Genomic DNA, 72,089 nt, shown 5'->3' with positions numbered 1-72,089 from the left:
AGGCGGTGGACCAAGGTGCTATTAGCACCTTGGTCCATGCCGGTAAAATACCGGCACCGCCTTGGCGGAAAGGGGATTTACCGCCCCATTCCAAGGTTGGAGGGGCGGTAAATCCCCTTTCCGCCATTGCCCTTCCCCATTCCCATTTCTGCCCCATAGGGCTCTATAGAAATGGGGAAGGCGCTAATTACGGCACCGCAATTTTGCGGTGCCGTAATTAGCTCCGAGGTCCCTTAGCGGGTTGGATATTAACGCCTGCAAGAAGCAGGCGTTAAATCCTCCAACCCGCAAAGGGACCTCGTAGTACGGCGGTAAGGGTTAACGGTCACCGTTGCCATTAACGGTGACCGTTAACCCTTACCGCCGTCCGTGTAATGAGGCCCAAAGAGTCGCTGTTGTGTTTCACAAGTGATCATTTATCAAAAACAATCTCAGAATAGAACAGTCACTAAAAGGTTCTTAGTCTCAATGTGCCAGTGCATTTCGGAAACTTATTTCCTTCATCAGGGCTAGTCTGTTTAGTGTGGCAGGTTTCAAATGAAAGTGAAACAGTGTTGTTTAAGTGCTGGTAGCCATTAATGGCATTTGTGTAGTTGCGCGTTGTGGAAGGGGAACGCATCCCTCAGCAGCCTGGGCTGCACGGGTGGTCGCGGCTTGTAACGAGCGCAGATGAGTGAAGCTTCTGTCTGTCTGGTAGCCACGAAACCTGCCACACTAAACAGACTAGCCCTGATGAAGGAAATAAGTTTCCAAAATGCATTGGCACATTGAGTCTGTTTTACTTATAGGCTGTGGCAGCTGCTTCCTCAGTAAGAACTGATTAGTGACTGCTCTATTCTGACTATCAGACAGACAGAAGCTTCGCTCATCTGCGCTCGCTACGAGTCGCGACCACCCGTGCAGCCCAGCACCGTTTCGCTTTCATTTGAAACCTGCCACACTAAACAGACTAGCCCTGATGAAGGAAATAAGTTTCCGAAATGCATTGGCACATTGAAACTAATTAGGAGGAATAGGATCTCCTCCTTCAGAGATGGGGGAACTCCTCCCAAAGAAAAATGGGTCCCAAAGTGTTCAAATCCATACTGGGTAGATGCGGGGACCGAGTTAGCACTGCCCATCATCAATCCCCAGAATCATCAGCATGAAAATCCCCTGTTTCAAACCCATACTGGTGACTGCCTCCAAAAAGGGGGGGTGGCCCAGAATCAGAATCAGGGGAACCCAAAACTTCCCCCATATCTAGCTGTCACCTTTTTCTTTCAGATTCCCAAGACTCCAAACAGAATCCTGCCCAAATCACCTTCCTGTCAGTGTCCAAAACCAAGAAACTAACCCACCAGTTGTCCAAAAATGTACATTATCATTGCCCCCTTGAGGAAAAGGAGGGAAGATTTTATGCCCCGGTCCAAATACAGGGGCAATGTACAATTTTGGCACTGGTGGACACTGGATCCCAAGCTACCCTTCTGTCAAAAAGGGCCTTTGATCAACTGAATTGGGGAAGGGGGGAGAAATACCAAATTCCTCTCACCCCTCTTCCTGCACAACTTCAGAACTTTGATGGGAAGGCAATTCCTGTCGAGGAGACTGCGGATTTGGATATAGAAATTGAGCCACACAAGGTGAAGCACCCGGTCATAGTCGTGACTCCAGAGGGCACCCCTTGTTTACTATGGAATGACATCCTGCATAGATTGTCACCCCTCATAGATTGTGTAAACAAGGTCCTCTGGACCCAGACTAACCGACCAATAAAATTGAAACAAAGTGTCAACCATGTAAGTTTAAACAGCACATGCCACATGGTTGAACAAAAACCTGACCAAATAGAATTTCACTTCCAGAACCACCAAATCCTAGACGTGACAGTAATTGCAGTAGGACAACAAACTGGGGATGGGGGATCCTCTCTATTTCTGAAAATCAACCTTCCTTCCAGTTTAAGGTGGCCTTCCACACTGGAAGGAAACACTCTGAAATTCTTTACAAATTCACAATTAGAAAATCCCATTCCTATAGTCCAGAAAGATATAGAATCAGCTCAATCCTTGGCTGATATTCAGAAAATTGGAGAGCAGTTGTTCATCCCTATTCAGTTAAATGAAGGGAAGGACACTGTTCTCGCCCGAGTGTGTGTGAACAATGGTAAGAGCTTCATCAGCAAAGTTGTTCCGCAAACTCCCAAAAGATCCAGCCAATCCCACATTTAAACTGATAGACAAATGGGAAATGGACATGGAAACACACTTTTCCAAACATCTCCTGCCTAGCAGGTGTATGCTCAAAATGTCCACAGGCAACAAGAGCATAGTCCATATTTGTTGGGTTGTGCGAGATATCCCTGCCGCATTTTACTTAGGCAGTGACATTTTCAATCGCTTTGCCATTAGTTTGGACCTAATAAACTTCAAAGCTTGGTCCCGATTAGCGGGTAATCCCATGGGCTTTGATGACCCAGAGAAAGCATTTAGGTCAGCTCAACTGCTGCCTTATGCAGTTGAAATTCAGATTGGAGAGGAAGTCACCATCCCAGAAAGGACCCGACAATTCTCCCTGGAAGTGAAAGTGAAAAGAGAACAGAAATTGAAAAACCCTGGTGCCTATATTCACCTGAATGCTCATTTCCAACAGCAGGGGTTGGGGGTAAACCCAACACTACTAGTCAATATAGAACACAACACCATTCCAATAGAGGTGGATAACAGCGACTTAAAGAGTATCACTCTAGCCGCAGGCACCATTTGTGATATTTCAAAACCATTACATGCACTCTGACTCCAATACAGACGAACAAAACTCCTACCTCTCTCTTCTTCGTGATTGATCGTTCTTTAATCTTCAGAAGTAATGGGAAAATACCAATGAATTCAGTCAGTGATGCGGGTCTGGGTACCCACGAGACTTCATCTTTTAATTCTTCGGACAGTCCTCTTCAAAACAGTGTGACCTGCGCATCGTCCGACCAGGTAGTTTCACTAGCCATCTGCTTCAATTTGGTGATATATGCTAAAATATCTAGGTTTCCTTGTCTCAGATCTAATAGATGTTCCTGGGACGAAACCCGTAACTCTTGTCGCCCGAACATCGTTCTTATACTATTGCAAAAAGCTGTATGCGAATCCAAGATCGGATTATTGGAGGTGACCAATGGGGTTGCCCAAGCTAATGCGGGACCGGTCATCTGGGAAATCATGTACCCAACGCGGTCTCTATCTGTGTGAAAATAGGTACCCATGAATGCAAATTGAATGGTACAGGCGTCTAAGAACTCTTTGACTTTATGTGGATTACCGTCAAACTGACCTCCTGTCAAAGGCCCAGGAGGCACCTCCGAACAGTGAGGAGATTGGTTTATTGTGGCCTGTTGGGCAGCAGCTAGCTGGGCTGTCTGCTGCTGGTTTTGCTGTGCTGCCTGCAGCTGGTTCTGTAGTAAAGTGGCATTTTCCTGTTTAAGAATTTGAACCTCGGATGTAAGAGACTGGACTGCTGCTATCAATTGCTGTATTTGTTGATCCATTTTATAATCAATGAGTTTTCTGAACCTGTATCTCAGTCAGAGTAATGTTCTCGTTCTTTTGGTCATTGCTAACTGTGATATTTCAAAACCATTACATGCACTCTGAGTCCAATACAGACGAACAAAACTCCTACCTCTCTCTTCTTCGGGATTGATGGTTCTTTAATCTTCAGAAGTAATGGGAAAATACCTAGAAGACCCACCACAATCCGACTTTGCAGAGTCCGACAGTGGTGGAGCCTCCAGGGAAAACCCCTTATGGGGAAAAAACCCTGTGAGGGGCTGCTAGAGAGCGTAGTTTCCTGAACACTGCTCCCTGGAGATGTTTCCGGTGGATAATAATTAGCCCCTTCTTTTGAACTTCCTAATCTCCTCCAAGATATAGCGGTGCTAGGTGCAAGTAAACACAGAGAGGGATTAATGACACGAAGGATAAATGTAACAGACCCAAAGAGAGTATATCGGTTGATCTCTAAAAGGCTTACCCTAGAAACACCTGAATCAGGCCCGGAAGACTGGAGGGTTAAGTTCCTGGATGGCTGATTTGGAGAAAACAAGGGGAATAGTTGCAAAGCCTAACAAAGTATAAAGAATGAAAATTAGACTACTTCTTTCCCCTCCCAAAACTGATCTTGTTAAATGAGATGGAAGGTCACTTAAGCTCACCACCCGAAGGAGACTCTGGAGAGACTAATATCCCGCTTGTACTGGGAAGAAGGAAGTAGCGTAATGATCCGTGTAGAGAAATGAATGAGTCCTTAAGAAAGGAGGATTATGATGAATGGAAAAATACCGGGTAAAGCACGAGAAATGTCAAAGAAGGAAATTTGACTCTATATTAAGGATCGTACTGGGACCTGCGTCCTAATATCCCTGGATGAGGGATAGCCTCGTGAACACAATAACTCCTCTGATTCCACAGAAAGCGGGGGAGAAGGTGGAGGATCGGAGGCGCATTCTGATGATTGCCTAAAGCGAACGGTAAAGGGAGTTCCAACAACAAGTAAGAGCAGAGAAATAGGCACAGGATAGCCAACTCAGTTTGTTTGTTTGTTTGTTTGTTTGTTTGTTTGTTTGTTTGTTTGTTTATTTGTAGAGCGCTCTGGACCCATGGGTAGAAGGGCGCTTAAGGACACGGTTACAGGCAAAAGATATGCATTTACATTTACAAAGTACATCAATTTACAAAAGATTTGCATAGTACAACAATTTACATATAGTACAGGTATGGTTGAGGCTGTTAGATATTCAGGATGATGGTGGATGCTACTCTTTGTTCAGTAACCAACCAGTAACAAGTTTCCTAAAGATCGAGAAGGACCCAGTGGTTTTGATTCTGAGTGGTATGGTGTTCCAAAGTTGGGAGGCTAGTACAGTGAAACTCGCGCCCCCTGCTCTTTTTAAGGCACATCTGGGCACTAGCAGGCATAAGGAGTTGGATGATCTAGTGGTTCTGGATGTGGATTTTAGAGTGAATTTGTTGGAGAGGTACGGTGGGGCTAGGTTGTTTAAGGCCTTGTAGGTGAGGCAGATAGTTTTGAGGTCAATTTCTTGCTGTATGGAGAGCCATTTGTACGCTTTCCTGTTTGTGGAGATGTGATCACGCCTAGGGATGTTGAGTGCTGCACGTAGAGCGTTGTTCTGGAGAACCTGGAGTTTGTTAGTTACGGATTGGTTGGCTCCTATGTACAGGCTGTTGCAATAGTCTAGTTTGGATTGAATGAGTGCTCTGGCCAGAGTGAGGCAGCTGTCAGGGGATAGGAAGGGTCTGCTAGCCCTGATTAGCTTACCTGTGTAGGCAGTGGCCGAGGCGGTTGAATTGATTTGTTTGGAGAGGTTGGTGTTGGCATCAAGGTGAAAACCTAAGGTTTTCACACTTTTAGCGATAGGGATGGTGTTACCGTCTATGATAATGTTCTTGTAGCCGGGACTGAGTTTAGACAGGTTGTTAGGAGAGCCGACCAGCAGGATCTCCGTCTTCTCATCATTCAGGCAGAGGCCGTGGGTGGCCATCCATGCCTGAATGATAGAGAAGATTTTGTTGATCCAGGTGACATCCTCATTGTAGTTGCCTGAGATGGTGAGGAGAATCTGGGTGTCATCTGCATAGTTGGTGTAGGTGACACCAGACGGTCCAATTTGTCAAATAGGGGCTTTGTAAATATATTATACAAGGTGGGGGAGACACAGGAACCTTGTGGGACTCCGCAGGTGATGGGGATAGGGTCAGCAGCAGCTGTTGTGGAGAAGACTCGCATGATTCTATTAGCCAGGAAGGATTGTATCCATGCGGAGGCAGAGGAGGAGAAGTGGGCTGCGATAGATAGGTGGTTGCATAAGATTTCATGGTCGACTAAATCGAAGGCCGCTGAGAGGTCTAAGAGAAATAGGATGGCTGCATTTCCTTGGTCTTTGATTTCATCAATCTGGCTTTTGAGGTCAACCAGAGCAGTTTCAGTTCCGTGTTGAGGACTGAAGCCAGATTGACGTATACCTAGCAGTTGGTTAGATTCCAAGTACTCCTGAATCTGGGTGTAGGTGACTCTGTCCAGGATTTTTAACAGAAAAGGGACAGTAGTGATGGGTCTATAATTTGTTGGTATGGCTGGGTCTAGGGATTGTTTTTTTAGGAGAGGGAGCACCCAGGATTGTTTTAGGTTGTTGGGGACAGAATTGTTAGCAAATGAGAGGTTAATTAGCTTAGTGATAAAGGGGGAGAGGTCTCTGGCAGCGTCTTTTATTATTTGGGCAGTGCAGCTGTCCACTTTGCAATTAGAGGGTTTTAGGGAAGTGATGATTTTTTGGACTTCTAAGATGGTCACTTTCTTAAAGGTGAAGCCTATATTGGCTTTGTTAGGTGTTGGTGTGCTTAAGATAGGGTTGGCGTTTTTTTTGCTGGGGAGTTGTTGACGTTTGTTCTCGATTTTGGTCTAGAGTCCTGTGATTTTATTGTTGAGGGCATTCTGGATGCTGGTGCACCAGGGTTTATCTTTTGAGCAGTTGCCTGGAAGGGGATTGGGGTTTTCTAGCTCCTTTAGAGTTTTAAATAATTCTTTGGTGGAAGAGCCTGCCTGGTCAATCCTAACGTTATAGGCATCTTTTTTGCTGCGAATTATCTCACTTTTGTATAGCGCTGGGATGTTTTTAAGATTGGATTTGTTTTCAGGGGATGGGTTAGTTTTCCATAGTAGTTCTAGTTTGGCTTTCTTTTTCCCGAGTAGTTTGAGTTCTGTAGTGTACCACAAATTCAGGTGGTTTATTGATTTACTTTTACGTAGTTTCAAAGGGGCAATGGTATCAATGGCGGTAGCCATGGAGTTGTTGAAGGTGTCGACTAGTAGGTTAAGGTCAGCATTGTCCGGTAGAGCGTTAAGGGTGGGTAGGACCAGAGGTAATAGGGCTTCGGTCGTGATCTTGCGCTTGTTTCTGGTTGGGCAGGCTGGTGCCAGGGGGCGTTTCTTGGGCGTGGCCTGGTTAGTATAAATTTCGAGTGGAATAAGGTAGTGATCTGTCCATGTAAGAGGTTGGGGGTCCTTACAGGTGGTGTTGCAGTTAAGAGTTGCTACCCAGTCGAGAATTCTGCCTTTCTCGTGAGTCGGTGAGAAGCTGCGTTGAGCGAATCCGTGCTCAGTTAGGGCGTTTGCTAAGGATGCAGCTGGTGCGTCCTTGGGGTCGTTGTAGCCCAGATTGAAGTCGCCGAGGATAATAGTTTGTGCTAGAGGCTTGGAATTTTCAGTAATAAGCGCTGTAATGTCTTCCTCGAAGGTTCCCGGAGGGCCTGGAGGTCTATATATAAGGTGTAGTGTAATCATACTTGTGGGGGAGGTTTGTAACTGGATTATGAGTAACTCACAGGATTTAAGAGATATGGTGGAGACTAGTCTGCAGCCTAGTGTTGATTTGGAGATGATTGCTATGCCTCCTCCCTTACCATTAGGTCTGTCGGCTCTAAGGATGGTGTAGTTGGCTGGAATGGCTAGCGATAAGTGTGGTCCTGAAGCCTCATGTAGCCATGTTTCCGTTAGTACAAGGAAGTCAAGATCATAGGTTAGAATGGTGTCAGCAATTTCTGTTGGGTGAGCGGCCAGGGATCTGGCATTGAGTAAGGTTCCTTTTAGGGGGAGTGGGTCAGGCGCATTAGGGGTCTTTGATTTCTTCTTAGTTTTGGTGTTGAGTTTGGTCAGGTGGATGCTATTTGTAAGGGGCAGCCTAGTGCCTAGTCTGTTGTTGCGGCTGGTGAGTTCAGGGTTGGTAGAACGTAGGGGTTCTGGAGATTTCAATGTGGGGGACCAGTTCTTAAACTAATAAGGAAAGAAGTAGAAAGGCAGCGGGCACAAAGGCGTACTTACGTCTGCGAAGCGCGGCTGGACTCAGGTATGAGAGTGGCAACGCGCCGATGTGCGGGTGATGGATACGGAAGTACTGCTAACCCGTCTGGAGGCGAGGCAACAGCCTCTTCCTCATGTGAAACAATGGCTGTACCGCTACTTGCCGCAATGAGATTCTCCATGTTGGATGAGTAAAATGGACACCGTACATCTCGCCCGTTATCCCAAGGTTCGTGTATTCCACGAATAATCACAGTATGCCCCCTTTTAGAGGTGTTGCCCCCCGGTTTGTCCAGATGTTTCTGATAGAACTATTTTACAAGTTTGGGAGCATGTACTGCGGCCTCAGATTCCCAAGTCCAGTCTGCGGGAGTATAACCCTTCCAATCTACTAAGTATTGCAACTTACCGTGATGGTAACGAGAGTCACAAATACCAGAAACTTCATATTCCGGACCAGTAGATGATGCGATGGGATCTGGACGTGCGGAAATATGAGGATGGAAAGAACTCTGCTGGTTAGGCTTTAATTGGGATATATGAAAAACTGGATGGATGCGAGACCAGGTCTTGGGTAATCAGAGTTTGAAGGCAGCTGCTCCAATCTTACCCAAATCTTACTTTAAAGGGACCCATGTATCTTGGAGAGAGTTTCGATGGTCGTAAATGCCGAAGCAGAAAGCGAGAAGACAACCATACCCAATCTCCCGGGTTCAGGATTGGAGCTGGGGTACAGTGCCGGTCTGTAAACTTCTTCACCCTCATCTGGGAGTGTTTGAGGGCCTTTTCGGAGGATTGATGTCCCTGACGAATGTGTTGCATTAGATGGTTCACATCTGGGAATTTGCTATCTGTAAGTCCAGATTTGGGAAATGACGCTGGATGGAAACCATAAGTACAGAAAAACGGTGAGGCGTTGATTGTGGAGTGATAAGGAGTTATTATATGTAAATTCTGCCATAGGTAATAACTCCAACCAGTTGTCTTGGGCCGCGGAAATATAACCCCGTGGATATCCTTCCAGGGTTTGATTGAGTCTCTCTGTTTGGCCATTGGTTTGAGGGTGAAACCCGGAACTCAATGCTCGTGTTATCCCCAAGATCTTACAGATTTGTTTCCAGTACCGAGAAGTGCACTGAGAGCCTCTGTCTGAAATTATAGTCTCTGGAAGCCCATGGAGCATAAAAATTCGGGTAATAAAGGTCTGAGCCATTTGAGCAGCCATGAGAAGACTCGGGAAAGGCTCAACATGCACCAATTTTGTGAAGGTGTCAATAGTTAGCATTATCCTGGTGCGACATCCAGACCGGGGGAGATCTACCACAAAGTCTGTAGAAATGATCTGCCAGAGTCTTGTAGGTATCGGCATCCACACTAAACTCCCATAAGGAAAGTGTTTAGGCCTTTTTGTCTGAAGACAAATGGGGCAGGATTTGACGTATTGTCGTATGTCTTCTCTGCAGTATGGCCACCAAAAATGACGAGAAATTAATTCTCGTGTAGTAGAAACACCTCGATGTCCTGCTGTTTTTACATCATGACCCATCCTCAATACTTCCTTTTGTAGAATCTTGGTAGGTACGTATACCTGTTGATCATGGAAATAAATTCCATCTTTCTTTGTCAAGGACTTTTGTTAGGTTTTTGAAAGTTTGTCTAGTCTGACTCTTCCTGATTGAAGTCTCAAGCGCTCCAGGAAATCTGGTGGTTTTGTCATCTCCATTGCCAGACACGGAAAAATAGGTTCGGATGTAAAGGGTTCAGCAGGAGAGTGATCCTTCCGGACAATGCATCTGCCTGCAAATTGTATTTCCCCGGAATAAAGGAAAAGATAATCTGGAAGGGGGAAAAAAAATGAGCCCACCTTGCTTGTCTGCTATTGCAAGTTTGGGCATATTGCAGAATTCTGAGGTTGTGGTGATCGGTTCTAATTTCCACAGGGTACTGGGCCCCTAACAGTAGGTGTCTCCATTCCTCAAATGCCCGTTTTATCGCCAACAATTCCTTTTCAAGCACCGTATAATTCAGCTCAGCAGGTGCTAAGGTCTTCGATAGATATGCTATAGGACGTTCCTGACTCTGATCATCCTTTTGTAGTAATACCGCTCCCAAGGCATATTGTGATGCATCTGTCTCCAAGCGGAAAGGACGTGATTGGTCTGGGTTCATCAATATTGGTGCAGTGGTAAACCTGTTTTTTAATTCAGTAAAAGCTTTTTGAGTCTGTTCGGTCCACAAGAATGTCACTCCCTTCTTGAGCAAGTTAGTTAAGGGTTGTGTCAGAGTGGAAAAATTAGGAATAAACCTTCTGTAGAAGTTCGAAAACCCCACAAACCTTTGTATGTCCTTGCATGACACTGGAGTTGGCCAATCTTTTACGGCAGAAACCTTTTCAGGATCCATAGCAATCCCTTGGGCTGATAAGATGTAACCTAAATAGGTCACCGTGGGTTGGTGAAACAAACATTTCTCCAGATTGCAGAAGAGATGGTTATGGCTAAGCCTCTTGAGTACTTCTCTCACCTGGGATTCATGCTCGATGAAAGTCTTAGAGAATACCAGAATATCGTCAAGGTAGATGATGACGGAATGTAAAAGTAGGTCTGCGAACATATGGTTCATGAATCTCTGGAATACGGCGGGAGCATTGGAAAGTCCAAAGGCATTACCTGATATTGAAAATGCCTGAATGGGGTCCTAAAAGCCGTCTTCCATTCGTCTCCTTGTCTTATTGTGATGAAATGATAAACTCCTTTGAGATCCAGCTTAGTGTACACTGTGGCTCCTTTGACGGCCTCCAGAATATCCAGTATTAATGGCATGGGATATTTATCAGGAATGGTTATTTTGTTCAATCCCCTGTAATCAATACAGGGCCTAAGCTCATTGGTATTTTTCTTAGGGATAAAAAATAGAGATGCCGCTGCTGGGGACGTGGAATCGGTAATCAATCCATTCTTTACATTTGTGTGTAAGTATTCCCGCAGAACCTCCTTCTCAAGAGAGGAAAGAATGTACATTCTGCCAAATGGCAGTGGCTGTTGGGGTACTAACTCAATAGCACAGTCATCTCTTCTGTGAGGCGGTAACTGTGAATATTCCGAAGTGGAAAAGACTTATGCAAATGGATTATATATGGTGGGAAGGCCGGATACACAATTAAGGATGGTGGGTGTTTTTGGATCATTCAAAGTAGTACAAGATTTGGTCGGGGTGAGTCCCTTCTCTTTAAAACAATGGGCCAGACAAAACTCTGAGTCTAAGAAGAAAGACCTGGCTGACCAATTGATGAAAGGGTTATGTTTACATAACCATGGTAACCCTAAAATGATGGGATAGTGAGCGGCTCTGATTATGTCCATCAAAATAATCTCGTGATGGTTTCCTATAGACATGATCAGTGACTCGGTTTGACTGATTATGGGACCTGAAATAAGAGGACTCCCATCCACACTTTCAACCGGTATGGCTTCTAGTTTATTGGATCGTGGAAGATTATTCTGGGTGGCCCATAGATCATCAATTAAATTGCCCGCAGCTCCGCAATCTATCAGTGCGGAAACCTCAAGGCCACTATGATTCCCGGATCTTAAAGTGACTTGAAGGACCATCATGTATGAGTGAGAAGACCCGGTGCACATAGAATTCTGTAACTTGTTTGAGGAACCATTTGGGGTAGTTGGTTCCCGAACCGTGGTTCCTCCAACGGCCGGGTGTTGGCGTTTCCTGACCTTGTTGGAGGAGCGATGGGACACTCCTGAACTGAATGGGTATTCGCCCCACAATACATACACAGGCCCTGTGATCTCCTCCTCGACCTTTCCTCTGATGATAATGGACCCCTAGCAGTGGTACCCAATTGCATGGGCTCTTCTGATGTGCTGGCTTTATTTGATGAGGACGCTGGAGTAAAGGGACGTTGAGTTCTTCCCTTTCTTCACTCACTGCTCCGTTCTTTCAGACAGTAATCGATCTGCATCACTAAGGCAATGAATTCAGTCAGGGATGCGGGTCTGGGTACTCACAAGACTTCATCTTTTAATTCTTCGGACAGTCTTCTTCAAAACAGTGTGACCTGCGCATCGTCCGACCAGGTAGTTTCACTAGCCATCTGCTTCAATTTGGTGATATATGCTAAAATATCTAGGTTTCCTTGTCTCAGATCTAATAGATGTTCCTGGGACGCAACCCGTATCTCTTGTCGCCCAAACATCGTTCTTATACTATTGCAAAAAGCTGTATGCGAATCCAAGATCGGATTATTGGAGGTGACCAATGGGGTTGCCCAAGCTAATGCGGGACCGGTCATCTGGGAAATCATGTACCCAACGCGGTCTCTATCTGTGTGAAAATAGGTACCCTTGAATGCAAATTGAATGGTACAGGCGTCTAAGAACTCTTTGACTTTATGTGGATTACCGTCAAACTGACCTCCTGTCAAAGGCCCAGGAGGCACCTCCGAACAGTAAGGAGATTGGTTTATTGTGGCCTGTTGGGCAGCAGCTAGCTGGGCTGTCTGCTGCTGGTTTTGCTGTGCTGCCTGCTGCTGGTTCTGTAGTAAAGTGGCATTTTCCTGTTTAAGAATTTGAACCTCGGATGTAAGAGACTGGACTGCTGCTATCAATTGCTGTATTTGTTGATCCATTTTAGAATCAATGAGTTTTCTGAACCTGTATCTCAGTCAGAGTACTGTTCTCGATCTTTTGGTCATTGCTAACTGTGATATTTCAAAACCATTACATGCACTCTGAGTCCAATACAGACGAACAAGACTCCTACCTCTCTCTTCTTCGGGATTGATGGTTCTTTAATCTTCAGAAGTAATGGGAAAGCTTACCACCCGAAGGAGACTCTGGAGAGACTAATACCCCGCTTGTACTGGGAAGAAGGAAGTAGCGTAATGATCCGTGCAGAGATATGAATGGAGGATTATGATGAATGGAAAAATACCGGGTAAAGCACGAGAAATGCCAAAGAAGGAAATTTGACTCTATATTAAGGATTGTACCGGGACCTGCGTCCTAATATCCCTGGATGAGGGATAGCCTCGTGAACACAATAACTTCTCTGATTCCACAGAAGGCGGGGGATCGGAGCCGCGTTCTGATGATTGCCTAAAGCGGACGGTAAAGGGAGTCCCAACAACAAGTAAGAGCAGAGAAATAGGCACAGGATAGCCAACTCCGTTCTTATACTAATAAGGAAAGAAGTGGAAAGGCAGCGGGCATGAAGGCGTACTTATGTCTGCGAAGCGCGGCTGGACTCAGGTATGAGAGTAGCAACGCGCCGATGTGCGGGTGATGGATACGGAAGTACTGCTCGCCGGTCTGGGGGCGTGGCTACAGCATCTTCCTCATGTGAAACAACAGCTGTACCGTTACTTGCCGCAATGAGATTCTCCATGTTGGATGAGTAAAATGGACGCCGTACATCTCGTCCGTTATCCCAAGGTTCGTGTATTCCACGAATCATCACACCATTATTGGAATGGCGGTTAATGAACTGTTACGACCAGGGCCATCTTAAGCACTTTGGGGGCCCGGGGCAATGACACCTCTGGGGCCCCTCTCAAACAGACCAAAGGAATTAAGGGATATAGGGCCTTATTATGGGCCTGGCGGTAACTGTGCCTTTAACAAAGGCACGGCTGCCTCCGGACCCGTGATTTTACCGGCACCCGCGAATGGGCAATTACTGGGTCATGCCAAGGTCGGCAGACCCGGTGATTGCCCATTCTCGGGTGCCAGCAATAAGGGACTCCCCATCCCCATTCGGCCCATAAGGCTGAATGGGAATGGGGAAGGTGGTAGCACCGGTACTGTTAATAACGGTACCAGTGCTACAGTCCTGTTCTGCTCGTGGGTGCCGGTGTGGCCACCAGGTCAGACCTGGTGGCTGTAAGGGCACCCGCGAGCAGAACTCGTAGTATGGTGGTACAGTAGCAATGGAGCCGGTAGTGCTACCGGCACCGTTGTTGCCTTACTGCTATACTTGTAATGAGACCCGTAGGGCCTCATTACACGGATGGCGGTGGACCAAGGTGCTATTTGCACCTTGGTCCATGCCGGTAAAATACCGGCAACGCCTTGGTGGAAAGGGGAATTACCGCCCTATTCCAAGGTTGGTGGGGCGGTAATTCCCCCTTCCCCCATTGCCCTTCACCATTCCCATTTTTGCCCCATAGGGATCTATGGGAATGGGGAAGGCGCTAATTACGGTACCGCAAATTGCGGTACCGTAATTAGCTCCCTGGTCCCTTTGCGGGTTGGTTTTTAACGCCTGAAAAAAGCAGGCGTTAAATTCCCCAACCCGCGAAGGGACCTCGTAGTAAGGCGGTAAGGGTTTACCGGTACCTGTAAAATACCAGTACCGGTAAACCCTTACCGCCTACCGTGTAATGAGGCCCATAGACTATCTAGTGCGCTGCTCTCGTGTCACAATAACAACCCATAGTTTGATATTCTGCCTCGCAGAGATCAAAATAAGCATGGTAAATTTCCTTTCAGATACCTTACACTCTTCATTCATGTTGCAATTGGTGTGATAAACAAGTAGCATTTCAAGTGCAACAAACTTGCAGAAAAACCTTTGAATTGAACAAAAAAGCAAACTGTTTTGTTATCACATAAGTAGATGTTAAAATATGTCAGTAAGAAGCCTGCAATATCTGGTCTGCTCTCTTCTGTCTAGAACTCCTTCCACTCAAATGGCCTACATGATAGGAAAGATCAGGTGACTGGCCAAACAATGCCACCAGTATGTGAGAAGAAAACCTTTTCATAGAAGCCAGTTCAGTACTGTCAGTGATATAAGATTTGTCCATGAACAATTTAGTTCCACAGTCTTGAATTTGGATACATAAACAGCTCTAACACTTTGTCATCATTGGAGGTGCCTGCCTACTTTATACAACTCCCCATTAAAACAAACCAATTTCTAGACCATCACCATACTGACGCTATGTTAGTTTCTATAGCAACCGTTATCTATTGCAGGTACATTGGTGATGATAACACATGGAGTGCTATAGAACAAAGTACATATACATGCAGGCTAAACAACTTAATACATTGGAAACACTGAGTCGGCTTTGCTGGAATTTGGTATTGTAATCCTGCATGTGAACGCATATCTCTGCAATGAGTGCTTAACACACTGAGCTATCCTCTGACCATCGGGACACTCGAATGTATCAATATGTACTTCAACATTGACTATTGCACTTGATCAATATAATCTCCACAGAAAGGTAGCATGTGACAGGGCTTGTGCCATGCAAACTATGTATACAGCAGTGAACATGGCATTACAGGGTGAAAAGATCAGAACAAAATGTACTTGTCAACAACAGATAGAAAATAGGTTTAAACTTAGAAGCACACCATAAAAAATCCTGATGTGCAATACTTAATTTTGATGACTTGTGGAAACTGACTTTTTTTTTTAATAAGGCTCCTGCTTGGGGCCCCCTCCAAGGTGGGGGCCCCGGGCAAGTGCCCTTCTCGCCCTCCCATAAAGACGTCTCTGGTTAGGATCAATCCCCAAGGACTGTTTTGACAGTGATAGCGACGATGACTCAATACCAGACAGGATCTTCACCCGGCATGGGGGGAATTTCCTGGTGTACACTTCCTGCCTTTATGGTAAGGAAGATGTGGCCTGAGACTTCAGGAGGGATGAGGTGATTTTCCAGTACCATGAGGGCTGCCGTCCCCATCTGAAGCCACCAGTACAAATCAGCACTTTGACCAGGGACTTCTCCACCCAGCTGGAGAAAGGCCGCTGAGATAGCAAAACCAGAAGTCTTTCCAGGCTTCAGGCAGATGGTTGAAGAGAGAGTCAACCTAGCCGATGCCTGTGAGACTCTGGAGCAAAAGCAAACATTGAAACAAGTTTTCTTAGATTTTCAAGATCTCTTTGCAGTGGACTCATATGACTGTGGTCGCACCAACATTCACACAACAATTCCCACGGACCCTGACATGACTCCAGTGTTTGTGAAGCAATATCGCTTGCCTCTTGCATCCATGGAGTCCCTTACTGAAATAATTAAGAACCTTGAGTCCCGTGGGATAATTCGTCCAGTCCACAACACCTTCAATAATCTGGTGCTGGGGATTTTGAAACCCAACGGCCATTGGAGACTCTGCGCCGACCTAAGGGAGCTCAACAAACGGGTCCATACTTCCCGATGGCCTCTTCCCTACATTGACCAAGGGCTGGCCCAGATCCAGGGGTCACAGGTATTCACTGCAATAGACCTGACCAATGGGTACGGGACTGTACCTGTCAGTAGGGAGGACCAATACAAGCTGGCTGTCACCTTTGGGGGGCAGCAATACACATGGACCCAGACTCCCTTCTGATACATCAACTCCGGCAATGAATTTAACATTTTTCTATATAAGGCCATGCCCGACCTGAGTGAAAGGGGTGACCTGGCCTTTGTAGATGATGTTTTAATCAAAAGCTCAATGGTGGAGTAACACATAGCGGAGATCCGTTAAGTTCTGACACAGTTGAGGGCTGCCGGAGCAAAACTCTCCTTTCAAAAGGCACAGTGGTGCAGAACCCGTGTCAATTTCTTGGGGCATGAGATTACTCTCAGGGTCTCTGTCCCCAGGAAAAGAAAGTGGAAGCACTCAGAAATTAAAAGACCCCACAACTCTGCGGGAACTAAGGAGCCTCCTTGGACTGACTAATTACAACAGAAAGTTCATTGAGGACTATGCAGAGATCACAAGACCCCTGATCCATCTTTTGAAGGGAGGGGTCAAGTGGGAGTGGGGTCCAGAACAAGCAGAGACAGTAACACAACTCAAAAGAAGCCTCTCGCAAGCACCATGCCTAGCTTACCCTGTCAAAACAAGGAGTTCTTCTTGGAGAAAGGGTTCTCAAATACATGCTTGACTACAGTATTATATCAAATGCATGACAAGGTCAATAAAGTAATCTCCTATGTGAGTAAAACTTTATCCTCTGTTGAGGAAAAATTCAATGATTGTGAGAAGGCACTCCTGGCAACGGTGTGGGCATTGAAGAATTACCACCCGTTTATCCAGGGGAACACATCATAGTGGAGACTCCACACCAGCCTCTGCAATATCTCCAAAGTGACAGAATCCGAACCGGGATTGTGGGTCATTCCTGAATTACTTCCTGGATTCTGTCAATGCAAGGCTTTCCTGTGGAGGTCAGATATGGCCAAAACAAGAAGAGTCCCCTCGCGCAAGGTCTGGCTGACTTGCATGATTGTGCCAGAGAAAACTGTCTCGAGGACGAGAGTCTTAAAATCAAGGACAACATGGAGGCATACCTTAATTCCCCACACAAAGTCTATGAAGAAGTCAAGTGAGAGGGAATGCCCACTGTCTATGTGGATGGATGATCCTACCATGTTGACAACAACGGGGAAAAAGAACTTGTGGCGGCGTAGGGAATGCATGGGTGAATGATGCCCCAGAACCCTCCACTAGGTAAAAAATTGGTCCCCGAAGTAGTCAAGTGGCAGAGTTGATGGCTGTGCATCAAGCCATACTCACCGCTGTCCAACACCAACTCCACGAACTGGTCATAATCACAGATTCGGATTATGTAGGGAACAGGTTCGTGGAGCACCTGGTTAACTGGAAAACCAGAGGAATGCTATGTGCTAATAACAAACCATTGAAACATGGAAAATTAATTAAAAACATTGATGAGCTGGTCACCTTGAATGGGATGACCATCTACTGGAAAAAGATCAAGGGTCATACTAAAGTAGAGGGACCAGACTGTCAAGGGTTTTGACCCATGTTGAATTATTAGACGGGGTAGATGTGGGGATGAGCTGTCGCCGCCCATCATTCTATCCCGGAACAAAACTGAATCAATAGACTGGATAGATGTGGGGATGAGCTGTCACCGCCCACATTCACACCAGAATCCAGGAGAGCCGCGCAGTTTGCGCACACCAAAATGGTCACCTAATCTGCCACCCACCAGTGCAAAGAAAGATGGTTCTGTTTAAAATCTGTTTTTATTGATGTCAAAAAGTTGCTAAAATCATGGGCACAAGACCACTCTAAAGATACAACCTTCTTGTGGGGGGTTCCACATCACCACTCTACTGTAAGGATGCCAGCAAAACAATGTTAAGCAAGGATCCCATACTATCAAGCAAAAGACCACTCGATTGAAATGCATTAGTTCAAGACAGATTCCAAAAATGGGTGCAGTACCAGCTTTGTCCACAAACCGGCGCTAGCGGTCTAAACTCTGACAGGTGAACTGCTACTTCAGAAGCTAATTTTAGGCCAAGAGGCTGGGAAACCTTCTCACCTCAGAGACCCACACAACAGCCCAGGAGATCACATGGACATGCTAACCAAATACAGAGTGGCCCCCTGGCCTGCTGACCTCAGCCGACACAAAAGACCCTTGCACTTGAATGGGGTATGTTGATTTTCAGTGTGGACTGTAAACAGAGCCCTGCCTGGGAGAGGAGAGACATGTGGTACTCCCAAGTTTCTGGGGGAAGGGACCCAGACTTGAGTGTGGATTCCTATTGCAGCAAATATATGTTTAAGTTAAATGCTTCTAAAATATTCTATTAAGCTCACAAAAATGTGCAATTTGGAGAACCTTAATCCAAGAAATGTCCGCACAATTCAAGACTTGATTCAACTTTGTACCATGTTCTGAGGCGAAACCCCGCTATTTATTGATATTACAGACACCGGGTTTATGCTAGAAACCTAGTAAATTACTGGAATGTGTGTAGAAGGAGGGTGTACGGTGGTGTAATTCTTGATACAGATTTCACATTGGTAAACCAATTAAAAACAAAATTAAGTTGTCATTTTTTAATGCAAGCCCCCAGGAAGATCAGAGTCAGACAAGCATGGACCATAAGGAATCTGTAATATGTACATGTAATTTCAACAAATTGTGTATCTGGGAAATATGTATTTGGATGAGAAATAGATTTGTGTGTACATTGACAAGGGGAGTGTCTGTAAGCCATAAAGATGACACACAACCCAGCTCCCCAATCAAGGAAGAGAGGAGGAACTGGCCAATGATAAGTTGAGAGGGTTGGGCATGCAGAATTAGCCGACCCACCCACTTTCTTAACACATAAAAAGAGACTGCTGGGACAGGTAGAGAACCTGAATTCCCATTTTCTGCTGAGCACGCTGACGGACGAATGCACATCCAGATCTCTAGAGACCTAGACTGACTCCAGCAAGACAGAGACCAGAACTTAGAACTCTGACTCCAGAACTCAAAGCAAAGGCGTAACACACAAGCTGAGTTCTCTTCAGCAGGCCTCAAAACCAACCAAACTATTCAACAGCCGGGCGAGCAGTTTGAATTCTTTGCCAAGAACTTTTGCAAGAACCTGTAGCAGTATCCAGAAAGCAGTGCTGTATCCGGAACCAGAGAGAACCACAGACCAGACCGTTGTGATCAGAACCGGTGCCTGACAGACCCAGAGAGCAGAGCTGACCCAAATAGCCAGGACTTCAGAACCACCCACCGGAAGTCCCGTCCAACCTGACCAGACCTTGACGGCTTATTTCAAAAATCTAGTGTGAGTACTCACTGTGCCAAAACCAATCTCTTAGTTTAAAATAATCTAATCCAAACTATTTTAACCTATTTGGAACTGCCTCCTAGAATCGTGTCATTCTGTCATCTTTAAACCTGAAAACTGTCATCTGTCATTCTGAGCTTTCAAATTTCAAATCCGAAAAACTACCTTTACTAAATCGGCCGTATCTATGGGACCGTTTGTGATAGAAGCGAGATTTAACTTATATTTTGAAGCTGAGATTCCACGCTTTCCAACAACCTCTAAACCGACTTGCTACTCCACATACTCCTTCCGTAATTGCGCTCGACGCACGCAACTAAATTTGCTGCGATTTGACATTTTGCTTAATTTCAGCCATGTGTAAAAAGATTTGTCCTTGCTTTCCTTTGCTGAAATTCGTTTGCAACCTGACAATCATTCATAGAGCATTGCTAAAGTGATCCTGAACTAATACAAAGTAGCTGTCACCCACCCTGAACCTCTAAAGGGAATTAAAATCATGTTAGCATATTTTTCACTTCTTTGCATACCACCTTTCAGTTCTTTGCCTGTGTTTAAAATCATCCCCGTTGCTCTAAGCTTGCTAGGGGGGGAACTGAATTATATTTGATTGCATTCCTGAGAACTGTGTGCTTTCCTTCCATCTCTTTACCTTGCATAAAGGAGGGGGTGAATTGTCAAAGAAAAGTGATTACATTGTCTTTTGTTGAAGTCATATCAAGTTTATTTCTGTACTGCATTTTGATTCATCATTGCATTGTCCTTGAAGCCATAAAAGCATTCTCAGCTACTTTGTCCTCTCTATATCACTTCTAAGCCATCAAAAGAGTGTACCAATGTAACATTATCCATTGTTGATCACTATCATCTTCACAAGTGTGCTATCAAATATTAATTTACTATAAAAGTGTGATAGATATATATTGTTTAATTTTCAAATAAACCTTTTAAATTTGCTAAACAAACCTACTTCTTGGCTCAGCGGGGTCAGGGGGATTCTGAGAGAGGGGTGTTATATAAGGGTTGTCATCCAGAGTAAACAAACTGGACATAAAAATACATCAATAAGGGCTTCCATCAGCATCCCAGACTAGGCATTGACTTAGCTGTAGTGTTGAATTGAAGTCGCTTACAAAGTGGGGGCTCGTAGCCGGGGATTCTGGATTAGAGCTATCACTTGTGCAGCTTAATACAGTTTGCCAACTGACCGGATGCACATATCCGGTTAGATCACCACACTGTTTTACACTGTGAAAGCACCCCTCAAAGGAACGCTCTAAGGAAACGGTCTGTTTTGCAAAATAAAATACAAACTTCTGTAAATCAGGAATGAACTCAATTTCCAGAATGACGACACTGGTAGACATCAAAATAGCCAGAGAGCACTCCTTACATAAGCTATTTGTGAGAGGTGAATGGACTGAGCAGGGCCAGGATGCGTGGTTGCAGGCAATCACACAACAGGTCACTGCAACTGGGTTAGATAACTGGAGAGATCAGGGTCCCTTACATGTGGGCCTGAGTGAACTATACATGGCTCCTAAAGCTAAAGATGAACACGACAAGATGGTTAGGATAGCGGCATATTTGTATCTATATATGGGAGCCATGCAGGACAAATGTGCTGAAGGCCAAAATCTGGCAAATAGGCAACAGATTGCGTTAGAGAAGGCCCAATCTGACCTGGTCTCTTCTGAGCAGAGGATGCACAGAAGCCAGGAGTCAGAAAATGAGAGCAGACAGTATCTCATTAAAATCAAAGAGGACATGTGTATCCTGCAACAGGAAAAGTCTGACCAGGATACCAGATTTCTGGCCTTGCAGAAGGAGTACCAAGAAGGTTTGGACCCCCTACTGCAGAGCCATAAAAAGCTGGAGCAACAATTAGATTTCAATAGGGCATGTGCTGAGCAGGTAGTTACCCTGCAAAGCCACCTAGATAGGGAAAAGACAGAGAGCAATAAACTGATCCTGAAAGACCTGGATACCCAGGCAGAGTTTGATCAGGAGCGCCAGAAAGCTGGTGCCTTTCAAAGGCAAATGGACGACCTGGCGGCACAGATGCAGACTCTTAGGGCCTCATTACACGGACGGCGGTAAGGGTTAACGGTCACCGTTAATGGCAACGGTGACCGTTAACCCTTACCGCCGTACTACGAGGTCCCTTAGCGGGTTGGAGTTTTAACGCCTGCTTTTTGCAGGCGTTAAATACCAACCCGCTAAGGGACCTCGGAGCTAATTACGGCACCGCAAAATTGCGGTGCCGTAATTAGCGCCTTCCCCAGTCCCATAGAGCCCTATGGGGCAGAAATGGGAATGGGGAAGGGCAATGGCGGAAAGGGGATTTACCGCCCCTCCAACCTTGGAATGGGGCGGTAAATCCCCTTTCCGCCAAGGCGGTGCCGGTATTTTACCGGCATGGTCCAGGGTGCTAATAGCACCCTGGACTACCGCCTTCCGTGTAATGAGGCCCTTAGTCAGGAAAGGGACACCTTAGGCCAGGAAGTCTGCCATTTAAAAAGAAAAACTGAAGAAAATTATTTGGCCCTCCAGGGGCTGGGTGACCTCCAAAAAGAGCATCAGAACTTGTTAGGGCACACCAGGAGGGTGGAAGAGGCTCTGGCAAGAAAGGAGCATGCCAGTAGGGATGGGACTCAGGAGGTAACCCTCCTGCAGCAAAGACTGGCCCAGTACTCCAGGACCAATCAGGAGGCACAGAGAGAGAATGCGGCTCTCTGCCAGCACAATGATAGGCTCCAGCAACAGGTAGCCATGCAGGAGAGACTGATAGAGTCTAGTAAGGCCTTAACTGAGGAACTGAAAGTGCAGGCTCTTGCATTGCAACAGGGAGCAGGGGCTGATAGAGATGAGGTTCGCTGGGAAAGGGAAACGCCTGAGCATAACCTCAGGAGCCCTAGTACCAGAGGCCTTCATCTCTCCCAGTCCCTGGACTCTGCCACCCCGATGTCCCCTGGCGCACCTGAGCACAGGGCCACAGGGATGGCAGATTACTATCCAGCCAAAAGTATGGGGCTCATAGGCCAGTACCACCCAGGAATGGATGGGCGGGCATCCGGGTATGGGCACCTAAGTACAGTGCAATTTAGTGGGGAACCCCAGGAGAGTAGGCCCACTAAGGGCATCCTGAAAACCTCTGCCCAGTTAGGTAAGTGGGGGGGGGACCCATCAAATCCTGGTAGCAAGGAGGGATCTGAAGACTCCTCTGAGCGTCACAGTGCACAGGAGACCAGGTCCCCACATTCTGCCAGCTATTCCCAGGCTCACAGAATCCGGGAAAACCTGGAAGATCAGACGGGCACCTCTGGGAGCAGTGCTTCAGAATCAGAGGATGAATGGACCAGGGTTACCCGAACCAAAAAGGCCAATAAGGTGAAAAGGGCCTTGCTTAAGGACCCCTTAAAACAGATTAAGGCAATCAGGAGCATCATCACACCTTATCATAAGAACGCCAAGTATTCTGTTTGGGAACACTTGGAGCTCTATAAGCAAATGATGGAGACTTTCCATTTGAAGGACAGCAGTAGCTGCATCCAGTACGTCAAATGGACATTCTCCCCTGAATACTCCAGTTTCTTTGCGAGGCTGGAGGACCAAAACCATTCAAGATGGTCCACATATAGGACGGCCATCTTGAAACATTTTTCTGTACATAGGAATCCCCAAGAGGCTCACAAGGCAGCCTACAATGTTCAATGTGGGGAGGATCAGGCCCCACAAGAATTCGTGCACGAATTGAAGCGTGCCTTTGCGCAGACCACCAGAAGGGTGCACACGGACAGCAGAGAATTCATCAACACATTTTTCCATGCTCTTCACAAGTACATAATGACCCAGCTCGTGAGAGATTTTCACGAGAAAAGATCTTTAGACTGGGTCATTGGGCAAGCCACCCGGATCTATGAGGTGCAGAAGCCCATAGAAAATAAAAGTAATGCGCAGAAAAACCCCAAAACCAACAGCACCCTGCTGCTGCCAAGGTTGCGGAGGTAAAGGTTGCCCCCGTTTTAGATTTGGAGATGGGGGGGGCCTAAAAACCTGCCTGCGCAGAATAACTCTAACACCAGAAGGCCCTCGGGCCAGTCACAGACAGGGAGTCAAGGAGGTAGTCCCACAAATGGGGTCCCTCGCTCCCCTGATTATGTAAGTCCCCACTACAAGGGAAACCGACCCATCCAGGGTTATGTGTGGACTCCTCCAGGCCAGGGGGGGGATCCAGCCAAGCGCCTAACCCGGGGAACCTCCCTCCTAACTTCCCCCAAGAGGGCAGAAATTCACCAAATCCTGGGCAGAACTTTTTCCCCATGTATCCACCCAATTTCCAACCCCAAAACCATCCATCCTTCTTTCCCCAATTCCCTGAGCCCAGACAACCTAATCCGGCAGAGGGGAATGCCAAGGGTGGAGGGGTACCCAAATCTTCCCAACCCAGGGTATTACCAGAGAAGGGATAGCTACCCTTCCCGGGATCAGCCCAGGGGAGAAAATAGAGCCCCGTATCATCCTGAGCGGGTTTCACAACTTGAGCGCCAGGTCCAAAATATGGAACGGGATCTGGGTCACATACTGAGGGCTCAACAGAACCCTCAGATGAGCATGCCACCGCAGAATGCCCCAAACTCTGGGCCTGGTGCTCCAGAACAATGACGGGGGCAGCACTCCGATAACCCACTGGTTCCCAGGGAGGAGGCATAAGGGGAAGAGGGGTGTAAAGCCTTGGAGGAAGTTTCCTTCCCAACTTGTAAACAGCCCCTGGAAAACCAGGAACCGGAAACAAAATCTCCTACCCCTGAAAGTCTGCCACCCAAGGAGCAGAGAGGAGGTATGAGAAACAAAGAAGCCAAACAGACCCACTTTGTGGAGGAGGTACAGGTCTTCCAATTTGAGGGAGAGGGATCCTCAGAGGATCCTGGGAAAAGTATCTTCTCCTTCAGAGATGGGAGAACTCCTCCCAAGGAAAAATGGGTCCCAAGAGATTCCAATCCAGACTGGGTGGATGTGGGGATTGAGCTGTCGCCGCCCATCATTCTATCCCAGAACCAACAAAACCAAAATCCCATGGGTCAAACCCATCCTGATGACTGCCTCCAAAAAGGGGGGGGCGGCCCAGAACCCGAAGCCATTTCCAGTTGTCAACTTTTTCTTTCAGATTCCCCAGGCTCCCCACAGAATTCTGCCCAAATCTCTTCGCTAGCAATGTCCAAAACCAGAAAATTAGCCCACCAGTTGTCCAAAAATGTGCATTATCTGTGCCCCCTTGAGGAGAAGGAGGGAAGATACTATGCCCCGGTACAAGTACAGGGGCAGTGTACAATTTCGGCACTGGTGGACACTGGATCCCAAGCTACCCTTCTGTCCAAAAGGGCCTTTGATGAACTAAATGCAGGAAGGGTTGAGAATTACCGCATTCCTCTCACCTCTTTTCCTGGACAACTGCAGAACTTTGACGGGAAGGAAATTCCCGTCGAGGGGACTGCAGATTTGGACATCAAAATTGGGCGACACAGGGTGAAACACCCGGTCATAGTAGTGACTCCAGAGGGCACCCCTTGTTTACTAGGGAATGACCTCCTGAGAAGGTTGTCACCACTAATAGATTGCGTAAACAAGGTCCTCTGGACCCAGACTAGCCGACCAATAAAATTAAAACAGAGTGTCAACCATGTTAGTTTAAATGGCACCTGCCACATGGTTGAACAAAAATCTGACCAAGTAGAATTTCACTTCCAGAACAACCAAATTCCAGACGTGACAGTAATAGCAGTAGGACAACAGACTGTTTATGGGGGTCCTCTCTATTTCTGAAAATCAACCTTCCTTCCAGTTTAAGGTGGTATTCCACACTGGAAGGAAATACTCTGAAATTCTTTACCAATCCACAATCGGACACTCCCACTCCTATAGTCCAGAAAGATGTGAAATCAGCTCAGAGCCTGGCTGATATTCAGCAAATTGGAGATCAGTTGTTCATCCCTGTTCAGTTAAATGATGGGAAGGACTCTGTTCTCGCCCGAGTGTGTGTGAACAACGGTAAGAGCTTCATCAGCGAAGCCATGTTCCGCCAACTCCCAAAAGATCCAGCCATTCCCACATTCAAACTGATAGACAAATGGGAAATGGACCTGGAAGCACCCAATTCCAAACATCTCCTGCCAAGCAGGTGTATGCTCAAAATCTCCATTGGCAACAAGAGCATAGTCCATAATTGTTGGGTCGTGCGAGACGTCACTGCCGCCTTTTATTTAGGCAGTGACATTCTCTATCGCTTTGCCATTAGTTTGGACCTAATAAACTTCAAACCTTGGTCCCAATTAGCGGATAATCCCATGGGCTTTGATGATCTAGAAAAAGCATTTAGGTCAGCTCAATTGCTACCTTATGCAGTTGAAATTCAGATTAAAGAGGAAGTCACCATCCCAGAAAGGACCCGACAATTCTCCCTGGAAGTGAAAGTTAAAAGAGGACAAAAATTGAAAAACCCTGATGCTTATATTCATCTAAATGCTTCTCTCCAACAACAAGGGCTAGGGGTAAACCCAACACCAATAGTCAACATAGAACATGACACCATTCCAATAGAGGTGGATAACAGCGATTTACAGAGTTTTACGCTACCCGCAGGCACCATCATTGGAATGGCGGTTGATGACCAACATTTCTCCATTGATTTAGGAAATGAACTGTTAGGACAAATCCCCAAGGACTGTTTTGACAGTGACAGGGATGACAATACAACACCAGACAGGATTTTCACCCGGCATGGGGGGAACTTCCTGATGTACACTTCTTGCCCTTATGGTAAGGAAGATGTGACTTGTGACTTCAGGAGGGATGAGGTGATTTTCCAGGTCCTTGAGGGCTGCCTTTCCCACCTGAAGCCTCCAGTCCAAATCAGCACTCTGACCAGGGACTTCTCCACCCAGCTGGAGGAGGCCGCTGAGATAGCAAAACCAGAAGTCTTTCCAGGCTTCAGGCAGATGGTGGAAGAGAGAGTCAACCTGGCTGATGCCTGTGTGACTCTGGAACAGAAGCAAACGTTGAAACAAGTTTTCTTGGATTTCCAAGATCTCTTTGCGGTAGACTCATATGACTGTGGTCACACCGACATCAACACAACAACAATTCCCACGGACCCTGGCATGACTCCAGTGTTTGTGAAGCAATATCGCTTGCCTCTCGCATCCATGGAGTCCCTTACTGAAATAATTAAGAACCTTGAGTCCCGGGGAATAATCCGTCCAGTACACAGCACCTTCAGTAATCCGGTGCTGGGAATATTGAAGCCAAATGGCCAGTGGAGACTCTGCGCCGACCTTAGGGAGCTCAACAAACGGGTCCATACTTCCCGATGGCCTCTGCCCTACATTGACCAAGGGCTGGCCCAGATTCAGGGGTCACAGGTATTCACTGCAATAGACCTGACCAATGGATACTGGACCGTGCCTGTCAGTAGGGAGGACCAATACAAACTGGCTTTTACCTTTGGGGGCCAGCAGTACACATGGACCCGGACTCCTTTCGGATACCCCAACTCCGGCAATGAATTCAACATTTTCCTACATAAGGCCATGCCCGACCTGGGTGCAAGGGGTAACCTGGCTTATGTAGATGATGTCCTCATCAAAAGTTCATCTGTGGAGGAACACATAGCGGAGATCCGTTATGTTCTGATGCAGTTGAGGGCCGCCAGAGCCAAACTTTCCTTTCAGAAAGCACAGTGGTGTAGAACCCGTGTTAATTTATTGGGGCATGAGATTACTCCTCAGGGTCTCTGTCCCCAGGAAAAGAAAGTGGAAGCACTTCAGATCTTAAAGACCCCCACCACTCTGCGGGAACTAAGGAGCCTCTTTGGACTGACTAATTACAGCAGAAAGTTCATTGAGGGCTACGCAGAGATCACCAGACCCTTGATTCATCTCTTGAAGGGGGGGTCAAGTGGGAATGGGGTCCAGAACAATCGAGACAGTAAGACAACTCAAAAGAAGCCTCTCACAAGCACCTTGCCTAGCTTACCCTGTCAGAAAAAAGGAGTTCTTCCTGGAAACAGGGTTCTCTAATACGTGCTTGACGGCAGTATTATACCAAAAGCATGACAAGGTCAATAAAGTAATCTCCTATGCGAGCAAAACTTTATCCTCTGTGGAGGAAAAATTCAGCGATTGTGAAAAGGCACTCTTGGCAACACGTGTGGGCATTGAAGAATTACCGCCCGTTCATCCAGGGGGAACACATCATAGTGGAGACTCCACACCAGCCTCTGCAATATCTCCAAAGTGACAGAATCCGGGCCGGAAATGTGAGTAATTCCCGATTTACTTCCTGGATTCTGTCAATGCAAGGCTTTCCTGTGGAGGTCAGATATGGCCAAAACAAGAAGAGTCCCCTCGCGCAAGGTCTGGCTGACTTGCATGATTGTGCCAGAGAAAACTGTCTCGAGGACGAAAGTCTAAAACTCAAGGACAACATGGAGGCATACCTTAATTCCCCACACAAAGTCTTTGAAGAAGACAAGTGTGAGGGAATGCCCACTGTCTATGTGGATGGATGCTCTTACCATGTTGACAACAACGGGGAAAAAGAACTGGTGGCTGGCGTAGGGAATGCATGGGTGAATGAGTCCCCAGAACCCTCCGCTGGATACAAAATTGGTTCCCGAAGTAGTCAGGTGGCAGAATTGATGGCTGTGCATCAAGCCATCCTCACTGCTGTCCAACATCAACTCCACAAACTGGTCATAATCACAGATTCGGATTATGTACGGAACGGGTTTGTGGAGTACCTGGTTAACTGGAAAACCAGAGGCATGCTATGTGCTAATAACAAACCTTTGAAACATGGGAAGTTAATTCAAAACATTAATGATCTGGTCACCTTGAATGAGATGACCATCTACTGGAAGAAGATTAGGGTCATTCCAAAGTAGAGGGACCAGACAAAACTGGAAATGGCTTAGCTGATCAGCTGGCCAAAACCGGGGCCATCCAAGGGGATCTAATAGAAATAGAGCCCCTGTTGGGGGAAGTCCAGGTCACAGCTATCACCAGGTCCCAGACAAATGCTCACAATGATCTTTCAACTGCACAATGGAGTAAGGAGACCCCTGATGCTGATTTAATTACGGCTCAGAAGGGGGATCCAATAATTGGTAAGTTTTACCAACACATTGCAGACCCTGAGAACTTTCCCCTGACGGATACCGATTACCTTGGGAAAGAGGACCTAAGAGTGTTGATGAAATGTCCAGAAATGTTCCGAATCCAAGATGGTTTGTTGGTAACGAACTCCCAAGCTGGCCATGATCAGTGGGTGGTTCCTACCTCATTCCGAAGCCTGATGTTAAGTCACGCCCATGATGCAGCTACCGCCGGTCATAGGGGGTTTCACACAACACTTGAGATTTTAAGAGAGGTTGCATATAGCCGGTGAAGACAGACAAGAAAGGACACAGAAGAGTTATTTGGAACTTGAAATGTCAATTTATATGACACAAAATAAGTTCCCCTGATGAAACTCCAACTCTACTGTTTTGAATGAGTATGTAAGGGAGCGCAACATGTCGGGATATATGAAGGTGTATGAGATGCCAAACGGTTCTAATCAGAAGCCCAATTGGTGGTGAAAATAGGAACCACCTTTTGCTTTAACACCTTTGTTATATTCACTAGGTATATAGTATTATGAATGTTTTTTATAAATATTATTGTGATCTATTCAAATGGAATGATGGATTAAATTCTCTCTTTTTTACTGATAAAAGAAGATTGATGGTTTTCTTTCTGACATCTATACTGATCCGACTACATGTGGGTTCACAATGCTTGACCCACAGGAATTCGTTGTACACATTTTGGAATGTTCTTTCAGGGGGATTATTCCTTGTGGGTCATTAAATAACCCTCCAGTTTTTATTTGTGGTATTGGTGTGCACAATTCCAGCCAACATCCCTCACAAACCGAGCGCCTCTCCAAAAAAAGGAGGATGACACTGCCATGGTCAGATTTGCAAATCAACTTCGTAGGCCCTGTAATTCGCTCGTCTAGAGAAAACAAGTACATGTTGACCGTCACATGCGTGTTTACCAAGTGGGAGGGAATGTCTCCTGGCCTCAAATTGCAAGGCAGAAACAGCAGCTGCCCTGATGATTAACCACATCTTTTCCCGTTTTGGTCTACCTCAAAGGATTGAGTCAGACAGAGATAGCCATTTCACCAGCGAGGTAATGACAAAGATGTGGGACATACTGGGGGTTAAAAGGAAGCTACACATTGCTTACAGGCCAGCTTCTTCTGGAGCAGTAGAACGCTACAACCGAACCCTTGTGAGCATCTTAAAAAAGTTTGTGGCAGATTCTTGGCCAAGTTGGGATATCCGATTACCTCTGGTCCTAATGGCCAGCAGATCTACCCCTTCATCTGCAACTAAAATGTCACCGTTTGAGTTGATGACCGGACGCAAGATGGTGCTTCCCCAGCATTTGCTCTACAGGACCCAAGAACAGACACTGATAAATGCCTCCACAACTCATGAGTATGTGGAGAATTTAAGTAAACACCTTCAGTATGCTTTTGCCTATGCTCAGCGGAATCTAGAAAGATCAGCTGATAGCATGAAAACCCACTACGACCTGAAGACCACCAGGAAGGAATATACTATGGGAGACCAAGTCTATCTATACAATTTCCAAAGGAACCAGGCCAAACAGCGAAAATGTTTGCCTACATGGAAGGGACCCTATGAAATTATAGACAAGGTCTTCCCAGTAGCATATAAGTTCCGCATCCCCAAAGGTAGTCTGGCGGAAGGGGAAGACAAGTGGGTATATATAAATCAGCTAAAGTGTTGCCATCCCAGGCACATTCTGCAGCAACTGGAGGAGTCCTCTGCAATACCAGAGGGGGCCGCTCCAGAGTAATTCAGTCCCATCCTAAAATATCCCACATATAGTCTCTAAAATATTATGATTTGAAAAAAAAATGTTTCATGTTATATTTTGTTTTAAAATAAGACTGCAAAATGTATCCTGATGTATAAAATGTATATGCCGCCCCACTATATTAATAGTGGTGGAAAAATGTCTATGAATAGGTATTGCCGCTTTTGCTTTATCATCCTAGGAGAGATGAAACCATGGAGACTGACCAAGGAGGACGACTGGGGACCGGGAGCAAAGATCTGAGGTGCCAGTGGTACCGCCCAATATTCCCATCAGGACCGGTGAGGAGAACTGATCGATCCAACTGGATGGAGGAAAAGATGCTGAACTGTGCCATCTACAGAATTGGAAGAAGAATATGCGGACATACCAGCACGTGCATCAAAACATCCTTTGCACCCGACTCCCCTCGACTCGAAATCAAAGCGCAGTCGGGCGGGGGGCTTGTCAAGGGTTTTGACCCCTGTTGAATTATTAGACGGGGTAGATGTGGGGATGAGCTGTCGCCGCCCATCATTCTATCCCGGAGCAAAACTGAATCAGATGTGGGGATGAGCTGTCGCTGCCCACATTCACGCCAGAATCCAAGAGAACCGCGCAGTTTGTGCACACCAAAATGGTCACCTAATCTGCCTCCCACCAGTGCAAAGAAAGATGGCTCTGTTCAAAATCCATTTTTATTGATGTCAAAAAGTTGCTAAAATCATGGGCACAAGACCACTCTAAAGATACAACCTTCTTGTGGGGGGTTCCATATCACCACTCTACTGTAAGGATGCCAGCAAAACAATGTTAAGCAAGGATCCTATACTATCAAGCAAAAGACCACTCGATTGAAATGCCTTGATTCAAGACATATCCCAAAAATGGGTGCAGTAACAGCTTTGTCCACAAAAGTGGATTCCTATTGCAGCAAATATATGTTTAAGTTAAATGCTTCTAAAATATTGTATTAAGCTCACAAAAATGTGCAATTTGGAGAACCTTAATCCAAGAAATGTCCCCACAATTCAAGACTTGATTCAACTTTGTACCATGTTCTGAGGCGAAACCCCGCTATTTATTGATATTACAGACACCGGGTTTATGCTAGAAACCTAGTAAATTACTGGAATGTGTGTAGAAGGAGGGTGTACATTGGTGTAATTTTTGATACAGATGTAACATTGGTAAACCAATTAAAAAATAAATTAAGTTGTCATTTTTTAATGCAAGCCCCCAGGAAGATCAGAGTCGGACAAGCATGGACTATAAGGAATCTGTAATATGTACATGTAATTTCAAAAAATTGTGTATCTGGGAAATATGTATTTGGATCAGAAATAGATTTGTGTGCACATTGACAGGGGAGTGTCTTTCTGTAAGCCATAAAGATGACACACAACCCAGATCCCCAATCAAGGAAGAGAGGAGGAACTGGCCAATGATAAGTTGAGAGGGTTGGGCATGCAGAATTAGCCGACCCACCCACTTTCTAAACACATAAAAAGAGACTGCTGGGACAGGTAGAGACACTCAATTCCCATTTTCTGCAGAGCATGCTGATGGACGAATGCACATCCAGAACTCCAGAGACCTAGACTGACTCCAGCAAGACAGAGACCAGAACTTAGAACTCTGACTCCAGAACTCAAAGCAAAGGCCTAACCCACAAGCTGAGTTCTCTTCAGCAGGCCTCAAAACCAACCAAACTATTCAACAGCCGGGTGAACTGTTTGAATTCTTTGCCAAGAACTTTTGCAAGAACCTGTAGCAGTATCCAGAAAGCAGTGCTGTATCCGGAACCAGAGAGAACCACAGACCAGACCGTTGTGAGCAGAACCGGTGCCTGACAGACCCAGAGAGCAGAGCTGACCCAGATAGCCAGGACTTCAGAACCACCCGCCGGAAGTCCCGTCCAACCTGACCAGACCTTGACGGCTTATTTAAAAAATCTAGTGTGAGTACTCACTGTGCCAAAACCAATCTCTTAGTTTAAAATAATCTAATCCAAACTATTTTAACCTATTTGGAACTGCCTCCTAGAATCGTGTCATTCTGTCATCTTTAAACCTGAAAACTGTCATCTGTCATTCTGAGCTTTCAAATTTCAAATCCGAAAAACTACCTTTACTAAATCGGCCGTATCTATGGGACCGTTTGTGATAGAAGAGAGATTTAACTTATATTTTGAAGCTGAGATTCCACGCTTTCCAACAACCTCTACATCGACTTGCTACTCCTCATAGTCCTTCCGTAATTGCGCTCTACGCACGTAACTAAATTTGCCTCGATTTGACATTTTGCTTAATTTCAGCCACGTGTAAAAAGATTTGTCCTTGCTTTCCTTTGCTGAAATTCGTTTGCAACCTGACAATCATTCATAGAGCATTGCTAAAGTGATCCTGAACTAATACAAAGTAGCTGTCACCCACCCTGAACCTCTAGAGGGAATTAAAATCATTTTAGCATATTTTTCACTTCTTTGCATACCACCTTTCAGTACTTTGCCTGTGTTTAAAATCATCCCTGTTGCTCTAAGCTTGCTAGGGGGGGCCCTGAATTATATTTGATTGCATTCATGAGAACTGTGTAATTTCCTTCCATCTCTTTACCTTGCATAAAGGGGGGGGTGAATTGTCAAAGAAAAGTGATTACATTGTCTTTTGTTGAAGTCATATCAAGTTTATTTCTGTACTGCATTTTCATTCATCATTGTATTGTCCTTGAAGCCATAAAAGCATTCTCAGCTACTTTATCCTCTCTATATCACTTCTAGGCCATCAAAAGAGTGCACCACTGTAACATTATCCATTGTTGATCACTATCATCTTCACAAGTGTGCTTTCAAATATTAATTTACTATAAAAGTGTGATAGATATATATTGCTTAATTTTCAAATAAACCTTTTAAATTTACAAAACAAACCTACTTCTTGGCTCAGCGGGGTCAGGGGGATTCTGAGAGAGGGGTGTTATATAAGGGTTGTCATCCAGAGTAAACGAACTGGACATAAAAATACATCCATAAGGGCTTCCATCAGCATCCCAGACTAGGCATTGACTTAGCTGTAGTGTGGAATTGAAGTCGCTTACAAGACAATACTGGAAATGACCTAGCTGATCAGCTGTCCAAAACCGGAGCCATCCAAGAGGATCTACTTGAGATCGAATCCCTGTTTGGGGAAATCCAGGTCACTGCTATTACTAGGTCCCAGACAAATTCTCACAATGAACTCTCAACTGCACATTGGAGTAAGGAGACCCCAGATGCTGATTTGATTATGGCTCAAAAAGGGGAACCAATAATTGGTAAGTTTTATCAAAACATTTAGGACCCTGAGAACTTTCCCCTGATGGATACCGATTACATTGGGAAAGTGGACCTCAGAGTGTTGATGAAATGTCCAAAAAATGTTCTGAATCCAAGACGGCTTTTGGTAAGGATATCCATAGCTGGCCATGATCAGTGGGTGGTCCCTACCTCATTCCGAAGCCTGATGCTAAATCACGCCCATGATGCGGCCACAGCCGGTCATAGGGGGTTTCATACAACTCTTGAAATCTTAAGAGAGGTTGCATTCTGACCACACATGGGGCAGGCCCTCGACCAATACTTGAAGGGGTGTCTTGTGTGTGCACAATTTCAGCCAACATCCCCCACACACTGTGCACCTCTCCAAAAGATGGGGATGACACTGCCTTGGTCAGATTTACAAGTCAACTTTATTGGGCCCGTGATTCGCTCGTCTAGGGGGAACAGGTATATGTTGACAGTGACATGCTTGTTCACTAAATGGGTGGTATGTCTCCCAGCCCCAAACTGCAAGGCAGAAACAGCAGCTGCCCTGATGATCAACCACATCTTCTCGTGTTTTGGACTACCCCAAAGGATCGAGTCAGACCTTGGAAGCCACTTCACTAGCGAAGTGATGACAAAGATCTGGGAGATACTTGGGGTCAAAAGGAAACTACACATTGCCTACCAGCTAGCCTCTAGTAGTGGAATTGAGAGATACAACAAGACAATTGTGAGCATATTAAAAAAGTGTGTGGCAGATTCTGGGCCAAGTTGGGACATCCGATTACCTCTTGTACTGGTGGACATCAGATCTACCCCTTCATCTGCAACTAAAATGTCGCCGTTTGAGCTGATGACTGGACAAAGGATGGTGCTTCCCCAGCATCTGCTTTACAGAACCCAAGAGCAGACTTTGATAAATGCCTCCACAACTCATGAGTATGTTGAAAATCTGAGAAAACACCTTCAACATGCTTTTGCCTATGCTCAGCAGAATCTAGAAAGATCTGCAGACAGTATGAAGACCCACTATGACCTAAAGACTACTAGAAAAGAATACCAAGTAGGAGACCGGGCCTACTTATACAATTTCCAAAGGAACCAGGCCAAACAGCGCAAATTTCTTCCTAGCTGGTGGGGACCTTTTGAAATTGTAGACAAAATCTCACCAGTCGCCTACAAAATCCGTATCCCCATAGGCAGTTTGGCAGAAGGGGAAGATAAGTGGGTCCATAACAACCAACTGAAGTGATGCCATCCTACTCTGCAGCAACTAGAGGAGTCATCTGGAAAGCCAGAGGGGGACCTTCCAGACCCCTAGAATTCCAACTATAAAACTATTCCATCGGTTATAATTAGTAATAATTGCAAACAGAAACCATTGTCATTAGATGTCAAATGTATGTGTCTGCCCCACTACATGAATAGTGATGGGGGAATATCTACAAATATGCTCTGTTTTGTCATCCTAGAATTTGAAACCATGGATCCTAAGCACCGAGGAGGACCACACAGGGACCAGAAGGAAAAACCCAAGGGGACCGGGGTATTGCTCCATACTCACATCCGGAACCGGCGAGGAGAACCTGTCGATCCACCACTGATGGGAGTAGCAGACGAATTTTGCCATTTAGACCAGAAAGAAAAAACGGAACATCCCAATGTTGTAACTTCCCCTTGACGGGCGGTCAAGAGTCAAATCACAAGGGGGGGGTGTTGTGGGATGTTTTAACCCACTAGGCTCTGCCCTGCGACATCCCTGCGTGCTGATGGTGAAAGAATCATCAAACATGGCAGCAAAAGTCCTTTGCGTGCCAAACCTATGAAAATTGGCCTTTAAAACCAGAAAACATGGCTGCCAGATCTACTTTGCCTGTTGTCAGTGGTGAAATTAAGACCTCACTGCTGAAACATGTTACAGGGCTGCCCACGAAGTAAAAATGAACACTGCAGGGAAGGCAGTGCTTTATTGCAAGAAACCCAGAAATTGCTCTTAAATCCCTTTTTCTTGGTTGCTGAAAATACAAAGTACCGGACCAAAACACCACAAAACATCCAATATCTTTGCTGTGTGTTACCCGCCACTTCATTTAAGGAATCAATATGAACACACAATGTCAGGGAAAGCAGAATCTATCATCAACATAACCACAGTAAAAGGTGTGCTTGCCTGTGAAAATCTGTCAAAATATGGGTGCAGTACCAGCCTGTATGACAGCTGTCCTTAGTTGAATCAGAAGCTTAAACTTGTGCAATTGAAATTAAATGTCTATAAATTAAGTGACCTGTTATCAAAAGCAATATAGGTTGCAACTATTTAATCTCCATGGTTTAGAGACTGGATTAGAGTTCTAGTTGCCTGTTTTAAAATTGCATGTTTATTTTCAACAAAGAAAACATTTACAAAGTGACTTTTAAAGTAAGCCTGATGCAAGCCAAAACTACAAAGCAACTCCCCCACTGGGAAAGGCACCTCCCTTCTGCTCTCTGGACCAGGAACTCACATTCAGGTGTTGATTAAGAGGGGAGGGGCACTTGGGCTGCTCCTGGGAGAGACAATGAACCTTCCTTGGCTGAAAGGATATGCAGATTGTAAAGTGTCAAAGTGGCTTCTCCCAGAAGGAAGGGGGCGGATTGCTTCAGACCTGCCAGAGAGCCAAGGATGCGGGCAGGGATGACCGTTTGTGGATTCACAAAGCACAGAAAGCATATTTTTGAAAATGACTACTAAAAGGACTGGCTGAATTTGTAAAAATTATAAAATGAATAGCATTGTTAATGTGATACTTTTGTGCACATTTTAAGAGGAGCCAGAACTCTGTGCAAAGTTCTGAGAAGGCGCAGTGAAAATTTTGGTTTTGTAGCAATTGTATTTATGTCAGAAGCATGAAACTTCATATGATTATGCCCAGATATCATGCTCACATATGTATAAAATTCTGGACAAATCAGATGTTGTGTCCCGGACAAAAAGTGCAACATTTTTCCAAATCCAGATGCAAGATCTCACAGCAATGAGGCTTGGAAGAGGGTTTCCTCCACAAAATATGTGATCTATGTATGACATTGGTATAAAGATTGTACACATGTAAAGATGTATCATATCAAAAATAGATTTTATGTGCAAAATGCAAAGGGGAGGATGTTTTGCCTCATAAACTACATCATCATGGTGACACACTGTTTTCTCCTCCAATCAAGGGAGAGAGCAGACTTTAGCCAATAGACTACCTAGGGCTGCACCTAGGATAATTCAGTATACCCACCCCTTTATCAAACACATAAATAGAGACAGCTGAGGACCTAGAAAAGGACACTGATCCACCCACCATCCCGATATTGGCGAAGCACTCTGACGAGATCCATCCATACTCCTTGTTACAGACTCCTGAAACTTTGCAAGCAGAAAGGGTCAGAGCATAGCTGAACCACTTTCAGCTGGGCCTAACTTCCAGAACCCATCCCCCAACTTAAAGGGGAAACCAAAAGAAGCAGTCAGGATTTGCTGTTACTGCTTGCCTGCCAAATTATTATGTTCATAACCAGAATGGCAGATTAAACCCTGTCTGGTGCCATGCTGTGCAGACCAGAGAGCCATTGCAGATCCAGTCCAGGTGTGCTGTGCAGTGTAGACTGGAGCGTCTTGCTGTCCAGTCCTGCCATGCGGTGTCTAGAGCGCCTTGCTGATCGCTGAACCAGACCAGTCTGGTGTGCCCAGCAGACTGTCTCAGAAAGTATCCCTGACCAGATCCCTGATGGTTCCATTCAAAACATTGGTAGTGAGTATCCATAGTATAGGATTGTCACTAGCCTAGGTACCGTCCATAGTCATCCAAATCAAATCTATCTTGTATCCAGAACTGTATTGTTAGAAATCCTTTTTCTCCTGCCTGAACCCTCTCTCTTATCCTATAGTCCTTTGTAATAATATTGTTAAAATCATCTTTGCGCTGATATATTCATCTGAAGAAGGCAAGCATCTCGGCCTGCAACAACCTGATTGGAGGCGTCCTGGTCTGGTGGGTTTGCTGTCGTGTAGTTTGTTTCTTCATAGTCCACTTCCAGTGTAAAGAACCTTGTTTGTATTTTAAAAAGCGCATTCTTGTTCTACAATTTTGCCTCTATCTGAAAAAACGACCTCCACGAAAACGTCCACAACTTCTTCATCTTTTATGCTAGAAATGAAAACTCCTTATAGTTTGTCCGCAATTTCGCTTATCGCGAGCGGAAAAGTTTGCTGCAAATTTTCCATTTGGCTAAAATCTATAACGTGTAAAATACACGAAAAACAAGAGGGGGCGAGGCCAACATGTTCATAGGGTTCAGCAGTGCAAATATAGCTGAAGGGGTCCAACCCTGTGAATATGTCTAAACACAGGGGGATATGCAGGCACCCTGTGGAACACCGAAATCGATGGGAATAGGGGGGGGGCTTATATAAATATATGTATACACAACATACAACATTGAATGAGATTTCCTTAACGAAGCACCTTTCTTGGGTACCTGGCTGTCTCTTGAATTTTCCTACATTTCAGGTAACTCAGATCATCATTGTGTTTTCGTATACCAATGCATAGCTAAGGGCTGTGTCTCGTCCATCAAGTGTTTTCCCTAAAGAGTTTCAGATATTCCAGTCTTAAAGTTTTTCCAATGCAATTTCTTTTGCAACAGCAGTGAATGACATAAACACATACATACAGTTGCTCAGCTCATGAACATTTTGAGTCCATATTTTTAGTGAGAGTTAGTAAGAGTCTCGTTTCTTTATTGCTAATAGGCATGTACTTCATGTACAACAACTGTGGAACACCAACAGTTTGTGAGGAAGCCAGGATGCATTTCCTTCCTTCCCAGGTTGCATAAAACGTGGACATAATTTATTGTTAATGGTTCATTCATTTCTGTAAACAGTCTTATGTTTGTTATCAGTATAAATATTTATTTTTGCATCTAGTTGTAAAATATGACAATTTCTTTTGAGAATTGATTGTGACACTTGTGAATTGGCCCCAATTCGGTTTGGGTCACAGGAAATCACCAATGAGTACATACTGAATTAAATTACTCTACAGCAGTGGCCATTGCATACATGAAGGACTTTATTAACCTCTTTGTTCTTTTGATAATTTGAACTATTTATCTGATTGCCTTGTGCATAGAACTCAATGTCCAACATTCTCTGCTGTAGGCCAGGGAGAGCTGGATTTTGAATTCAGTTTCACTAAGCAGTTACTTGAGAGATCTCTTTATCTAACTTTGCACATTATTAAGGTTTCATCCATGTACCCCTGCCTCATAAATCTATGCGTCATGTCTGTGCATATTTAATCTCAAATGTATCCAGAGGTGTAGACAGGGTAGGGCGTGAGCGGGCAGGACCCACCCAAAATCTGTGTGGGCATTTATAGATGTTACTGTCACTGGGGTGGGCCCAACTGCATTAGCTTCAGGCCCCACTTGTTAGACCATCCTGGCTACGCCTCTAAATGTATCCATGAGCAAATTGGCTATTGCGGGCACTCGTTATGTATAATTTCCCAAAGTATCTAATTGTGCTGTACAAAAAGTGTGAGTTAAGAGCTACAAGTATGCAAAATGTTATTATCAAATTAAATGTCGTTGGAACATCTCTGTAAGTACAAAGTAAAGACATTGGGCCTCATTACACGGATGGCGGTAAGGGTTTACCGGTACCGGTATTTTTATTGCTTTTTGCAGGCGTTAAAAACCAACCCGCAAAGGGACCCAGGGAGCTAATTACGGTACCGCAATTTGCGGTACTGTAATTAGCGCCTTCCCCATTCCCATTATGCCCTATGGGGCAAAAATAGGAATGGGGAAGGGCAATGGTGGAAGGGGGAATTACCGCCCCGCCGACCTTGGAATGGGGCGGTAATTCCCCTTTCCACCAAGGCGGTGCCGGTATTTTACCGGCATGAACCATAGCGCTAATAGCGCCATGGTTCTCCGCTATCGTGTTATGAGGCCCATTTTGACAATGTCATTTCTCTGTAGTGATATACGTTTTCCAAATGTTCATCTTTCAAAATATTGTACTGTACTCATGTCAGTTACAAAAAGAGGTCCTCCACAGTCGGAGTTTCATTGTGGTTCTTATCCGAACATGGAACTTATGTACACTAACGTAGTTCTCTTGTGGGCCAATTTAATTATATCAGTTTGTAATTAGGGGCATACCACTAATTATTTAAATTTTCTTTCCTCTGCATGTTGGGCATTTTGAACTGAAATAACAAACATCACTAATTGGAAGCCTTGAACACTCCTGTCACACTATGAAATATCTACTCAGCTTATATCACTACAGGTGCATCTTAAGTACTAATTCAGTTGAAATCAAAATAAAGATATCTGAAAACAATAATCTATGCCATTTAATCTGATAATTATGATCTAGAGAAGTGTGCAGCCCTGGGTGTAGATTGCCCACAGCCAGTTTTCGGTGAACACACGGATAGTAAGACTCTAACTTTCAAGGCAGAATATAGAAATTCTGCATTTACAATGGAAATGTTAATAATCAATGGTGGTTTATGAGTATTTGTAAAATATAAGTTTGGAATAGCGAAAGGAAGATGCGAATTTCATATTATAGAAAGACTTTTACTCTATTTGTATTGATGTTGTGCTCTATTTTATGTGCTCCCCAGTCACAAACTCAAACTGTCTATAAAGAATTATGATCATTAATTTTATTCATATTATTTGTGCTATAGAGATATACAGAGATATCCCATGTTGAGAAATGATTGTTTCGTCAATTGAAAGCACATTTTACTTTGTGAATGCTGTCTTTCCCTGCCTTTTGTTACTAACAACATTGTAAAATGTCCTTATTTTGGAGAAGGCCACATCCTGCAGTCTGATTGGCAGTCCCAGTATTACTACTCAGGAAGTTATATGAGGTACTATAATGGGCACTGCAGGTATTTTAAGACTACATGTATGCCCCTCACACAGCCAACAATACTTCTTCTCTAACCTATATGTTTTCAAGCCAACCTTGGAATCTTAATGCATATAATAAAACCAACAAATAGTTTTCTGTGTCTTATCATTGCGGAAGGTAGTCCATATATACTGGACTAACACCCATTTACAATAATACACAGCATTTTTCTGCCTGTGTTTTTAATCTGTTTGTTTTGTAAAGAGTACAATGAGCACTGATGGAGACTGGATGGATGCATGCTTTTAGCATGTGCTTTTCTGTGTTAATGTTGGATGGGTTGTTACATCTCTGGTTTGTACATATACCGTTGTAGTAGGTGATGTATGTGGGATTGGAGTGTTGTATAAAAAGACATGTCTGTTTTTAAGGTGGGACTTGAAACATTTGGCTCAATAGATGTGTTGGACTGAAAATCACATCACCCCTAGTCAGCATAAGGGATCATGGGAGTTGTATTCCGAAAGATCTGGAGAGACACACTTAGACGAATGCTACAATTTAGGAATAGGCTCTTACCTCAAGGGAGTTACCATCATATAGCCAGGTGCACTTCTCATATGCCAACGATTGTCATAACATGCCCTTGTATTTTAGATACTTACGCCATGTATTACAGACATATGATTTCATGACAGATATTGGTAACAAGAGGAAAATAACAGTGCGAAAAGGTACACATCATGCACTTTTGTGAAGCAGATGATTTTAGTATAGATACATTTAAAAAATATGTATGTCAATTCCCAAAGCTACAAGCAAAATGATATGGGAGCCTGATAAAAGTATCTTGGCAGGATTCAATATTACATATGGAATTTCATAAAGATGAAGCCTACGAGGTTGACACATTACAAGTCTCAACTTTACAAAACTGCATTTCTCAGGCTACTATTTGCATAGCCTGGAGAGGTAACAGTAGGTCAAGCCAATGAGGAAGCACAGCAGGTTTTGATGGAGATCTCCACAGGCTCTGAAAAAGATGGGGTAGGATACACAGGCTCCACTCACAACGCTCACATACAAAACCATCCTTACACATCCCATCAGGCACACTACCCATGCTCTCTGTCCAGGTATTTTACACCAGTGGTTTGGGTAAGTCAGAGTTAAGTGCTCCCCTCCGATATGTGCCATCCTGCACTTTACAAGTTTGAATCAACTGAGTCCTGTAGCCTTCCCAAATTGATAAATTGAGTACTAATGAGTGGGTAATAACACCTGTTACTACAGCCTTTAGATTAGATGTGGGTGGAATCTGACATTGCCTGCTATATTTAAAAACATACCAGTATTATTATGATTATTATTATTCTTTGGTATTAAAGAATCTTCAGATTTTGGGCCTGAACATCGATGAGGTAATGGCAAGATTAGTGTTTTGCACAGGGATCATTTAGGCATTGATGCGGAGACTGCCTGATTCAGAGAGAACGTGGCATGTGGTTGCCACCGGCTCAAGTTCTCAGATGCTACATGGAGCAGCTAAACTTCATCATCAGAGGAGCTTCAGGTAGTGCAGGCAGACACGCGGGCACTCGGGGCTGTAGAGGGAACCAGATGGTCCAGTAGAGCAAATCAGCAGGGGTCTGGCACTTTGCTTCTCCCAATGAAATGCCACCATGGATTGTACCATTTTGGGTAGTACAATTCATTATGACCCTGATCTAGTACCATAAACTGACCCTCTGACTGACAAATAAGTGTGAGTGAACATATCTGGCTCCAAATTGAACCACCCGAATGGTGACCCTTTTCTCAAAACTGCCACTTTTGAAGTGTGTGGGCATACATGTGTTGGTTTATTGTGTATCCTAGCCATGCAGTAAATTGAGCAATGTTAGATAAGATTTTCATATCAATGATAAATCTTTCTGACCTGTGTCAACCCCAGAACTTTTTGCTGGACTGGTAGATTATTTTTCCCTATAACTCAGTGAGTAGAAACCCTTTTCCACACACAGTCTGTTACTATTTTTATGGATGTCATTTTTAAGACTCTCCATACTGTCTTTTTAATTTGATCCTCTTTACCTTTTGGCACATACTGCCTATTGTTGCTGGGTTGCACTTGGGGCTCCTCATTTTAACATTCTCTGGCTAACCTTGTGAGAATACATTTACCAAGGGTAGAAAGGATCTTTGGATCCCATTAACATTTTATTAGGTGAGACCAGCACCTCCCCCCCCCCACCTTATGTGGAGTGCTGGGAGGATACTATGTGTCCCCTTTCTCATTCTAAATGTAACATTTATGTTACAAAGACAAACGTGCCTTTAATGGCTGGTGGCAGTGAACCGGTTTATTAATTTGGTGCACCTTTACCACGGGCTGTTTCCACAGACCTGGTAAAGGCACCATGGGTGCAATTATATTCCAAAATGGCCCCTGTCTTCTTATTCTGCCATGTTAGGGTTCCTTGTCCTTTCATGTTCCTTCCCCTGACATCCAAGGTGTGAAAAAACGTTAAATTTCCCGCCGGCGGTATGAGCGCGAATTTTCAATGGATTTCCCCCCAGCTCAGAGCTGGGGCGAAATCCGCCGAAGCCATGATTTGGCGGACCCTTAAATCCGGTGGTAATAGCGCTACCGCCGGATTTAAAGGTTACCGCTAAAGTCGTGATGAGGCACAGTGTATTGACAGTAAAATACCATTAATTTGAGTTCTAGAAAACTTAAAGAGAGTGTCCTGGCAATACCAAAAACTTTGACAAAGCCAAGTATATCGATATGTGAGTGCCCATCATTAGCTTGTGGGTGGCCTGAGTGGAGCTATAGAGCCCCAGAGACATCTGAGGGCCTGATATCACAGAGAGGCTTGGGACGGGTTGCCCTGGCCTGGTGAGACTCAGAAAGTGTACTGTTGGTGCGGCAGCATCAGGCCCGGCAATGAGGAGATGTGGATACTGCAGTCATGCATGGAGTTCAAGGCGTGCTTTGGCAAAGCCAAATATATGCAGTGCTTCATTAAAGGGGATATGCTATTATTTGGAGGCATTCGCCGCAAGACTCAATGAGATACACTGTGTGTAGACCAGGAGACTCCGCCAGTGTCAATAAACACGGCCCAGCAAATCAGACACTGCTTTAGACTCATGCTCAAATGGGATACACCTGCAATACCTTCCTCATTATGCACGCTTCTCATCCACCTGATAAGTTATACCTGTAATCCTAAAGGGCTAATGAACAGCAAACATATCTTGTTCTCCTGCATGGTCTGACCCCTGCGTGGACTGACTTTGGTGGTTGCCCAACCCCTATGTCAGAAAAGGAGGTACCTTATATGAAATTATAATTGAACCTTTTTCCTACATGGAAATATTATGTGCAGGGAAGGGTATGTCACGATAGACCAAATTGTGTAGAGGATGTAAGCATAACTGAAGAATCGAGATCTTAAAAGATCCTGTAATGTATTGTCCCGCTTTTAGGACGATACGATATCAGTATTTTAATAATATAATGCACATGAATATTGAAGGCAGAGATGATAGTTTATGGTTTAGATTTGTAGATGGAAGTAATCTATCTTTAATCTTAAAATTGTGCAGATTTTTAAATGAAATGTTCTTATTATGGGTTTGCACAATTTGTATGTGTATTAGATATATATGTATAATGGCATATCTTGCAACAGCTAAGAAAGGATTATGATTCTTAAGGAAATTTGGTATAGTATGTTGACAATATGGCTCATTAAATCATGTTTATCTATCTTGTTCTTATGCTTATAATTTCTTGTTTAATTTATTATTGAAGATATATGTATATGATGCATATTTTCTCTCTTAACTTTTAAACTTTGTGATATATCTTAGATAATGATTTGTTAAAGGTTTTTATAAACCATTGCACAATAAAAGTAAATAAACAAAAATAGCACCAACCATTTGTAGTTAAGTCATTTTTGTGGGTTATGATATCCAAATGCTCACCGGCGGGTGATTGCGCACTAATTGAGCACTGGTTTAGCAATATTATGGTACTAGTGTTCCCTCCTAAGGTATGTGAAAAAGTATACACATGATTCATAGTTTTGCAAAATTAGCAGTGTCCAAAAAACGAATTATCTGTCCATACACCATATTCTGACAACACATTTTAATTTATTTAAACGCTGTAAAATGTGCTTAGTAATACCAACAACTGCTCAAAAGGAGTATCCCAATGGCTCCAACATGTCACACAGTGCATGTGTGCATTACAATAGGCAAACATAATTAAAATATGTAAGATAATACATTCCTAAAACTCATGTAGTCTTCAAAAACATGTTGTAATACATACTAGTCAGGCCTGCAAACACTGCGTTATAGTTCTTGAACAGTGCAGCACAAATGTTAGTCTATTTGCGATAGATGTAAACATAGCCCGGTTGGAGGAGGGTGTTGCCCTCCTGTGCAACACTTCAAGAGTTCCGCCCATGGTGCGGCACATCCCAGCAGGCCCTATCTGAAAATGAGCTGCTTTTGAATTGAAAGGAAGTGGAGACGAAACTGGTCTTGTGCTGCTGAATGTCCAGAGCTAAATGACAGTGCTATTTATTGCACTATAATTAGGGTTGCCACTTTTGTTTGAAGCAAAACCCGGACTTGAAGCCCCACCTATGATGTGGAAGCCCCTCCCCTTGACAGGCCCCTTTATAGATTTTGAAACTGTACCTATGTTCTTTTTTTAAATTGAAATCTGCATTATTAAAATAAATAATTATGTACAGCTGAAATGACATTTCACTAAATGTTGTGCCCTACCTTTTTTGAACTAGAAAAGATGAAATGCTAAACTGGTTCTGACAAAGTTGGATACAGTGACTGGCAAGCTGTTAAGATTTTAACAAGATGTCCATTAACCCACTTTGCTATTTTGCCAGATCATGTAATTTGTATAAATGTTATTAATTTTAAAAGCAGCTGTAAAAATATTCCTATTCAAATTGTTTAAAGCATGAAAGCTAGTGAATCTGTGAAATAGCTCAGTGGGTTAAAAACCAGCTGAGCAGCTTTCGCTGCAGGTTTCAAATGAATCACTGCAGCGGGCACATTAACCAACCAAGCCAACATTCTAAAAGAATATCCCAGGGAAAAAAGGTGAGATAGCTTCTTTAACCATTTTATAAAGCGCACACCAATGACAGAATGGCCTGTGGCAATTTTTGAGAAACTTTGCCATTATTTCCCAACACAATGAATTTTATATGAGCACAAACGTTTAAAACCTAGTTTGAACAACCAAAGTCATCAGAAAAAACGCAACAGAAAACCTCCAAAAGCGGAAGAAACTCACTGCAGCTCTTGTCTCCTCATCATATCAACCATAGAAGATTGAGCGATTTCCCTCACAATTCTTCAAAGGAGACACCTACCAAAAAGCCTGACATCTTTTCAATCATGTCGTCAGTTACAATAGCTTTGGCACCTTTTTGCAAACTTTACGAGTCCATAAACGACACCCTTAAGGACCATACTTCAATTTTTGCAATGATGCATTCCAAGCTCATATACTTGGAAGGCTACATAAATGCCTTGGAACGTAGACACAACGTACCCTTTGCTTTGAATCAAACAAATCTTCTTCACCTAGCTGGCGATAACTCTCTGCCAACGACGACATCAGGCGCCTGTAAAACTGCAGATTCAAGTACACAAACAGCAAACTTACCACCAAACTTGCAACCAAAGCTTAGGGGAAATTGCACAACGATCACCCCAGACATTACGATCAGGCCAATCGAGCCTTTAACGACAAAAACTAACAAAAGAGCTGAAAAATCTAACATCTCGACGAAGTGACTTGCATGGACAACACTCCGCCCTCCACAACAACAAGACCTGTGAGGCAAGCAACCTTGAAAATAACAACAGCAGTTCTTGCACCTTCAAACTGTAGTGCAAGCGCATATCCACCTTCAACAACCCAAAAAGCTGGACTAGTCCCTTGCTTAAAAACTGTAAAATCAACTAAGACAGCTACACCGTCACAAAAGACGGCCCAGACAGCTTTAGTATCCTTCACACAAAAGGAGGACCCACCGACAGGGACCAAAGATGTGGCCATTGACAAAATCATTAACCACTGGGAAAAGAACCAATCTAACCAAGCCTCTCCAAAAACACTTGAGGATTTTCTTAAACAAAAGGACCTAACGGAACTCAGTCAACATCACAAGGATCCAGAAGTTAGTCCAGCTTGAGATCAAGGCCTGCCACCAAGTCCTATCTCTAGCAAGGTTGAAACTGTCCGAGTAGACCCGCAAAGCTTTTTGTCTCTAAACAACTGATTTAAACATCTAACTGACACTAAAATGAAAGAATTAATGCCTAACCATTCACACGTTAGATCGAAGCAACCTGACGAAAAGCCAGTCATTTACCAATCAAGAGCAAGAAACTCACTCAGAGACCATATGCCAGATAAAAAAGCCGGACTCCACCATGGTGAACGAAAGCCTACTTCAAACTTAGAACACAACCAGCATCCTAGAGTAGAACTGGCAAGCCCCACAAAAAGAGGATTACACCGCCAAGAAGATCAGCATAGAGAGAATGGTGTGGCAATTTTAAACTTAGACAACGTACGGGAAACAAGAAATACATGGTCCTATACAGACGTACAGTTTTGAATTTGCTTCACAGCCTCACCTCACTTAGATCTGTAAAGTCCGAAGTCTTCAAAATCGTAGACCCAAGCCACGAAGGAAGAAAGGCCATTTGTCACCTCTACACAACCTCTAAAACAATAGACACTATGCTAAGAAGTTATTCAGACACACTTCACAAACAAGGTTTTGAGTTGACATATTTTAAAAGTGTTGACAAGTTTTTAATACACATCCATCAGAAAACGAGCTCACTGAAAGACACAGGGAGCTTACTACAAAATGATGAAGACCATGCTTTGGCCCATGAAGTTCCCCAGGAAAGATCAAAGGATCTACAATTATCCCAATCACTAACTATAGAATCAGAAACTGGACTTGGAGGTCCTTAGGAAAGATCTTCCACTCACCGAAGAATGCAAAATACCTCCCTTGCTACAAGGAAGTCTGATTCTTCTCGTCGACCCTATGGGCCACAGACAAAAATAGAAAGAGCTAATGTTCAAGAAACAGAGGAAATATCTTCGCCAACAACTGGAACGGCTAGATCAGCACAGCATACAGATTGAAAAAAACACTACTGGTCACTCCGTTTATTCTGACAGCCTTGCTCTCATGGACACACAAATACAGGCTTACTGGCAATCTTTACGCAACGGAGCTTCTGATCACTAATGTTAGGTAGAATCCTGTGCAGTGCACTTTGGGAACACTACACACAATTAAGACTACAGGTGTAAGTACAATTGCACCTTTGGTACAAGCCTGTACTACACAGTAAAGTGGTAGCGATGGCTGAGCAGCCAGACTTATCTCAAGAGTAAAGTGAGCAGTATCAAGAGTTACACCAGGGACAACAATTACAGTGATTCAAACAAACACTGAATCAAGGTTACTTGGTAAAAGAATATACATTTATTTACACAGACAGTTAGAAAACAGTTCACTAACATAAAGCAGCGGAAAATCACAATCTTAATGTACTACAACAACACCCAATCAATTCTGGACAATTTAAGCTCAAAATGAAGTGTGAGCAAAATGGTACTCCAGCAATTTAAAAGGAGGTGGAAAGACAAGGTTATTCAAAATCAATAGCACCAACAGGTTATAGGCAGGGCAATCTAGAAAATGCCACTACAACTAGGATTCAAGTCAATATGCCTGGGCCAATGTTAATTGTTCGGAGTCTTTGCAGAGGATCACACAGTTTAATGTAGTTTGTGGTTAAATCTTTGCCAAGAGTTCAAAACGAAGTTGGTTGGAAGAAAAGTTATACGAAATGGAAGAGATGGACAAGCCTTTGCAGAGGCAAAAGATTTCAAACACTTTCACCGCGGCTGAAAATTGCACAGTACCTTAAAGATGAAGAAGGCTCTAGCTGAAACACTTGTTCCTGACAGTTCCTGCAGTCTCGCTGGTCCGGGTGCTTCAGTTGAGGTGACACGAAGGAGGATAGCTGTAGGTTCCTGCACTGCCCAGGGAAGAGGTCAACAGCAGAGCAAAAAGGTGTGCACCTTAAAAGCATGAAAGGACTCTCTCCCACTGGCTATCCGGTTTCCTGCAGCACGGCACAGCAAATTTGACCAGTCTGGAGAGGAGGTCCAGGGGCTTTGTGAGCTGGTTGGTCCCACCAGGCTTAAGGGAAGATGTCTCCTAGACGGTCTTCTGTGCCCTTCAAAGTTTCAGACAATTCGGACCTGCAGCAGGGCTTCACCAGGTTTTCCAGTTGTTGCAGCAGTCTCCTTCTTTCAACTTCCTTCGGTTCTCTCATTCCCGTGGTGACTCTGCCTTCCAGTCCCAGAGGCCCACCTTTTAAGCAGTTTTCCCCCATTCACACCAGCCTAGCTGTCAATCACTCAGCAGGTTGCTGTCCTGGCAGGACAGTCACCACGGCCAATCCCACAGAGTGCGACATGGGTCTCCAAGGAGACCCTATGCAGGGAGTCTGAAACTCCTCCTTCACATCCTGTCCACCCCAGACACTCAGGCGCCTAAGGAGGGCTTCTGTCCGGAAGCCCGCGAAAGGACAGCGAACAAAGGAACCAAACCTGGTTTGGCGAGCAGAGAAAAACATGAGAAGGACCTTTACAAAAAGAAATGGCGAAAAAACCCAAACAGAACCAAGTTAAAATAAAAGTGGATTACCAGGTTTAGTTTGAGGCTACCACCATAGCCTCTAATGGTACCAAAGACTATTCTCATAGTCTGTGGTAGAATAAAAAGGGTAGATACCACTGCCATCAGCCAAATCTTAGAGAAAAGGTAACATAAAAATGTTACATGAGAATCAGACAAAATGGGATAAGTATTAAACCCTCCACACTCTATACTGAGATAGTGTGTGCTAGGTCTGTGAATTTAAAAAGACTAATAAAGTCAATGGCAACTTTACATGTTCTGGGAGACAGTAGTCAGTCCCAGAAAATGGAGTTTAAAGTGGGAAGTCTGAAAAGACAACCCTGTGTCACTGCACTAAAGGTGCTGTGTGACACACCATAAAAAGAGGATGCCTGTGGAGTTGATGAGACTCCATATCCATTAACACAAAAAGTAAAATGTGAAAATGTGAAAATGAAAAGTTGAAAGCTGAAAAATATAGCAAAAGTGCTGGAGGGCTCCAAGGTCGAGGGAATTTAGCACTTGTGTGAGAAATCTCCCTAACAGCTAAAATCTATTGGAACCCAAACGGGATTCGGACAGAAGCCCTGCTGGAAAGGGTAACAACTATAATTGATTCCACATTTACAGATTACCAAGGGGCAGACCTGTTCCACAGCGACACAAGTCAAAGAATCAAGAGGCATCTAGGCCGAAATACGAGATAAAGAGTGGAACGAATAGATGACATCACGAAACATCTTTAATACGGCTACAACACTAACTGACAAAAACGCCACTCCTACATGGAAAAGGGGGCTTTCTAACTCCACAATCGATTACATCTTTGCTTCACAATCCTTTTTACCCAACCTGATTGAAGCAAAAGTAGTAAAAACATTGCAAAGCGAACATAACCTATTGTACATAAAATTGTACATAAAATGGTCCTCAACAAACTCATCAAAACCCCACAATTCGGCAGCTGTAGAATCCACCAGTAATGGCAAAAGCTTACGTTTGTCTGCGAAAAAACATCAAGGAACTAACAAAAACATACAAAGAAACAGACAACGACATACAAGTAGACTATACACTACTCTTGGAACCATTAATGGGAGACAAAAGAACGTTCAAGAAAAAAGACAACGAGCAGAAGTTTCACACCCACATCTTCGACTCTCTTCTGGTTGCCAATGGAAACAAAGTTTATAAAGCCAAAAGGCTAGCATCACGACACAACACCGAAACCAGCAGAGCCCATGCGAAAAAGGTATCGAAGAAGTACAAGTCCTGGCTAAGATCTTATCGGCTGACTCTCTACCAACATGTCTCCGAGGAAATGTTAAAACAAGTATACAACACCAACTCTCGAGACTTTTGGAAGCTGATTCGAACACTGGGAAAATCACCAGATGAAGCCCTTACAAACGGTATTCCGGAACATAGTTGGGTAAAATTCTACTCAAACTTGTTTGAATATCCAAACTCGACACCAGAGGTCAGATCACTACATCAAAATTCACCATGGGTTGACCTACATGACACAGAGGACATCCGGCAAACAATATCAAAGTTTGAAAATTCAAGAGCACCAGGGCCGGACGGAATAACCAACGGCGACTTAAAAACATCACCAGTCGAATGGTCCAAATTAATAAGCATAATATTTGAAAGATGTGCCAACTTTAGAAGAATCCCTTCATCTTGGACCGCGTCGGTCATAGTCCTGATCTTTAAAAAAGGCTGTAAGGATGACCCTCAGAACTTCCGACCTGTTGCCATGCTAGATATCATTGGAAAAGTCTACGGAAGCCTGTTACAAAAAAAATTCCACTCTTGGGCAACTAACGCACCTTGTGCTGATCCTTTACTATCAGGATTAAAGAAAGCCGTAGGCACAAGCATTAACATCATGCTGCTCAGCATCCTCAAAGCCAAGGTCTTTGAGGGCAGCCCTCAAATATTTTTAGGCTTCATAGACCTTACCCAAGAGTTTAATCTTGTAAACAGGTCAAGGCTCTGGCAAAAGTTAGAAGGTTAGCACTGCACATCGGACATTCTAGGGCCCTTAAAAGCCCTCCACACAGGCACTAATGTCTGAGTGCAGCTGAGTAAACAAGGCTTACTTTCATCTGAAATACCCACATCCAGAGGGGTTAAACAGGGCTATCCACTTGCCATGGCACTCTTCTTAGCATACTTCAGAGATTATAAGGATGCAAACAAGATCTTTCCCGCTGGCAATTGGCCAAGAAAAGGTGTCTCACCTTTTGTACGCCGATGACCTGATTCAACTTGACCAAAGAGCCATCGGCCTACAATGCCAGTTAGACCCCCTATCCAAGTACACACTGGTCAACCTTCTCGAAATAATAAACAAATCCAAAACAAAGATTATGATATTGGAAAACTCTGGAAAGAAAAGAGAAAATGTAAACTTACATTTAGAGGGGTGCAGAGTGGAAAAGGTTCTGGAGTTCAAATATCTAGGTGTCATGCTCGACAGCATAAAAACAGAAAGTTCAATGCAAAAGCATCTCCAAAAGAAAATGAGAAATCTTACCTCACAAGCTAAACTTCTTGATAAGAAGTATGGATGCTTTTCTTTGCAACCAACAATAAACTTCTACAGAGCCAAAGTTACACCATCAATTTGGAGCTCATTAGCTTGTTTTGGAGAACACTTTCAATCTTCCTAAATCTACGCCAATGGTCCTGATCAGGTGCAAACTATCTCTGGATTCACTCGAGGCAATCATCACCCGAAACAGTATTATGCTATATAGGAAAATCATTGATCCATCCAGTCCTTCGATCTTTGCATTAGCAAGAACAGAGTTGAGAACTGGATCTTGCAAAATGTTGCCCCAATGGGAAAGAGGATGCAAAGAAAAATTTGAAAAACTTGTGGCGTGTGGCAGCTACATAAAAGAACTGATACAGAATCTGACAAAAACAAAAAAAAGATTACACAAAACTGACTGGATTTCAACCTTGGACAATGCATTCAGATATAAGCTTCCATCTCACCTGCCACCAATGGAAAGAAAACGAAACGAAACCCAGCCATTTCTAAAGAGGCATCCCAACAAAAACTTGAGACACATCCTCTTAAGGGCACGGTTAAACCTCTTACCCTCCAATGAGATTATGAAAATAATAGGGCTTTCATCTACAAATAACTGTCGCTTCTGTGATACGCCCTTCATGATAGAAACAATACAGCACCTCTCATTGAGATGCCTGGGAACTACTAGCTTCAGATCTCCTTACCTGATACACCATCTGGCTGAGACCCACAAAGACGAAGAGGAACTTTGGTGGACTCGCCTGATCGGAAGAGTAAGGACCTCAAGGGCAATCGCAGCGGTAAAAATCTTGGATCAGATCTTGCGAAGTATTGATACATCTAATTAAATGATCCCACTTATTCCCCTGGAGACATTGGCCCTCATTACGACCCTGGCGGAGGACCATGGTGCAATTTGCACCATGGTCCATGGCGCTAAGCTGCCAACTCCGCCATGGTGGTTGGCGGACTTACCGCCCCATTCCGACCTTGGCGGGGCGGTAAGTCCCCAATCCCCATTTACCCTTCCCCATTCCCATTTTTGCCCCATAGGGTATAATGGGAGTGGGGAAGGCGTTAATTACGCCACCGTAAATTACGGTGGCGTAATTAACAACAAGTCCCGTAGCGCCATGGATTTTTCCGCCTGCAAAAAGCAGGCGTAAAAATCACCATGGCGCTACGGGAACTCGTAGTCTGGCGGAAAGGTACGCCATGCTTTACGCCGGCGTAAACCCCTTTCCGCCAGGGTCGTAATGAGGGCCATTGTGAGCAGTGGAATCTTGGACTCTTCGGTAGTACTGCAACAAACTTGTTTGAACAAAAACTTCATGTAACTTTAAGATTTCAGTGTCTTGTTAGGCACATCCAGCATTAAGATGGTTCTTCACAATCACTACCAACTCTTTGGAGGCAGAGGTCAGTCATAACATATTTTCCACAAGAATTGTATTTGTTTTGAGAGATGAGCTGAGCTGGGTTTACTGACTTGCAACTGAGTTCTCCCAGTTCCTTCTAGCCTTTCACAGATACTGCCCTGTTATTACATCTCCCCATTGTATCCTTGTGGTATCCTTGCTGTTCCACTTGTTAAGCCTATCATAAAGAAATATAGATATCTTGCTCCCTTACACCATATCCGGACCCCCCCAGCTTTTAGCGATTTCACAATCTTTTAAAAAGAAAAACGTTATTTATAAAGTGTTTGACATTACATATTCTGGGCATTAACAATTTATTTGCAGCGATGAGAACACAGTCTGCTATGAGCAGTGTCTTAGGAACAAATAGGAGGTGATAGGCGTACAGTGAGGTTGATCCATCAGTGGTTGGGTTCACTACATCTTCTGTAATCACTTGGGCTGACAGTAGGTAGTTTCAGAAAGGTGGCCATATATCCCCCGGTTTACAGTTGATAGGTTGTAGTGAGAACCAATGTTCCTCCATGTCTGATGCCCATGTGAAGCCTGCCACCATCGGGGCACTGTTGGGCAAGTGGGGTGTAGCCGCAGTATCAACAAACAGCAAACAGCTAACAACATGCGTAGGCTTGCCAGTCTGTGGAGGCTTCAACGGAATTGAAATTAATGAAACAAACAGTTGGATGGGGTAGGTTCTAGTGTGCAATTTAATATATCTGACATGGTGACAAATACTCCTGCCCAGTATTCCCCCAGTTTAGGGCAGTTCCATAGCATGTGAAGATATCCCGCCCTGTCAATGTGACCTCTGGGGCATGAGGTGGGGTGGGTGGGCAAAAAAAGGTGTAGCCTAGCAAGGGTGTAGTGGAATCTATGTAGTACTTTAAATTGTATTAGCCGAAATCTAGAGTTAAGGGACACAGCTCCGGTCTGTAAGCACATGGATTCCCAAACATTGTCAGTTATATTTACTTCCAGGTCCCTTGTCCACGTTTCTCTGAGTCTCTCTAAGGGGCTGCAACCGCGGTCTTGTAGTAAATCATATAATCTGGCCACAACCCCATGTGTAGAAGTTTCCCTCACCGCGGTCTTGTAGTAAATCATATAATCTGGCCACAACCCCATGTGTAGAAGTTTCCCTCATAATTGTGTCTAGCAGTGGTTCGTCAGGCGGCTGTACCAGTAACGTAGTCCAGGTTATTTTGGTTGCTCAATGGAGCCCTGCGTATTGCAGCCACTGCAAGGACTGTAAGTGAGGGGGTTTTATTAGGTCTCAAAATGTGATAAAGGATTCCATTTTGTAAACATCACCCATCAACATGTATCCATCTGTTGCCCATTGACATGCATCTCTGCTTTGCTTATTGTAGGGAGCGTTGGGGAAATGTTCCACAGCGGCAGGCCTCTATAATATGGTTGAGGGAAGTTTAAATGTTTCCATATGTTACCCCATGCCTGAGCTGTCAAGCCACTGGGTCAATGTCTTCGAAATCCCTACTGTATGGTGGTAGTATTAGTGGCGTATATCGCATGTGCCAGCAGCATATAGTTCTATTTTTAGGTGGGGATGTTGTGCGTCTGTGTCAAACCAGTAGGTCGTGTAGTGCGCCTAGTGCCGAAACGAAGTATCTTTCAAAGTCTGGGGCGGCAAGGCCCCCCATACATAGTGTCTCATCAATGTGTCCCATTTAAGCCATACCGCACCAGCAAGCCACATGGAGGCATTAATTCCCATTTTAAGTGCATCAAAAAACACTGCCCCGGCCACAGTAGTATATTGAGAAAATAGTAGAGTAATTTTGGGAGGATAAGCATTTTGAGTAGTAACACTTGGCCTGCTATCGTGAGTGGAAGTTTCGTCCAGGCTCATAGTTTAGTGTGTAGTTGAAGCAGGTATTTGTATTAGTTGCGGGTGTACTGGGGGTCACATTTTGTGACACAATTACCCCCAAGTATTTAATTTCTAGCGGAGACCAAGAAAAACCCATTAGGTCTGGTGGGGGTGTGTTTGTGCCAGTGAGCGGGAAAAGTTCAGTCTTAGCACAGTTGACGCAGAGTCTAGACATGGTCCCGAAGAGAAGGATATCTTGCATAATTGGTGCTATGTGCCTCGCTGGGTTGCGTACAAATGACAGTGCCTTGTCCGCGTACAGTGAGGTAATTTCTGGTTTACCCGTGAGCCTGCTCCCTCTCTATGCGTGTTTCTGATGGATAGCGAACGCTAGCAGCTTCATTACTATGGCAAACAGCATGGGTGATAATGGGCAGCCCTGTTGGGTCCCTCCACATATATTGATTGGGGCAGAAAGGGCTCCATTTAAATTGACCCTGGCAGAGGGCACTGTGTATAGAAGTTGTATTCATGATATGAACCTGGGCCCAAAGTAACTTTTTTTAAAAACTGCCCACATGAATTGCCAGGATATTGAGTCGAAGGCTTTGTGAATGTCAAGAGCTGCGGCGACTGCCTGCATCTCCGGATCAACCTACGCCAGGATATTGAAAAAGCGTCTTAGGTTAAGTGCCGTGGAGCAGCCAGGGACAAATCCAGATTGGTCTGGATGAATAATATGCTCCATGTTGGGAGCCAGGCGCAGAGCCAACACCGTAGTAAAGATTTTGACATCCGAGTTTATGAGAGAGAGGGATCGATAGGAACCACATTGTTCAGGAGATTTGTCAGGTTTAAGTAAAACTGTAATCACTGCCCCGTGTAATGTAGGTGGAGTATCCCTGATGCACAGGCTTCTGACCATAAGGTGAATAGTTCGAGAGTGAGACAGGACTTAAAGTGTTTAAAAGATTCCATTTGGACCGGGGGCTTTTTCAGTTAGGAGCGTCTCGATGGCTCGGGATATCTCCTCGGGAGTAATGGGGTAATCAAGGTTTATCTTGGCTTCTTTGGACAGTATTGACTGCGGGAGGTCGTCCAAGTATGCATTTATGTCTGAGAGGGTCACTGTATCAGAGTTAGCATATAACTCTGAGTAGAAGGTATGGAACACTTGGTTCACTTCTGGTGTGGTGTGGACCAGCCTCCCTGATGTGTCTTGTATGGACGGAATACGATGGCTGACCTTTGCATGCTGGACCATCTTAGCTAGTAATCTGCCAGGGAGCTCCTCCTCGCCATTATCTCCTTGCAAGGTTTGGGTTATTTAGGAATCTCAGTTCCCGGTCGCGTGAGTTCGGAACCTATCGAGTTCTGTTTTAATATCTCTGAGGATGGAGTTATTAGGTTGGGACGCACATGTCTGTTCTAGGTGACAAAGGTTGGATTTGCTTGTTTGTATGTCTCTCTGTATTTCTTTAAGTATTCCCGTTTCTCGTTACCATTGGCAGGGTTACACCGTGTATGTATGTATGCCTTAAAGGCTTCTCAAAGTGATGCGTCTTTATCTACTGTGCCAGTGTTTATTTAAAAATATTCATCAATACTTTTTGCAATTTCAGTCCTGAATATGGGGTCTACTAATGACTGTGGTTTAAATCTCCACTCCCTTCTTGCTTTCAGCGCCACTCCCAGTGACAACTGCATCGTGACAGGTGAGTGGTCAGAAAATGTCCTGGGTAGTATATTGGTTTTGCCAAATTGATTCGCTAGTGTGTCAGATATACACCACATATCTATTCGGGAGTGGGAGTTGTGCACTGTAGAATAGTACACATATTGCTGTGTTGTCGGGTTGAGTGTTCTCCAAACGTCTACGAGCCTCATTTCTCTTAAGCCTTTGTAACACCTGGGCGGCTTTGATCGGCTGCCAGCACTTTGGAACCAGATCTGTCAAGGCTTGGGTCTATTATAATATTCAAATCTCCTCCCCATAGGACAGGTACCAAGGGATATAGTGCTAGTAGCTTCATCACCTCTGTATAGAATTCGGGGTCGTCAATGTTGGGGTCATATGTAATAAGTAGTATTATTTCTTGACCTTGTATCACGCCACGCAATAGTACATACCACCCCATCGGGTCTAGATTGACTTTATGTGGGTATGGTGTATGGACTTGTGAACTAAGGTCATTATCCCTCTGCATTGGGTCGAGTACGAGGTGTAGTGAAGCTGCCCCAGCTTTTGTCAAAGGCTTCGCTGCTCTTGGCCAGTGCATGTGTCCCTTGCATGAAAAAGATTTGTATTTTGTGCCGATTTATGTATAGCTGTAGGTGCCACCTTTTAACTGGGTTGCCCAACCCGCGTACAACTCCCTCATGGCTATTATTAAGCATTTCAGTAAAGTCCCATCCCAGTAACTTTGCTTGCTATCAATGATTACGAACATGTCAAACACATTTTGCATAACTGTCCCACAACATTTCCCTCCCTCTCTCATCCCTCTCCCAATTAGAGGTATGACTTCCCATATTGAACACCCCAACTTTTGCAACTCTGCATGGGGGGACTGTTAGCTGACTGCATCCCAACTCCGGCACAGCTTGCATTACCTCTTTCTATTATGGGTAAAACATTTTCCAGTTGTATAACACTCAATACGGTAGGTGGTAATCGGAATTCCAAAGCGGTACAAACGTGTGATTAGGGTCACCCCAGGAAGTGTTCGTCTACGAATCGTATCGTTTCCTCAGGCAAGGTGAAAAAGTACACCTTGTTGTGCTCAATGTAGAACTTGGCAGGGAAAATCCTGGCGTATTTCACATTATGATCGCGGAGTCTCATTTTTTTGCCATAAAGCACTTACGATCCTGCTGTACTGATGTTCAGAAGTCTGGATATAGGGGAATCCTGTTGGAGCCTAATAGTAGTTGGCCCTTGGCTCTTGCAGCGTGGAGCAGCATGTCTCTATCGTGATAATTTTGCATGCAGGCTATTATCAGGCATGGGGGAGCTCTGGCCTTGGGTTTAGGGGTCAGCGTGCGATGGGCCTGTTCTATAGCAAAGTGTGGTATCTAGCAGTGACATCAGTGTATGTTCAACATAGTCTTCCATGGACCCTTCGATGTTGTCCTCCGGTATGCAAATTATTCACAAGTTGTTGCGGCAATATCTGGATTTGAGGTCCTTGTTCTTTTTGCCAATGGTCAGAACTTGCTTTGAGAGTATGGCGATGTCTGCTCTAATGGCTACCACCTCGTCCTCCGTCATGCCCACTCTGTTTTCTACTTCCGTGCATCAGTTTTGTCCATCTGGGATTTTATGGAGCAGATTGTGCCACTAATGTCATCCAACTTGGAATGTAATTTGGTGAACCCTTCCCGCATGGGCTCCATCATGTGGTGAAGCTCCCTAGGGTCCTGTTGGTCGGTCCCAGCACCAGGGGACTCACTTGCGCCTTCAGCTCCCTCCGCCGCTCTGGATGCAGGCTTAGCGAACATATTGATGGAGCTCTGTTTTTCCAGGCTCCCTTAGTTATTATGCTTCGGCGGCCTGTGACTGAGGTGCAGCGTGTTTGTGATATAGGGAGGTGGGTCTTTGCACAATTACTGTGGCATCCTATTTGGTAGTGTATGAATTCAGCAGAGTGGTTACTGCTCGTTGTTGTGGTGTTCCATTGCAGAGTTATGGACGTCGCCTTTTTGTCACTTCAGCTGAGCGATGCAGGTTGTATGCAAGGGGAGGGTGCTGTCGCACACCGGGTGAGTTTTGTGCTGCCTTCAACAGCCAAGAGGAGATGTGAAATCTTCTAATCAGTATGGAGCATCAGTAGTTAAACTTGTATTACAGCGAGCTGGCCTTAGTCTGACCGGCAGTGCCACAGCACTGCGAGTTCTGCCTAGCAAGTGTGTCACTGCGTTGGTAGCACGGGTGTTTTGGAATTGGATGTGCTACATGTGTTTATTTTAAATTGATTTCTATTGAACTACACAATGCCTATGTGCACATTGACTTGTTTTGTATAATGAATTTAATTAGCAGACTTTAAGCCTCATCACGAGTTTGGCGTTAACTCTTAAATGTGGTGGTAACGCTATTACTGCCACATTTAAGGGTCTTCCAAATCACAGGCTTGGTGGATTTATCCCCAGCTCTGAGCTGGGGGCAAATCTGCTGCGATTTTGCCAATTTTTGGTGCTATTACCGCCGAACATTCCACAGTGGGTCCAATGGGGAATGGGGAATTCCCGAATTCCCCATTCCCCATTGACTTACTGTTCCGCAAAACCTGTGATCCGGTGCTAATAACACCGGGGGTTTGGCGGTAATGCTAATAGCCACAGCGGTAATACCATCAGGGTTACCGCCCAACTCGTGATGAGTTCCTTAACCTAAAGTCTATATTGGCCCCGATGAAGGACAGAATTGTCCGAAATGCATTGGCCCTAAATACTCATCTGCCATTAATAGATGGCAAATCAAATACTTATGAAGACAATTATTATTGAATAAAACAACCGTGAAGATTTTGGTATTTTAGAGTAGTGTTCCTTAACTACAAAGAATATTACAAACCACTTTGTGAGAAACTAACTGAATCAGAATTTCTATTTTTAGTCAACATTAACATTGGCTGTGCACACTCACCGCTTCGTCAGCACGGGGTTGTTGGCCTTCACTTGTGAATCGGGATCTAGGAGGGTCATTGTACAATTATTGTGGTGTCTCAAACAACAGTGTGTCGGCAAGATGGGGTAAGTGCGACACGTTATGGCGACGTTCCGTTGCAGCGTTGTGGTCACTGCCTCTGCATCTAGCCAGTCAGATGATAACGGGTTGCTTGCAAAGAAGGGGGGTTGCCGCTCGTAAGCAATTATTATGTTGCTTTACAGCATCCCTGGTGTAAGTTAACAGCGTCTTGGTAGTAGCTCAGTGCGCTGTGCACAACGGGATGTGGAGCAGCTGTGGCCCACTGGAGAAGAGAGATCCGCTGGTTGATGCAAGCCAACAGTGGCCAGTTAGTCTTTTCAGCAGGATGGTTTGGGTCAGTGCAGAAAGCACGGGCCCAGAAGGTATGTCACCACTGTAGGGTGTTAGGGAAGTTGGTTTCCACTTGTATGCAGGGATTCTGGAGGTATTCGTAGGATCAGTCACCCCGCTGCACAATGGGGTTCGGTAAGTATCGGTAGGTGGCTGGATGGATGCTTGTTGGTGGTTGGGGACCCCGGCCACAATTGGGCTGGTGATTCCTGTGCCCGCCCCTGATGTTCATCCAACCCAGTGACCTCGGGGTTGGATGGTTGTTGGTGCCCGTGTTCTGCTTCCGCACTCACTGCAAACACTCAGGTTGTGGCTCACAATGGCGCTGGGGCTCCCGGCGAGCCACAGAGCTTGTTGGGCACGGCAGGGGGAATCTCGGGATCAGGAGAGCACCAGAGCAGTGCAGCGGGGTTGGCCGTGCGGGGCGCACAGTGGGACCACATTGGTGGGCCTTCGGGGGTGGGGCCGCTTCCTAGGCTGCTCCGCGGCCATTGCAGTGAGTCTATTGGGCTTAAATGGGAATGGGGAAGAATATTTCCTGGCACCCTGGAATGGGCGATTATCGAGTCCGGCAAGTTACCGGGTCCGGCAAGGCTGTAATGACCCGGAAATTGCCCATTCCTGGGCGTCAAAAAAATTTGCAAGTTTGGTGGCAGCCTGCCGGCTTTACCGGCAAGGCTACCGCTAAACTTGTAATGAGGCCCTATGTCTTTTTTTAGTTTGAGCTATTAGGTGCAGCTTTAGCACCACTTATAAACCAAAACTATTGCACTCAAGTATTATAGGAAGATATGGCATATGAGGAGGGACACAAAGCATGCAGGCGTTGTTTAGTATTTGCCCACACATTCGCTGCCCATGGCCATGCTATTCCCTATGGCTAGTCCCACCCGGTCCCTGCCCATGGGCATAGGATATCGGGGGGACAGGGGGGACAAATCCCCCCCACAATTTTAAGTGGGGGGGATATAATATCATTAATCCCCCCCAGAATATGTGTTTGGTGTGTTGTGCAGGGCTCTGTTTTTGAAGTGGGGGGAGGGGCTGCTTACTATGTAAGCTGCCCTCTCCCCCCTGGCCCTAAAGCATGGGGGCAATACCCTGGGGGCAGATTGGTGATCATCTGCCCCCAGGGAGGGGAGCAAACAAAAAAAAAAGATTTATTTTCTTTAAATGTAGTTTTGGGTGGGGTGGGTGCGGGTGGGACCACTAGGCACCAGGGATTTTTGCAAGGGGGGTGGCCCTCTACCCCCCACCCTAAGTGGATTGGGGGCACCTTATGTAGCCCTCCCTGGCGGCAGATTTCTGCCCCTAGGAAGGGGTACATGACATGCCCCCATCCATTTGGGGTGAGGGGAGAGGCCACTCCAAATATTGGCAGAGCCACCCCGCCCCCCAAGCCTGGGGCAGCACGTTTTACCACCCTCCTGGGGGCAGATGGTCACACACATGTGCCCATCTGCCCCTAGGGAAGGGCAAAACAAAAACATATATATTGCAAATTGTTTTGGGTGGGGGTGGGGGACCCACTAGACCACCAGGATTTTTTGTGTTTGAAAGGGTGGTGGTCCTCTCCCCCCACCCTATGTGGATGGGGCACCCTATGTAGCCTTCCATGGGGGAAGATTTCTGCCCCTAGGAAGGGGTACATGAGATGCCCCATCCATTTGGGGTGGGGGGAGGCCATTGCAAATATTGTCAGAGCCACCCCCAAGGGGCAGTACGTTTTGCACCCCCAGGGGCAGATGGCCACACACATGTGCCCATCTGCCCCTAGGAAAGGGGCAAAACAAAAATAAAACAAATAACTTGTTTTGGGTGGATGTGGGGGGCCACTGAACCACCATGGATGTTTTTAGTGGAAAGGGGGGTGGCCCTCTCACCCACCCCAAATGGATGGGGGGCATCTCATGTAGCCCTCCCAGGGGGCAGATTGCTAGCACAATCTGCCCCTAGGAAAGAGGCAAAACAAAAACAAAAAAAAAGAAATGATAACTTGTTTTGGGTGGGTGTGGGGATCACTAAACCACCATGGATGTTTTTAGTGGAAAGGGGGGTGCCCCCGGGTGTCTTCTTTTCGGAAATGCATGGGGTTCTCTGTTTTCTTTGGTGGCTTCGACAACCTAGGCCCAAATCTGTAGGTTGTCCACATGAGCAAAATCTGTTTTGCCGAAAGGCTTGGGGTTATCAGTGGGTTAGCCTTTTCCCTTTGCGCCGAGGTACGTGCACCCACACATGTAAGGTACCGTTTTGTCGTTTTTGTCGGGACACCTGTGGAAATGCTGGAAGGTAGGACATCTGTTGTTGGCGGTGTGTTTCGGTGGGTGGGCAGAGGGAAATGTCTCTGAAATTTGGTGGAAAAAACACAATTTTCAGCCACTCACTGAAACATGCCACCAACAACACATGTCCTGCCTTTCCTCTCCATCCCCCAGAAGCTCAGGCGTGCGCCAATGGAAGTGGTCCACTCCATGCAGTTTACTTTGCGTCTTGATGCTTGGGGGTTTTGCGTGATGCTACACATGTAATAAATAAATACATTTAACATGACCCTAGATAAATGGCAATTCGTGATCAGAATGAGTGAGCATGGCATGTCGCTGGTAAGAGGGTGTCCTGTGCTTCTTGAGTGTGTTGGCAAATGCCCTTAATTGCCATCTCGCGTTAAGCAGGTGCTTAAACCCATCAGTGTGGATTGCGCAATAATAAGTTGACAGAGGTATTTCAAATGGCCAATTTCGTTCTTTGGGCAACATTGTCAAAGTGGGAGAATGTTGCCCAGCATGTGCCACTTTCTCTGCAGAGTGAATTGTGTCCACCCCGAAGAAGAAGTGTGAAAAACACACAAGGGCACTGTGCCCTGCTCTTTCTGTGTGTGTCTTCCCCACAGGGCGACAGATGCCGACTCAGGTGGCAAGCCTGTACCCTAGTTGATGTGGCAAAGGATTCCAGATTTATGAGGCTGATAACATTAGCAGCATTGAGTTACATGCCACCTGACAGGTATGTGTGATAAAGTTGCAAAGCAGAGCTGTTAGTGGGCTAAAGCAGGAGGCAATGTCTGCCCACCCTCAAAGGGTACGTACAACCAAAAGTAATAGGCCCCTCCCCCCATCATGGCTGTACGGGCCAGACTCCAAACCAGGGCAAGAATGCCCTCCAATCATCCATGCCCACGAGTAGGGTACCCCTCGTGCTCCAGGAACCCTGTTGAGCAACCTCTGTGCTTTCCAGGTGATACTAACGTTATTTAAAGCAGATTCTAAAAATGTAATTGCTTAATTGCAGGTGGAAATTAGCTTCTGGCGTGATCAAAATGTCTTAACCAAGTGTGACATCATCCTCTTCATTTATAAGCAATATGTGTGTTCTCGCGTTTCTTCATCCACTGAATTACTGTTAGAAACAAAGGCAAGAGTTGTGTATCTTGTGTAGGCATTAGGAAGGCAGTTGCCAGCTTCTGGCATAATATGTCCATGTTCTTCCAATATTGGCTAGCTGTTGCCCTCTTATGGCCAGGTAGAACCATCATGGCAGTGACTGGCAAATGCCTTTCCCCTGCAGACAAAAAGGGGAAATAAGAGGCCAATTCAAGACACTGAACAAATAGAAGTTAAGACAGACTGCAGCTGCCATTACTGTGTTAGGGAGAATATGTTGAGTGTTCAAGCAAGGAGGTATGTATTAAGCAAGCAAGCAGTGAGACAAGGGAGTGGCAAAGAAAGGCCAGAGGGGCTCTTTGAATAATGTAACAGGCAGAAGACCCATGCTCTGCCGTCCTATTAACATATGAGAGAATCAAATAGTTCAGGCTTTGCAGCAAATGTTAAACGAGAAAGGAACAGAGTCCAGCTCTGCATTCAGAATAACAAAGGCAAAGAAAGGCTAGGCTCTGAAGTCAGCATGAGATGGAATAAGAGGGACCAGACTCATCGTGGGAGGCTGGCACTGCCCTCGCAGGGGCGCTAGAGGGGCAGACCACATAGCGGGCTGCTCCTCTGGCCACCCCCCTGGGTCCACATACACCCCACCTACAAGGCATCCCCCGGGTCCGACACATTCGGCCGCGGACCTGGGGAGTGCTTATAAGGGGGTGGGCTTGCGATTGCTCATCCTCCTTGTTTGCTGTGCCCCCCCCCTACCCCGGCGGACAGTCAAAGCAGCAACATCACACACCTGGTCCCTCTACTCTGATAACAGGGCTTACTGAGAGGTACAAACAAGATTGCCTCTTTCTTTGAAACCCCCATCCTTCCATTCCAAGAGACACACACGACGCCTTGCCCCACACAAAAAAGTAGCAACTTGCAGTTGGTAGAAAAGGCTGCAACTCCTTTATTTGGCAGGAGTCCACTTACAGGTGATCTGCCTCTTAACAAGCTGGCGTCCTAGCTGTGGCCCACTGGAAGTAATTGTTATTTCCTCTCTCTTACCATGAGCTCATAGTCAGATGAAAAATCCAGAAATGCAACATACAAAGACATGTTCTTTGCTGCTGCATCCTTTAATCTTCTGTTTTCTTCTTTTCTCTTGTTTTATACAGTGATATTTGTAATTTGATACGTACTGCTATTTTAATTCTAATTTTGTGAAAAGTCGAGTTCTTTGACTAAAACACAATAATTAAATAAATAAAGCAAAGCCCCCAAGATGTCCCCTGTGCTCCCCAGATTTTATGTGTCTCCTACACCCCTGTCCCTGCCCCTCCCCGCCCAAAACACCTTCTCATGGGAACTCTTTGGGCTCACCTTACCAAGCCTTACCATCAAACTTTGCACTCCAAGTTCCTGTCAGTGTCTTCTCAGAGCATTCTTCTGAGAGTTAATGGGACTGATTTACAAAATGGGACCGTTTTTCAATGGTGCAATTCCTTAGGAAAACGCTTTGCATATCTTGTAAACGTGCTACGGGCGTAACGCACATTTGTTAACCAGGTATGGCTTCAGCCACTATATCTATAAGCACTATGCTTGTCCTTCACTGAAGTCCTTTGACAAACAAGCATTGGCAAAGCTAACAGTTTTGGCTTGTGCATACGTACTAGGCATTTGCCAGGTACTGTTACTAGATGCCTATGTAATAGCACAATTTTGAACCTGCTACCATCAATAGCCAGTTACTACCATTACTGCAGTGCCTGGCAAGTGCCTTTAGCTTGCCTACACAAAAGCCCCAAACTGTTGGCATTACCAATTGCTTATTTAAAACTATCAGATGACCGTTCTATCAGGTCCTGCCCTTTCGAAAGGCACGCAGGGGCATAAGTGCCAATTGTCCTCACAATGCTATGGCTAAATGAGTTAGGAAAAGGGCTGATTAGACTGTTCTGTGGGGTTATTTTGCGGAGCACTGCTTCCCCGCATAATCCTTTGGGGAATAGGTTTTAACTGAAATAACTCACCATGTCGTTAACTTTAACAGTAGCACCTTTTGGGAAGACTTGGAACCTATCACATTAAAAGGTCACTCAAGATGACCTTACACTCATGGGCATGACCATGAAGTGCTTTTTGCTGGACCCTTGTGATACAGTTGAGTTGCCACTGCAACCAAATCAGAGAGAATGGAAAGTTAACGGAGTGCCCCGTGGGGAACGTTTGATAGTAGAACCCGAGTCGTGAGTACCCCTCCGACCCCCTCACACACACACACACCTATCACTATCGACGCGACAGCACCTTTCTAATCTTCGACCAAGGACTACAGCACAAAACGCAGAATGGAGGAGTGGAAAGCTTCGGGGGCCAAAGGGGCAGATTTTAAAACTTGTGGTGACAAGATCTCAGTACTCTGGTAGCAGTCTCACTTGGGTTTGGTTGAAGCAAACACACCCCGGTGCTTTAAACTAATACACACACTGAAGCTACACTGTGGTGTTATGTAACAGGCCTTGTAACACCACTGCCATGTTTTCCTTCCCAAATGTAAACATTATATCAAGGCAGTTGCAACAGTAGGCCTGTTTTTAAGTGATAATGGTTTAGAATATTGGCGATGGTAAATTTTGTGCAAGAGTTCTCTTTTTATTTGGGGAACTGAGTTTTCTTGTTGAACCACCCGGAAGATTATGTATCCAGTGTGCAAACAAACTGACTGGCAAGGCGCGCTACGTGAAGCAACATTCTCTGGGCCTAGAAATACAATTGGCCAGGAACCAGTAAAAATAAATATCACGGGTACACGGCTATTATTGAAGGGTGCTCAGTCTTGCTCACCACACTGCTTCTCCTCTGACATCCACCCACCGTCTTTCCCTTTCCCTGAAATACATTTGCCACCCAAGCCTGGCTATAAATAGACAAGGGCACTCCCAAAAACATGAACCCACCAACGTCATTCTTTCTTGGAGCTTCTAGCCGCCGAGCTATGCACGGAGTGAAACACGAACACACCAACTGCTGCTGCAACACACAATACAGTACCAGCACGTCCCTGGGGAAACAAACACACATTACGTGTTTTGCTGAATTCCCTCCTACATGTGTGTTCTGCATTTATATCGCAAAACTGAGATGCAGACATTGGCAACCTATTTTTTTTATATGAATGCGCCTTTTCCCCTTTTTTGGGTGTACCCAAAATATATATGCTATTTGTTCTCTGTTTTAGCACTTTCTGGACTGGCATTTCCGTAGTCCTAAACATCTGCTGGGAATCAGCAGCCAGGACCCACTTGGTTTAGGTGCAATTCACCTTCATCACCCACATAGCTATCAGGCACCGTGTTCTAGGTGAGGCATGGGGTGGGTCAGGGGTGTTGCTAGGTCTGGAAAAGATCCGGGGCTACGCTCATTTTGGGACTTGTCGGGACTGGGGGCTAGCTATCCTTTTTGGTTGAGACCCTTAGCTTCTATCCGAGGCTACAACCAAAAGACCCAGGGCTATAGCGCCCTCAGCCCTCCCCTGGCAATGCCCCTGGGGTGGGTTTCGTCTGCGGCAAAGCAGCGTCGAAATGAGCTTTTCCTCCTCTAGGAGCTTTCCATGCAGCAACGTTTGTGTATCTGGCATCGGATCCCAGCCCAGTGATGTTTCCGAAAGCTGTCTCTGCGGCACATACGAGAACCCAGGGTGGCTATTACACAAGCATACCCGTTTTTTAAATAAAGTACCCCTCTGGAAGATTGCCATACCAACGAGTGGAACACACACAGGTATTTCAATTACATATTTCCTCTAGCCTATGAGATTACTGTAAATGGTATTTACCACTACTGATATACATACCAATAATTCACACATTTTCCTGCATTTCTACTACTGGAAATAAACAAATACTGTCATCCCTGACTCTTTATAGATTGTGGGGCAGTGACTGAACCACTATCTAATGAATCACTCTGCCTGTATTGCCAGGCATCTCAGGTAAATTACTTTTTCTACTAATGAAGATTGCCATGCCAATGAAGTTACAGCTGATGCTAATACATTTACCACCATCTGTAACTTTAACACCGCCAGCTGTAACTTTAACACCCGCAGTAATTTTATCACCAGACGTTGGTAGTAAAAATACATCCACACCTGGGGAAGGGTGCTCAGCAGTGGAGTAACCTTGCTGAAAAATTTTGGGGGGACATGACATCTGAAGAAAAGGCGCCCCATCTAAATGAATGGGGACAAAATGTTATGTCATGAAAGTTGGGGGGGACAAACACCCCCATACCCCTAAAATTAGGCCCATGGTACTCAGCCAATCAAATGGGTGGAAACGTGGGTGAGAACACACAGTATATCGTCTGTGTTGCTCCAGCCACCCAGGTCCCTTCCCTGCAAACTCCTCCTCGTTGCCTCCAGATGCCCCCAGCCACAGCACCCAAGACATCCAGCACACATCCATATCGCACTGCGGAGGAGCAGGAGCTCCCCCACACTACTCCTGCAGTGCTCTACCTTCTAGCTTCCACCACCCTTATTTAAAGGTAAGCGAGTAAGCGTTACCTCTCCACTGGAGAGGTAAGATCCAGTCCCAAAAGCCCTGCTTTTATGCAGAAAACTCCCATTCATTCAGCCTAGCTGTCAATCAAAACACGCTAAGTGGTGAGCGTGGTGGCTCACCACTTGGGCCAATCACACCAGAGTGCGACTTGAGTTGGCAAGGCAACTCAGTCCAGGGTGCCTAAACCCCCTCCCACACCCCCTGTGGTACCCAGACAGAATGGCACCACTTTGGAGGGCCTCTGTGCAGAAGCCCGCCAAAAGTGGAACAAAGGGCTCAACCTTTGGTTTAGGAGTCACAGAGACGAACACAGACGCCATTTTAAAAACCGAGTTCTGGCAGAAGATACCAACCGATAGATTTATTTAAGATAAATAAACCGGTGGTATGTTAGAGATTAACGAGAAAAAGTATTAACCTCCAACAATGGGAAGAATCCCATAGAGTTATATTCGGGGTCGAATATAACAAGTAGTTTCCACTGCCACCAGCCAAAACTCGACGAGGGGGGACGGGACAGTCCCCCCTCGAATAACAGACCCAGAGGAAATCTAATTACCCCTACTAGTACGTCCACAATAGGATGGTTTGTACTAGTTCTGTTAGTAAATTTGCGGTGTAACACACATAGAAAAACATATGAGACCCTATGGAGTAAAAGACCCCATAGCCCATAGAACACATTGACATTCACAGGAATTGACCACATTCATGTCCAAGCATGGGAGAAAAGAGTCTCACTCTTGGCAGGATGGAAAAAACAAACTCCAGAAATCCAGCAAAGCTGCTGGGGGACTCACTAGGTTAGGAAATTCAGCCTAAACAGAGAATTCTCCCTAACATTGGTCTGGCCAGGTCCACAGGGGGCCCTGGTGAAATCTGGGCCGGAAGACGATGTGGAGAACGACCGGCGCATAGCCTCCACAGAGGAGGAGAGGTCCGCCAGAGTGCGCGTCACATGTAGGAACCCACCGACCAGGGCCCCTCCCAGCAGTGCCACGTCACGACGCTGATCTTCGTGGTGGCGTGCGTTCTCCGCCCAGGAAGAACGCACATCATCACGAATGACATGCGTGCGCCACGCGACACCCACCAGGACGGATCCCATACGGTCGCGGGACCCCTCGCCCGCAGGTAGTGGAGAGGCAGGTGATATGGCACTTTCCCCTACCTGCGGACGGGCCTGGGACAGGGCCTCCCTGCTGGTGCAGGATGGTGCAGTCACAGGGTCAAGGACAGCGACATGCACAGGCCCCTCCGTGGTGACCTGTGCTGCCTCCTGACCCTGGCCCTGGACTGCACCACTTGCACCAGTGGTACTACCCCCACCAGGCCCCATGTGCAGCTCAGTAGCAGGCTCCTCCTCCTCTGTGGAGACCACCAACCTGGATGTCTCCACACCGTCTTCCGCCATTGGAAGCCCCTGTGGGGGCTCACCCGGCCCTTCCGCCACAGCCGTTGTGGCAGACGCGGCACCAGCCCCCTCGCTCCCGGATGATGGTAATTCCTGGGAGGGTGGCTGGGCCATGCGTCGCCGCCCGGTGGAGGCATCCCCGCTGCTTGGCTCCACAGCGCCGTCTCCGCCCTCTTCTTCACTTGACGCTGCGTAGAGGGAGACATAGAACACAAGCATCAGGGTACAGCACAAAATACCCTAGGCAGGAAGCAATAACACGAGTGGCACTGTCAAATGTCACTTCCATCCTGTCCTTCCACAACACATGGGTCAATGCATGCAACACACATGCAGAAACACTCCCGGCGCCTGCAATCAACATCAACACCCATGTACAAGGGCCCCTGTAAACCAAGATGTTGCCTTCAAAGTCACATGCATCCATGGCGTTTCAAAGTGAAACACACACTTCTCTGGCGCACGCACACACACACACATGTGCACCATACATGTATATGACATCAGCACCCATTCCTCATCCCCCCTCCATGTCCAGGAACAGAGACTGGCATGCTTTCAGGTGTGCATTCCGCATAAAGGTCCCCATGTTGCATGAAAACACATGCACCTACCATGTGGTTCACACATAACTGGTCCCACATGCATGACCATGATGTCCCTGCACACACACATATCCATACATGGCCTATGTCACACACACAGGCAAGTATCAGACTACCAGCACACTGCAACATGCCCTGTCTCACACAGCAATGCTTGGCTACTTACCGCTCAAATCCAGACGAGTCTGCCTCTGAAGTATCTGGGCGTGGAGCACTGGGCCTACGCGTTCCAGGACCCTCATCTGGATGTTGCTCAGGCTGACCCGGCCCCCCTCCGCGAGGCGCCGGGCCTTGTTGAGGGTCCTGGACCTGAAGTCCTCCCAGCGCTTCTTGACATGATGGAATTCGCGGACTGCCACCCCCTCCGCGTTGATGGCAGTCACGATGTCCGTCCAGATCCTGATCCGTCCTTCCTTGTTGGCGCGTCTTGTTCCGAAGAGGGCATCATAATGCCCCAGGACATGCTCCACCAGGACACCAACTTCGCTGGCAGTGAAGCTGGTGGCCCTCTGCCTCTCTGGCTGGGGGTTGCCAGTGGTGCCAGATGGAGATGTGCCCGACATAGCAACCCCAGAGGCAGGAGTGGGTGGGCAACTGGGTCCTGGGGCTGGGCTGTGGAGCGATGGAATCCCAGTCTGGAGTCTTCTGTTCCAGCAGGGGTGGACACAGCAACTGGACCCCTGCAGATGGCTGACGTGCAGACACCAAATAGCAGGGCACGTGGGCAGCAGGCAGACAGGCAGCAGCAGATGGCTGGTGGGAGCGTGCTCGGGGCTCTGGGGGGCAGGAAAATGGCCTTCTGGGCAGGAGCGTGGTCTTCCGTGTGTGTACGCGTGGCCAGCTTGATACGGAGTTATTTGGCACGTGAAAATCTTGCATGTCAGCGTATAATTCGAGGAAAGGCCCTAAGCGCGTCAGCACACGTACGCGATATCATTGGACCAAAGGAACTTAGCGCGTAAGCGCGTCTGTGACGTATTGTGCACAGGCATTGCCCTTTCGCGTGTAAAACTTGCCGCACACCCCTGAAATTGATGTACTCCCTTGACCAGGGCCCTTTCGTGTGTGAAACTTCACGCGAACCCCGTAATACACTTACCCTGATGAAATCGTGGGTGAAACTTCACGCAAACCCCATAATATAATTACCCTGCTGAAATCGCGGGTGAAACTTCACGCGAACCCCAGGAATACACAAACCCTGCTGAAATTGCGGGAGAAACTTCACGCGAACCCCAGGAATACACGTACCCTGATGAAATCGCGGGTGAAACTGCACGCGAATCCCAGGAATACACGTACCCTGCTGAAATCATGGGTGAAACTGCACACGAACCCCAGGAATACACGTACCCTGCTGAAATCATGGGTGAAACTGCACACGAACCCCAGGAATACACGTACTCCGCTCAACAGGGCCCTTTCACGTGTAAAACTTCACGCTGTACCCCAGAACTACACGTACCCCGCTCGCTCGCACAGGGCCAATATTCCTGGGGTTCACGTGAAGTTTCAGATGCGATAGGCCATGTGCGAGTGGGGTACGTGTATTTCAGGGGTTCGCGGGAAGTTTCACACGCGATTTAGCTGTCAGAGCGGGGTACGTGAATTTCGGGGGTGCACGGGGAGTCCTACACGTGAATTGGCAGTGTGGGTCCTCCCAGGTGTTCCCTCTACACCCTCCACGGCCCCTGCAGGCAAACCACACCACAGGGGACTACCCCGCACCCCTGGTCATGTCCCGCAGGCTGCCCATCCACCATGGCCATGTACCCCAGACAAGCCACCTGTCCACTTGCACCACTGATCACCAACTCATGTCCCCCTGCACCCCCACCCCCCCAGCAGTGCAGGGCACCTGCCAGCAGGCCCCCACTCATGTCCCTCTCATGTCCCCTTGCACCCCCACCCCCCAGCAGTGCAGGGCACCTGCCAGCAG

This window comes from Ambystoma mexicanum, chromosome 2q (assembly GCF_040938575.1).
Source record: "Ambystoma mexicanum isolate Mex_15411 chromosome 2q, UKY_AmexF1_1, whole genome shotgun sequence".
NCBI lineage: Eukaryota > Metazoa > Chordata > Amphibia > Caudata > Ambystomatidae > Ambystoma > Ambystoma mexicanum.
The sequence above is the reverse complement of the archived record's forward strand: the minus strand, read 5'-3'. Positions refer to the sequence as shown.